Source organism: Triticum urartu, chromosome 7 (assembly GCF_003073215.2).
Source record: "Triticum urartu cultivar G1812 chromosome 7, Tu2.1, whole genome shotgun sequence".
Taxonomy (NCBI): Eukaryota; Viridiplantae; Streptophyta; class Magnoliopsida; order Poales; family Poaceae; genus Triticum; species Triticum urartu.
The window spans coordinates 554,976,178-555,048,266 of NC_053028.1; the positions used below are offsets into that span (position 1 = coordinate 554,976,178).

The window sequence follows — 72,089 nt, forward strand, 5'->3', positions numbered from 1 at the left end:
TGAGGTTCTGTATGGACGAAGATGTCGAACACCTCTGAACTGGTCAGAAACCGGTGAAAGACAATTCTTTGGACCGGACAAGATTTAGGAGGCAGAAGAGCAACTTCTCATCATTCGTGAGAATTTGAAAATAGCCCAATCTCGTCAAAAGAGACAGTATGACCGTAGTCATAAGGAAGTGGCTTATGAAGTTGGCGACAAGGCTTACCTTCGGGTTACCCCTTTGAAGGGTACCCATCGTTTTGGTATCAAGGGCAAGTTGGCTCCTCGTTACATTGGTCCCTTTCTCATTCTCGCTAAACGAGGAGAGGTTACCTACCAGTTGGAACTACCCCCACATCTTTCTCGAGTTCATGGTGTCTTCCACGTCTCTCAACTCAGGCGTTGCTTCTCGGATTCCATCCGCCGAGTGGACCACGAAACGCTTGATCTCCAAGATAACCTCACTTATCGAGAGTACCCCGTCCGCATTCTGGATCAAGCAGAGCGTGTCACTCGACATCATAACATCAAGTTTCTCAAGGTTCAGTGGTCTCATCATTCCGAGAGAGAAGCTACTTGGGAGCAAGAAGATCGTCTTCGACTTGAGTACCCCACTTTCTTTCCGCTAACTCCTGAATCTCGGGACGAGATTCTTCCGAGTGCGGGCGAGTTGTCACATCCCTAGTTCTGGTATGACCTAGGCTAGCCTTCATGTTTGCATCATGTTTAAATTTCATTGAAATTTGAAATGGGGATTTGTGAAACCCTCAGAATCATTCTGGAAATGACCCAAATAAAAAAACTGCTCCAAAAGGGTCCAAGAAAATGCTCATGTTGCTATCTGAAAATCTTGGACAGAGCTAAAAATCAAACCAACATTTTCAGGAGCTCATAAGTATTTATTTTGGGCATTTGGAATTAATGCAGAAATTATTTGCTTTGGATATATATTATTATATATATATATATATAATATTGTCCAAAAATTATGCCAGTAGTTGAGGAGCTCTGGAATAATACCACTAGGCCCTGCAAAAATTGGCATAAGAAAATAAAATGGTTTAGTATTTTTATTAAACCAAACAAATGTCAAAAAAATAGAAAAGAAAATAAAAAGGAAAAGCTTACCTGGGTTACCGCGGCCTGGCACTGTGCAGCCGGCCTGGCCCAGTGGCCCAACAGGCAGGCCCAGCCGACTGGCCACTGCCGGTTGTCCTCCACCTCCCGCCAGGAGGACAGGGGCGTGTGCCCACGACGCGCACGCACGCGTCCGGCCACCTCCTGCCTGCCTGCCTCGCCCCCTCGACGGCCCGGACACCTCTCGCGTCGCCATGCACTCCCCTCGACCCTCTCCCACTCTCCCCCATGCTCATCCCCTCCCCTGGACCTCTGTCTCTCACCCCCCCCCCCCCCCCCCCCCCCGAACGGCTCCGTCGCCACCGCTCGCCGTTGCCGCGCCCACCGTCACGGCCTCGCCCTCGTTTCGTGCCCAGACACTCCGTGCCGTCGTCCTCGTCCTCTCCATCAAGCCACGCGTCGCCGAACGCCCCTGGAGCGCCTCCATCGCCGTCATCTTCATCGCCGGCCACCAGAGATCGCCGTCGCCGTTCCGCTCGTGTTCGACCCTCCCCGAGCTCGCTGACGACGTCTACGGTCTCCCCGTGAGCTCCCCTCCATTTCCCCTCTGTCCCCGCGCTCGATTTCGTGCCGTAGCCACGCTAGCCGCCGGACCCGAGTGGTCGCGCCGCCGTGGTAACTCCCCGTCATGGCCAGAGCCACCGCAGCCCGCGCCCGCACCTGCCACCATGCTCAGCAGCCTCCCAGAAGGCCAACACCACCACCCGCAGCTCCTGTCGTGCCGTGCAGCCACTTCCCGCTCGGAGCCGTGCTCCGGTCGCCGCTGCGAGCTCCGCTCCGGCGAGCTCCGGCCACCCCGCGTCCTTCCGTCGCCTCCCATGGATGCGCGAGAGCCCGGGCTACGCCCCGGTGCCCTTAGCCGCCGCCGCCCCCGTGGCCTGTAACACGGACGCCGCCGCGTCCTTAGGTCGCCGGCGACGACCTTGCCGGACTGACGTGCGGGCCCAACCTGCCAGGTGATTAGTTTAAGGCTAATCACCACCTAACCAAACCCCTGAGACACTGACAATGGGCCCAGCGCCACTAATTTTAATTAGATTAGTAAAAAACCTCCGTTTAACACTGTGACACTGACATGTGGACCCCACACGTCAGGTTTGACCTGGTCAGCCACCTTTGACTTGCTGACACAATGCTGCTGTCATGCTGACGCAGTATTGGTTTTCTGGATTTAAAATAAATCAGGAAATTCCAGAAAATGATATAAACTTCAAAAATTCATAGAAATTCAATCGTAGCTTAGATTGAAATAATTTATATATGAAAAATGATCAGAAAAATTCAATCTATCCATCTGTACAATTTTCATGCATGACAAACCAACCTATACATGCTGTATATATGAAAACATATAAATGGCATATTTAAGAGCTTAATTTGGAGTTGCATTTGAACCCTTGGTTCAAATGGACTTCATGCAAATGAATTGCTAGATGCATTAACTCAAACAACATCACATACTCATGCCATGTTCATGCATCATATTGTTGCATATGCTTGTGTTTGATTTCGACATCGTTCCTTCTCGATAGGTCCTGCTCCGGAGACCGATCCAGAGTACCTGTCAGTGGAGCAGTGCCCCCCTGTTAATCTACCAGGAAAGCAACCCCCTTGTTCATTCTGATACAATCCTACTATCTCACTCCTGCTCTCATTTATTGCATTAGGACAATAACGATTCAACTGCTACTTTATGTTGCGGTAGTTGAACCCATTCCTCTGCATGACCTGTCATTGCCACAGTAAATAGTTAAACACCACTAGCATGTGTAGGAGTTGTTTGAGCCATGTGTGTTCCTACCAAGCTATGCCTGCTATTGCTTAGAGTTGTGTCAGATTTGATTCATCGGGAATGAATTGGAGTGTTATGATATGTTCCGGTGCTGAGAGTTAAGCGTGTGAACACGATTTGGTAAAGGTAGCGGTGAGAGGCCATGTAGGAGTACATGGTGGGTTGTCTCATTGGGACCGTCCTTAAGAACTGAGTTCTGTGTAAGTTGTCCAATGACTAGCTACTACCACACATTGGGCTCCGGGCGCTCCAAGCTCTCTCGACTTATTAACCGCCTTGATCTCTGTCCAGGAGTTGCAAATAGTTTCTGGTGTTTGTAGGTAGTGCTATTTTTCTACCGAGTGGCACTCGGCAGGGTGGACTTGGGACAGACTAGGCACACGTGGCCCGGTGTACCGAGTGGCACCCGGATGGTGGGCTCGGGAACCCTGTACACATCGTTTGGGGCCGTGAGCGAAACCCCGGCCGGATCTCCTTGCGGATGGAACCCGAATAGGCGATAAACCTGGACTAGAGTCTTGTGTGGTTAGTCAGGTCGTGGCCGACACCCTCGCCAGGCTTCCGCTTGAAGGTTGCCGAGAGTACATGACGTGTATATGGTGATAACTGGTGAGAGCGTGTGTGAAGAAGTACACCCCTGCAGGGTTATCATGATCTATTCGAATAGTCGTGTCCTCGGTTATGGACTTCTTGGATGCTTACGTGGTACATAGACAACTTAAAGTGGATACTCTAAAATGCTCAAGACAAGTGTGAGTGCTATGGATGGCCTTCTCGTAGAGAGACGGGGATGAATCCATAGTAGTGTATTGATGTGGTGATTAGTGGACTCGTGTGCGCTGCCTCACCTCAAAGAAGTTTCTCGTATGTCGTAGAAGGATAGCCACTGAGTCAAAGCTGGCTTGCTGCAACTAAACCCCACATTACCTTCTTGATACAAATGCATGTATGATAGGATCTGATGTAAGTCTTGCTGAGTACCTTTGTACTCACATGTTTGCTTTATTTATGTTTTGCAGGTGAGACATCTGTCTCACTAGTAGTACCACTTGGACTTCGACGAGTAGCTTGTTACCTCAGATATGATCTTGTACCATTCGGAGGGACTTGTAGATAGTCAGGCTTCTCAGCCTTTTTCTTTTGTAGTTGTCTGTACTCAGACATGTAATGCTTCCGTTGCTTGTATGCTCTGAATGATGGGTCATGTGACCCCTGTTTGTATTTAATACTATGTGGCTCTTCTGGGCCTTATTCTATATGAGTTTGCGTTATGTTGTGATGCCATGTTGTACAACACATACTTGCATGTTATGCGTACGTGTGACGTGTATTGCTATGTGTGGGATCCGACAACCTAGTTGTTTATCCTTGGTAGCCTCTCTTATGGGGAAATGTAGTCTAGTGCTTCCACTGAGCCATGGTAGTCTGTTACAGCCCGGTTCACCGGAGTCCTGCTAGCCCCGCACTACTGCTCCGGAACACTTAGACTGGCCGGCATGTGATTCACTTCGTTCCTGTGTCTGTCCCTTCGGGGAAATGTCACGCGGTGACTTCCAGAGTCCTGCTAGCCTGCTACAGCCCGGTTCACCGGAGTCCTGCTAGCCCAGCACTACTGCACCGGAACACTTAGACTGGCCGGCATGTGATTCACTTCGTTCATGTGTCTGTCCCTTCGGGGAAATGTCACGCGGTGACTTCCGGAGTCCTGCTAGCCTGCTACAGCCCAGTTCACCGGAGTCCTGTTAGCCCAGTTGCTACAGCCCGGATTCACACGTTGATGACCGACATGCTCGATGTTGTTTCATGTATGCCTGTCCCTGTAAGTCAGTGCCACTTTGGGTTCACGACTAGTCATGTCGGCCCGGGTTCTCTGTCATATGGATGCTAGCTATACTATCATATACGTGAGCCAAAAGGCGCAAACGGTCCCGGGCCATGGTAAGGCGACACCCGTGGGAATACCGTGCGTGAGGCAGCAAAGTGATATGAGGTGTTACATGCTAGATCGGTGTGACTTAGAATCGGGGTCCCGACATTTAATCTGGGCCTCACCCAAACACACTTCTGTACTTTGTCTTGCAAAATATGTATTCAAATAGCTTGCATAGAAAATGGTGTCAAGAAAGAGCCAACTTAATCAAATGGCCTTGCTGCATATAATCGATAACCTTTAAGCTATTTGGAAGTCCATATTTCTTTTATCAAGAACCATAATAAAGTTCTTTATTTCTGAAGGCCAAATACACCCCTTGAACTCAGAATCTGCATGGAGTTCCAGTAGAAGGCAAAAGCATGAAAGCTGCCTCTAAAAGACTCCCACTTGAAGGGTCAATAAGAAAGGAATTCCTCTTGCATCATAACAAAGAACCTTCTAGGCAGGATGCAGAACCTGAATGGCTTTTTACATCTGCATAACACACTGAACATGGATGTAGTAAAAGCACGAAACCACATATTTTTAAAAGGATGTAGTAAAGGGAAAAGCACAAACATGGATGTAGTAAAGGCAAAAGCACGAAAGCTGCACCAAAGATGTAGTAAAAGCACGAAACCACATATTTTTAACCTGACTCATAAGAAGGTGCAGGAGCGCGTGGAGCTTATTGGTGGAAGTTCTCAGAAGAGTAGGAAGATGCCTTTGCGGCATCAAGCTTGTGAGTAGCTACTCTTCTACTGGAAATCCCACACACTACCCTGAATCCATGACATGGTTGCCGGATATGATTGGAATAAAGACTCACAAGAGCGACCAAAATTAGACGATGGGATTCCATGGTGTTACCTGGGAGAACAGGAGGGTGTCTACATGCAAGGACTACTGCTCCTCCTGTAGAAATCGTTTGTCCTTCTCTATTTCTCCCGTCTGATCCCTGTAACATAGATGCAGATCTCCCCTCTCAGAAATTCCATTACATGTTAGTCGAAAGCAATTCCTAGTTTCCACAAGCCAAAGTATATAACGATATACGAATATATGTAAATAAAAGTATTGCTAATGTCATAGTTTTTCATACTTCAAAAACATCCTATCATGTCAAATGGCCACAAATAATTATGTAAACATCTTATCATGTCAAATCATTGGTGACCATCCTCCTTGTGATGCATTTAAAAAAATGGAACTTCCTATCTGCACTTACATCACGGATAACATACAGCAAAATATAATTGAAATTCAATAGACTTCTACCAGATGACATGATTGTGAAGATCAGTGCAGATTTCAAAGCTCACTTTCTAACATATATTGGTATGTGATACTTGTAATCATATAGGTATGTGACGTGAGGGGAGGAGGATATATATTTGGACATATATGATTCTGTCAGAAAAAAATGTACACACAAAAACAGTACTTGCTCAATTTTTCCTCCGTACAAGCATGGTTGGTTCTCAACTGAACATGGTCAAACTGACTTGGAAGTAGTGGAAAAATAAAATGCACTTATTAGGCATGTAGAAATCTGACTTGGAAATCTTCAGTTGGTTACCTCTCGAATCATATTTCCTTCTACAAAAGCCAATTCTCTATTGAAGTTGGTAAATCTGACTTGGAAATCTTCAATTGCTGTGTTTAAGTTGCTTATTTCTTGAATCTTATTTCCTTATACAAAAGCCAACTCTACATCTGCGTAGTAAAATATAAATTTTCACCTGCAAAGAGATCAGGTCAAAGGATTTTGGTTCTGCGGACTACCAAAGTTATGTGTTAGTACTAACTTTGATCAGCATAAAATAGCATCCTATTAAGGATAATAGGAAACAATTTATTAATTACGCATGATCCTGAAAGAAAAGCACCTGGAGCTTGAAGCTGGATTGGTTCCCTGATTTGTTGGCTGTTGTAATGTCGACAGAAGCATAAAATAAATTTAGCAATCAGGGAAAGTGGGCAGTGGCACAAAGCCTGGTACCAATCTCTTTTGACCTTCTCCTGAATTCCTATGTTGTATTAAGCCAATGTAGATTGGAGAATCAGGAGTACAGGAGCATCCCGCTGGGGAGGCAGCGACCCGCGGCGGGGGCGGGTTCCCGCGGCTGGGGAGGCGGCGACCCGCGGCGGGGGCGGGCTCCCGCGGCTGGGGAGGCGGTGACCCACGGCGGGGGCGGGCTCCCGCTGCTGGGGAGGCTCCCAACGACCCGCGGCGGGGGCGGGCTCCCGGCGACCCGCGGAGGCTTCCTGTGGCTCCGGCGACGCGACGCAGCGGTGAAGGGCTGCGGTGAAGGACGCGGCTGCAGGAGGCGAACAGCACTGGAGGAGGAGGAGGTCGTACAAGAGGAGAATGAGGAGGTCGTGCGGGCGGTTTTCTTTTTACTGCGGGGCAGATTAGCGTGGTTGGTAGCGCTAAACACAGAATGATTAAGGACCATTAGATTTTGATGATGGATGGATCTGATTGTTTGGATCTGCCCTTCTCTTCCTTTTATAGTGGTAGTAGATAAATCTGAACTCATGAGCTAAAAAGATGGTAGCCGCTCGCTTAACAGAAGAATGCTTAATATTAGAAAATTCTAGAAAGATCCTCTGTATGCAAGGATGCATATGGATAAATTGTCTTTCAAGTTCAACAACGAGCAACGATATAGCATCCGCAAGACTACTAGTTTTCTGAAGAATAGACCCGCTCATGGTGGGCAAAGCACCGACACAAGTAAAGAAATCTTGAATAACTCCTTTTCCAATAATATTACCACTACCAATCCGAAACTTTTTAGTTTGTAAAATAGTGGGTTCTTCATCAGGATCAACAAAAGTATCAAAGTTTTCCATGTTATTACCACTATCCTTATCAATGATAACCTCCCCAATTTCAGGCATGATGGCAGCAAGAGGCAAGCAAAAAGAGGCGAATGGAAAAAAGGGCGAATAAAACGGCAAGGGTGAAGTGGGGGAGAGGAAAATGAGAGGCAAATGGCAAATAATGTAATGCGATGGATAAGAGTTTGTGATGGGTACTTGGTATGTCTTGACTTGATGCAACCTCCCCGGCAACGGCGCCAGAAATCCTTCTTGCTACCTCTTGAGCATGCATTGGTTTTCCTTGAAGAGGCGAACGGAAAAGAGGGCGAATAAAACGGCAAGGGTGAAGTGGGGGAGAAGAAAATGAGAGGCAAATGGCAAATAATGTAATGCGATGGATAAGAGTTTGTGATGGGTGCTTGGTATGTCTTGACTTCATGCAACCTCCCCGGCAACGGCGCCAGAAATCCTTCTTGCTACCTCTTGAGCATGCATTGGTTTTCCCTTGAAGAGGAAAGGGTGATGCGGCATAGTAGCGTAAGTATTTCCCCTTAGTTTTTGAGAACCAAGATATCAATCCAGTAGGAGATAACACACAAGTCACCTAGTACCTGCACAAACAAACAAGAACCTCGCAACCAACGCGATAAAGGGGTTGTCAATCCCTTCATGGTCACTTACGAAAGTGAGATCTGATAGAGATAATATGATAAATATTTTTGGTATTTTTATGATATAGATTGGAAAATAAAGATTGAAAAATAAATGGTAATAGAAATAGCAAGTTGATATGAAAATAATATGATGGAAGATAGACCCGGGGGCCATAGGTTTCACTAGTGGCTTCTCTCAAGATAGCATAAGTATTACGGTGGGTGAACAAATTACTGTCGAGCAATTGATAGAAAAGTGCATAATTATGAGAATATCTAGGCATGATCATGTATATAGGCATCACGTCTGCGACAAGTAGACCGAAACGATTCTGCATCTACTACTATTACTCCACACATCGACCGCTATCCAGCATGCATCTAGAGTATTAAGTTCATAAGAACAGAGTAATGCATTAGGCAAGATGACATGATGTAGAGGGATAAACTCAAGCAATATGGTATAAACCCCATATTTTTATCCTCGATGGCAATAATACAATACATGCCTTGCTGCCCCTGCTGTCACTGGGAAAAGACACCACAAGATTGAACCCAAAGCCAAGCACTTCTCCCATTGCAATCTAGTAGGCCAAAACAAACTGATAATTCGAAGAGACTTGCAAAGATATTTAAATCATGCACAAAAGAATTCAGAGAAGAATCAAATATTGTTCATAGATAATCCTGATCATAAATCCACAATTCATCGAATCTCGACAAACACACCACAAAAAGAATTACATCAAATAGATCTCCAAGAGAATCGAGGAGAACTTTGTATTGAGATCCAAAGAGAGAGAGAGAGAGAAATCCATATAGCTAATAACTATGGAACCGAAGGTCTGTGGTAAACTACTCACACATTATCGAAGAGGCTATGGTGTAACGCCCGGATAATTTGGCTACAGTAAAACTCCCCTAATGATACCATGTCATCTGCGATTACTGTTACAAATCTCGGGATAATTCGAAAACGCGTCAAATTCAAACTTAAAATTAAGGTCGACAATAAAAGTTTTCAAAATTGAAACAAAAATGTTCGGTGGACGCCAAATATTACAAAGGTAATTATGGTGCAGAAAACACATTTTTAGTAAAAGACTAAATACTTTAAAATGAAATAAAACAGAAAAGAAAAAAAGAAAGAGAAAGGAAAACCCCCCAAACCCCCCTGGGCCATCTGGCCCAGCTAACCCACCTGGCCCATCCGGCCGAACCGGCCCGCCTCCCCCTGCCGCCTCCCTTCCCTGTTCCCCCGACCCGGGTCGGAACAGGGGCGCGTCCCCGCCTCACCCTCTCGCCGGTGACGACGAGGGGATAAGGTCGCCACGCCGCGCCCCCTCGGTCTCTCCTCCCACTCGCCCCACTCTCCCCTCGGTCCCCGCGCCTTCCCCCTTAGATCCACCGCGCTCCCCCTCCTTCCCCTCCGTAACCGAGCGCCACCGCCACCATGGCTCCGGCCTAGCCATGGCCACCGTGCCCACCTCGCCGCCCCACGGTGTCTCCAAGGGCCGCCGTCGTCCGCTGCTTCGACTGGTGCTCCCCGTTGGAGACCGGAGCCACCACAATGCCCCGACGCCGCCTTCGTCTTCCTCTGCTCCGACAAACTCCGCCGCCGTTCTTCACCGACTCCGGCCGCGCCCCTGCAGCTACTAAACCCCCAAGGGCCACCGTGTGCGCCGCTCGGTGAGCCCCTGCTCCCTCCTCTCTCTCTCTCGTGCGCCCTAGCCAGCTGCCGCCGAAGTACCCGAGAGCCCGTCGCCGCGGATCGCCTTGCCGCCGTGGCCATACTCTCCGTCGTGCTTGCCTGAGCACGGCATCTTGTTCCTGGTGCCCCCAGGAACCCAACGCACCCGCTCGCGCACTGCTCCGTGGCCGCTAGCCCCTAGCTCGATGAACGCCCGAACGCATCGCCGCACGCGCCCGTCGCCGGCAGCCGTCCGGTGACCATTTGGTCCCGGGCTCATGCCTGTCGTGCTCGCACGCGCCCGTAGAGGCCTCCTGGCTGTTTAGGGTACTTGCTACCGTGCCGCAGCGCCGTTTCCCTCTCGCGGCCGAATGCCGGCGTCCGCCCCGCTCGTCACCGGTGACGCTGCGGCCCTCCTCCGGCCACGCCACCGCCCCCACTAGATGCGCCTCTGCGCGCTTGTTTGAACGAGCCCAGGCGCGCGCGGATCCGTGCCCTGTGCGCAATTTCCAGCGAACTCCGGTGGGTCTGCGCCGTGCTTTTGGTCGCCGGCGGCGAGGGCCGACCCTGCTGACCTGGCACCGCGGGTCCCACCACCTGGGCCACTGACTGGTGGGCCCAGGGCCCCCTGTTGACCTGTTGACTGGGTCAACTGCTGACTGGGCCGCCCCTATCTCACTGACCTATAGGCCCCACTTCAATAAACGAAATAAATAAAAAGAATAATTGGTTAACTAAATAGTTAGCTAATTAAAACCCTATTCTCTCACTAACTGCTGGGTCCCACCCTCTAATTAACCTGTTTAGTTAGTCTAAACCCCCTGTTAATGCCCCTGACAATGACATGTGGGTCCCACTGGACCCACCTGTCTGGTTTGACTGGTCAACCGACCAGTTGACCTGCTGACATCACTCTGATGTCATGCCTACGTCACCACACACTGTTTTGGATAATGTTCGAATTAAATATATAATTAAAATCAGAAAATGATTTAAATCTTTAGAAAATCATATCTTTTAATCCGTAACTCGGATGAAAATACTTTGTACATGAAAGTTGCTCAGAACGACGAGACGATTCCGGATACGCAACCCGTTCGTCCGCCACACCTCCCTAACCTATCGAACTCGTAACTTTCCCCCTCCGACTACTCTGCCCGAAAACGCGAAACACCGGGGATACTTTCCCGGATGTTTTCCCCCTTCACTGGTACCACCTCATACCGCTTTAGGGCACACCTAGCACCATGCTTTGTCATGTCATGCATCGTCATGCATTTGTTTGCATTATATTTATTGTTTCTTCCCCCTCTTCTCTCGCTAGACACCGAGACCGACGCCGCTGCTACCCAGTACGACTACGGTGTTGACGACCCCTCTCTCTTGCCAGAGCAACCAGGCAAGCCCCCCCCCCTTTGATCACCAGATATCGCCTACTCTTCTCTATACTGCTTGCATTAGAGTAGTGTAGCATGTTACTGCTTTTCGTTCATCCTATCCTGATGCATAGCCTGTCCTTGCTACTACTGTTGTTACCTTTACCTGCAATCCTAATGCTTAGTATAGGATGCTAGTTTATCATCATTGGCCCTACATTCTTGTCCATCTGCCATGCTATACTATCGGGCCGTGATCACTCGGGAGGTGATCACGGATATATACTATATACTTTATACATGATACATGTGATGACCAAAGTCGGGTTGGCTCGAGGAGTACCCGTAGTTGATTCACGAATTGGGGGCTGGAAGGACATACTTTCCCGACGGCCCTCTGTGTGGATCTTTGTGGCGAAGCGACAGGGCAGGTTGAGACCACCTAGTAGAGAGGTGGGCCTGGCCCTGGTCGGCGTTCGCGGTTATTTCAAAATAACACGCTTAACGAGATCTTGGTATTTGATCTGAGTCTGGCCACTGGCCTATACGCACTAACCATCTACGCGGGGACAGTTATGGGCACTCGACGTCGTGGTATCAGCCGAAGCCTTCGTGACGTCAGCGACTGAGTGGCGCGCGCCGGATTGGACTGGAACGCCTACTAGGCTAGGTCTGCTTCCGGCCGCGTTCGCAATGTGCAGGTGTGCAAAGGGCGATGGGCCCAGACCCCTGCGCCATAGGATTTAGACCGGCGTGCTGACCTCTTGTTGTGCCTAAGTAGGGCTACGACATGTTGATCTTCCGAGGCCGGGCATGACCCAGAAAAGTGTGTCCGGCCAAATGGGATCGAGCATGTTGGGTTATGTGGTGCACCCCTGCAGGGAAGTTAATCTATTCGAATAGCCGTGATCTTCGGTAACAGGATGACTTGGAGTTGTACCTTGACCTTATGACAACTAGAACCGGTTACTTAATAAAACACACCCTTCCAAGTGCCAGATACAACGGGTGATTGCTCTCTCACAGGGCAACGAGGGGAGGATCATCGGTTAGGGTTATGCTATGCGATGCTACTTGGAGGACTTCAGTCTACTCTCTTCTACATGCTGCAAGATGGAGGTGGCCAGAAGCGCAGTCTTCGACAGGATTAGCTATCCCCCTCTTATTCTGGCTTTCTGCAGTTCAGTCCATCGATATGGCCCTTTACACATTTACCCATGCATATGTAGTGTAGCTCCTTGCTTGCGAGTACTTTGGATGAGTACTCACGGTTGCTTTCTCCTTCCTTTCCCTCTATCCCTTCTACCTGGTTGTTGCAACCAGATGTTGGAGCCCAGGAGCCAGACGCCACCGTCGACGACGACTCCTACTACACCGGAGGTGCCTACTACTACGTGCTGCCCGCTGACGATAACCATGAGTAGTTAGGAGGATCCCAGGGAGGAGGCTTGCGCCTCTTTCAATCTGTATCCCAGTTTGTGCTAGCCATCTTATGGCAACTTGTTTAACTTATGTCTATACTCAGATATTGTTGCTTCTGCTGACTCATCTATGATCGAGCTCTTGTATTCGAGCCCTCGAGGCCCCTGGCTTGTAATATGATGCTTGTATGACTTATTTTATTTGTAGAGTTGTGTTGTGATATCTACCCATGAGTCCTTGATCTTGATCATACACATTTGCGTGCATGATTAGTGTACGGTCAAATCGGGGGCGCCACAAGTTGGTATCAAAGCCGACTGCCTGTAGGAATCCCCCTTCCACACTCCTTGGCCGAAGTTGAGTCTAGACATTATAAAAACTTTTACTAACATGGTTGTTTGCCGTACGGGCCCACGTCGCCATCTGGGTGGTATTAGGATCTTTTACTCCTCGATCCTTACTCTGGGTCTCTGAACTCTCTCCTACTCGGGTTAAACGATTTTACTAACTCTAACACTAGGATCCTGGACCATGTTCACCCCAAATTTGGATAAGCCCTAGTTATTCTTTAGAGTAGTATTTGAACATTATCCACATTGCCGTTTGACTCCTGTGAAAACATCTTTGTTTTCAGATGGAACCCACGAGGCTGGTCGTGCGCCACACGACGGCCATTGGTGCCTCAGGATCACCTGCTGTGTTGGTTGAGATGATGACCTATCTGGGTTATCGCTGGCACCCTGAGTACACCGTCTATGAGGAGTATCAGGACTTCAACCAGGAGCAGTACCGTGCCATCGGCCACCTCTACTCTCGGGAGTATGACTCCTCTACTGTGCTGCACACTGCTCATGGTGTTGGAGTGACTATCGATATGGCGGTCCACGATGCTGCTTATGCTGCTCTGACACGTCTTCGTGGAGAGTATCAGGAGTTGGACACCTCCCTCTTCAGGCACATTGCTATCGCATCCGATGTTGGTGCGGAGGGATACTACACTGCGGCCTACTCCACTGTCACCCGAGAGCCCTTCTACCATCAGAACCTGGTTCTGCATGCTGATGGGCTGGATAGAGCTAACCGAGCTCTTCGCCACGAGTTGTACACCACCCGTCAGCACCTGTATCGTGCTCTAACGCTGTTGCACCCCTCTGTCCGATCTGGTGATCTGTCGCGTTCTGCGATCTACCCTGCCAGGACCGTGATGCCCCAGGGCGTCGGCTGGCCAGATGTGGGAGGCTACTCTCCTGCACTTGGTCCTCTCCTGCCACCTGCGCATCGGGTTCCGCACCAGAGTATCCGCAGACCCCAGGCTACTCGCGTGGAGGTCTTCCCTTCGTGTCACTACCAGCTGTCGGGCTACACCTACCTCCGCAGTACCGCGTGGGACTGATGTAGACTTGCTTGTTAGTGTTAGATGCATTCGCCGCGAGCCTGTGTGCCGCCTATGATGTCTTAACCTATGTACCGAACTCTGTGTAACGAACTCTATGCATGATCTCTTTTGTAAGATATGCCGACTACTATGTAGTATTTATCGTGCTGCTTTCGTTGTGCATGTTTCATCATGAATGATTCTTGTTTTTTGCAAATTTCTCAATGCTGAACTACCCCTGTTAAATATTAGCAGGATGGTTAGACCAGGTGGTCGTGGTCGTGGTGGCAACGCCCCACCACCGCCTGAGTACATGGCTGGGATGATGCAACAGTTTGAGCTGAATCGTCAGTTCATGGAGAATATTATGGCTCAGTTTCCTCGCCCCAATATGAACCAGCAGCCAACCCAAGTGACTGCAGGATTTCATGCGCCTCAACCCAACCGTGTACCGCAGCTCAACTCAGCCTCTAGATGCTGATGACTGGCTCCGTGACATCACCTATGAGATGGAGTCTGCTGATGTAGCCCCTACCAACTATGTCACCTTTGCTTCCTTCTTCCTGAAAGGACCCGCAGCTCAATGGTGGGACAGCCACAGGCCTACTCTGCCAGCTGGAACAATCATCACCTGGCCAGACTTCCAAGCTGCCTTCCGTGCTCGCTTCATTCCTCAGGGAGTCATGGACCATAAGAAACGCGAGTTTCGCAACCTCACCCAAGGCAACAAGACTGTTGAAGCTTATCAGCGGGAGTTTCTTGACTTGTCCCGCTATGCTGAAGAAGACATTGCAACTGATGCACGCAGACAGGAGAAGTTCCGTGATGGCCTTCAAGCTGACATCAAGCTCGCACTTCTAGTGCATGACTTTGCTGATTTCGCCACCCTGGTGAACAAGGCCATCAATGTCGAAACTGGTCTGCAGGAATACCAGGGCTCTCACAGGCGCAACGGTGACACGGGCTCTTCTTCGGGCTCGTCCTCGCAGAAGCGCAAGATATGGATTCCCAACAGCATGTACCAGCCGAATGCACCCACCCCAAGGCAGACATATGCTGCACCTCGTCTGCCTGCTCCTCCAACTAGGCAGCCAAGACTTCCAGCTCCACCACCACAAGCTCCTGTTCCCACTCCCAATAATGGATTGTGCTTCAGGTGTGGGCAACCAGGGCACCGTGCTAGGGAATGCAACCAGAACCAGAATCAACTGGCCCTTCCAGCAACTGGCCGTGGAAGCAACCAGCCCCGCAACAACAGTACCAAGTCTTATGGTCGTGTTCATGCCAACCACGTTGATCTCAATGAAGTTCTAGACCATCCTGCTACCGTGATGGGTACACTCCTCGTAAATTCCATACCAGCATCTGTTTTATTTGATACAGGAGCATCACATTCATTCTTATCAGCTGAGTTTGCATTCATGCATGGCATTAAATACGAAGAGATGAACACTGCGATTGTGGTACACACTCCTGCGGGCCAGTGTCAAACCTCTATGGTTAGTCACAACGTTCCCGTTGAAATTGAAGGACTGGAATTCCTTGCCTCCCCCATCGTACTAAAGTCCTGTAGCATTGACCTCATTCTGGGAATGGATTGGTTGAAAGCGCATACTGCTTCTATAGTTTGCGCCACTAAGGTTGTCCATCTGCTACACCCTTCTGATGAAATAATTGCTTACCAAGCTCATCTAGTTCAGAATGCCGAGGCACGTCTTTATGCCTTGAATGCGTTGAACACTGCACCACTCGAGGGAATTGAAAACATTCCCGTCGTTCGTGAATTCCAAGATGTCTTCCCAGAAGAACTTCCGGGGATTCCCCCTGCTAGAGCTGTCGAATTCATCATCGACTTGAAACCCGGCACTACCCCTATAGCTAAACGACCCTACAAGATGCCGCCGCATGAACTCATTGAGCTTAAGGAGGAAATCGACAAATCTCTTGTCAAAGGTTTCATTCTCCCAAGTTGCTCTCCTTGGGGAGCACCTTCTCTCTTTGTTAAGAAGAAGGATGGGACAAATCGATTAGTCCAAGACTACCGTCCTATAAACCAAGCTACCATTCAGAATAAATACCCTCTTCCTCGGATCAATGATCTTTATGATCAACTGGCTGGCTCATCAGTGTTCTCCAAACTTGACTTGAGGTTGGGTTACCACCAGATCCGTGTTCGTGAGGAGGACATCCCGAAAACCGCCTTCGTGACTCGGTATGGGTCATACGAGTACACCGTCATGTCATTCGGCTTAACGAATGCTCCCGCCACCTTCTCTCGTCTGATGAATTATATACTCATGGATTACCTCGACAAGTTCGTCGTGGTTTATCTGGACGATATCCTTGTATTTTCCAAGAACGAGGAAGAACATACTGGACATTTGCGTCTTGTGCTGGAGAAGCTTCGAGAACATCAACTGTATGCTAAGTATTCCAAGTGTGAATTCTGGCTCCCCGAAGTAACCTATCTTGGGCATGTCATCTCCAAGGATGGTATTGCCGTCAACCCTGAACGAGTTCAGGCTATTCTCGGTTGGACTCCTCCGAAGAACGTCAAGCAAGTCCGAAGTTTTCTCGGTCTTGCCAGCTATTGCCGTCGATTCGTCGAGAACTTCTCCAAGATTGCCAGGCCTCTGACTAATCTGTTGCATAAGGGTGTCAAGTTCTAATGGACAGACAAGTGTCAGGAAAGTTTTCAGACGCTCAAAGACAAGTTAACCTCTGCCCCCGTGCTTGCTCCACCTGATACTAAGAAGGACTTCGTCATTTACTGCGACGCTTCCCGTCAAGGATTAGGCTGTGTCCTAATGCAAGAGCGCAGAGTGGTTGCTTATGCCTCTCGTCAACTGCGCCCTCACGAAGAAAACTACCCAGTTCACGACCTCGAGCTTGCTGCTGTCATTCATGCACTGAAGCAGTGGCGACATTACCTTCTCGGTAATCGTTGCGAGATCTTCACCGACCACCAAAGTCTGAAGTATCTGTTTACTCAGCCAGATCTGAACCTCCGCCAGCAGAGATGGATGGAGACTGTTGCAGACTTTGACGTGGGTATATCCTATACCCCCGGCAAGGCTAATGTAATGGCTGATGCCTTGAGCCGCAATTCTTACTGCAACCACCTCCAGGTTCACAAAGTTCAGCCCTCGCTTGTCGAAGAATTTAGAAAGCTGAACCTCCATATTGTTCCTCCTGGAGCACTCGCTCCCCCTCCCCCGGAGTTCCGCAAGATGAATCTTCTTGTTGTTACTAAGGGTTCTCTAAATACCCTGGCTGTCGTACCAGATCTCGTAGCTGGTATAAAGACTATTCAAGGTTATGACTCTGAAGTCCATAAGATTAAACGCCATCTAGCAGAAGGAAAGCCCTCATTCTTCACTGTCGCCGACGATGGCGCCTTGTATTTCAAAGGCCGCCTAGTGGTACCATGTTCGAAGAAAAACCTGGATAAGACTAAAAGGGTTATGCAAGAAGCTCATGATACGCCTCTGTCCATCCATCCTGGTAGTACAAAGATGTACCAGGATATTCGTCAAAGATTCTGGTGGTCTAATATGAAGCAGGACATTGCTCGTTATGTTGTTGAGTGTGACGTTTGTCGCCGTATCAAAGCAGAGCATCAAAAGCCTGCTGGAACACTGCAACCTATCTCTATTCCTGAATGGAAGTGGGACCATGTTGAAATGGACTTCGTCACTGGATTTCCCAAATCGCAGAAAGGTAATGATGCTATTCTTGTCGTCATTGACCGACTTTCCAAAGTTGCCCATTTTCTGGCGGTCAAAGAGACAATCACTGCTAGTCAGCTTGCTACTCTCTACATGGCCAGAATTGTTTCACTTCACGGTATCCCACTGGTTATCAGTTCAGACCATGGCAGCTTATTCACTTCAAGGTTTTGGGCGAGTTTCCAAGAAGCTATGGGAACTCATCTGTCGGTCAGTACTGCGTTTCATCCTCAGTCGCAAGGACAGGTTGAACGTGTCAACCAAGTTCTCGAAGACATGCTTCGAGCTTGTGTAATCTCATTCGGCAAGAAATGGGAGGAATCTCTTCCATATGCCGAGTTCTCTTATAATAATAGCTATCAAGCTAGTCTGAAGATGTCCCCCTTCGAAGTGTTATATGGACGAAAGTGTCGAACCCCTCTGAACTGGTCAGAAACTGGGGAACGTCCACTCTTCGGTCCGGATATTATCCAACAGGCCGAAGAACAAGTTCGCATTATTCGCGAGAATCTCAAGACTGCTCAGTCACGTCAGAAAAGTCAGTATGACCGTCATCACCAGGACATGGTCTATCAACCTGGCGAAAAGGCTTATCTTCGAGTTACACCAATGAAGGGTGCTCACCGCTTCGGGATCAAGGGCAAGCTAGCTCCTCGCTATATCGGTCCCTTTACTATTCTCGAAAGGCGTGGAAAAGTGGCATATCAACTGGAGCTTCCGCCGAACCTTTCACAGGTTCATGATGTGTTCCATGTGTCACAACTCCGCCGTTGCTTCAAGGATCCAATCCGAGCGGTGGATCATGAAGTGCTCGAATTGCAACAGGACCTCTCTTATAAAGAGCATCCGGTCCGCATTCTTGACCAAGCTGAACGCCGCACACGTCAGAAGGCGATCAAATTCCTCAAAGTCCAGTGGTCGAATCACTCTGAAGACGAAGCCACTTGGGAACGCGAGGACCGCCTGCGTGATGAATACCCCGCACTGTTTCCTTCTACCTCCTAAATCTCGGGACGAGATTTCTTGTAGTGGAGGAGATTTGTAACGCCCGGATAATTTGGCTAAAGTAAAACTCTCCTAATGATGCCATGTCATCTGCGATTACTGTTACTAATCTCGGGATAATTCGAAAACGCGTCAAATTCAAACTTAAAATTAAGGTCGACAATAAAAGTTTTCAAAATTGAAACAAAAATGTTCAGTGGACGCCAAATATTACAAAGGTAATTATGGTGCAGAAAACACATTTTTAGTAAAAGACTAAATACTTTTAAAATGAAATAAAACAGAAAAGAAAAAAAGAAAGAGAAAGGAAAACCCCCCAAACCCCCTGGGCCATCTGGCCCAGCTAACCCACCTGGCCCATCCGGCCGAACCGGCCCGCCTCCCCCTGCCGCCTCCCTTCCCTGTTCCCCCGACCCGGGTCGGAACAGGGGCGCGTCCCCACCGCACCCTCTCGCCGGCGATGACGAGGGGATAAGGTCGCCACGCCGCGCCCCCTCGGTCTCTCCTCCCACTCGCCCCACTCTCCCCTCGGTCCCCGCGCCTTCCCCCTCAGATCCACCGCGCTCCCCCCTCGTTCCCCTCCGTAACCGAGCGCCACCGCCGCCATGGCTCCGGCCTAGCCACGGCCACCGTGCCCACCTCGCCGCCCCACGGTGTCTCCAAGGGCCGCCGTCGTCCGCTGCTTCGACTGGTGCTCCCCCGTTGGAGACCGGAGCCACCGCAACGCCCCGACGCCGCCTTCGTCTTCCTCTGCTCCGACAAACTCCGCCGCCGTTCTTCACCGACTCCGGCCGCGCCCCTGCAGCTACTAAACCCCAGGGCCACCGTGTGCGCCGCTCGGTGAGCCCCTGCTCCCTCCTCTCTCTCTCTCTCGTGCACCCTAGCCAGCTGCCGCCGAAGTACCCGAGAGCCCGTCGCCGCGGATCGCCTCGCCGCCGTGGCATACTCTCCGTCGTGCTCGCCTGAGCACGGCATCTTGTTCCTGGTGCCCCCAGGAACCCAACGCAGCCCGCTCGCGCTTCTCCGTGGCCGCTAGCCCCTAGCTCGATGAGCGCCCGAACGCGTCGCCACACGCGCTCGTCGCCGGCAGCCGTCCGGTGACCATTTGGTCCCGGGCTCATGCCTGTCGTGCTCGCACGCGCCCGTAGAGGCCTCCTGGCCGTTTAGGGTACCCTGCCATGCCGCAGCGCCGTTTCCCTCTCACGGCCGAACGCCGGCGTCCGCCCCGCTCGTCACCGGTGACGCTGTGGCCCTCCTCCGGCCACGCCACCGCCCCCACTAGATGCGCCTCTGCGCGCTTGTTTGAACGAGCCCAGGCGCGCGCGGATCCGTGCCCTGTGCGCAATTTCCAGCGAACTCCGGTGGGTCTGCGCCGTGCTTTTGGTCGCCGGCGGCGAGGGCCGACCCTGCTGACCTGGCACCGCGGGTCCCACCACCTGGGCCACTGACTGGTGGGCCCAGGACCCCCTGTTGACCCGTTGACTGGGTCAACTGCTGACTGGGCCGCCCCTATCTCACTGACCTATAGGCCCCACTTCAATAAACGAAAGAAATAAAAAGAATAATTGGTTAACTAAATAGTTAGCTAATTAAAACCTTATTCTCTCACTAACTGCTGGGTCCCACCCTCTAATTAACCTGTTTAGTTAGTCTAAACCCCCTGTTAATGCCCCTAACAATGACATGTGGGTCCCGCTGGACCCACCTGTCTGGTTTGACTGGTCAACCGACCAGTTGACCTGCTGACATCACTCTGATGTCATGCCTACGTCACCACACACTGTTTTGGATAACGTTGGAATTAAATATATAATTAAAATCAGAAAATGATTTAATCTTTAGAAAATCATATCTTTTAATCTGTAACTCGGATGAAAATACTTTGTACATGAAAGTTGCTCAGAACGACGAGACGATTCCGGATACGCAACCCGTTCGTCTGCCACACCTCCCTAAACTATCGAACTCGTAACTTTCCCCCTCCGACTACTCTGCCCGAAAACGCGAAACACCGGGGATACTTTCTCGGATGTTTTCCCCCTTCACCGGTACCACCTCATACCGCGTTAGGGCACACCTAGCACCACGCTTTGTCATGTCATGCATCGTCATGCATTTGTTTGCATTATATTTATTGTTTCTTCCCCCTCTTCTCTCGCTAGACACCGAGACCGACGCCGCTGCTACCCAGTACGACTACGGTGTTGACGACCACTCTCTCTTGCCAGAGCAACCAGGCAAGCCCCCCCTTTGATCACCAGATATCGCCTACTCTTCTCTATACTGCTTGCATTAGAGTAGTGTAGCATGTTACTGCTTTCCGTTAATCCTATCCTGATGCATAGCCTGTCCTTGCTACTACTGTTGTTACCTTTACCTGCAATCCTAATGCTTAGTATAGGATGCTAGTTTATCATCAGTGGCCCTACATTCTTGTCCGTCTGCCATGCTATACTATCGGGCCGTGATCACTCGGGAGGTGATCACGGGTATATACTATATACTTTATACATGATACATGTGATGACTAAAGTCGGGTTGGCTCGAGGAGTACCCGCAGTTGATTCACGAATTGGGGCCTGGAAGGACATACTTTCCTGACGGCCCTCTGTGTGGATCTTTGTGGCGAAGCGACAGGGCAGGTTGAGACCACCCAGTAGAGAGGTGGGCCTGGCCCTGGTCGGTGTTCGCGCTTATTTCAAAATAACACGCTTAACGAGATCTTGGTATTTGATCTGAGTCTGGCCACTGGCCTATACGCACTAACCATCTACGTGGGGACAGTTATGGGCACTCGACGTCATGGTATCAGCCGAAGCCTTCGTGACGTCAGCGACTGAGTGGCGCGCGCCGGATTGGACTGGAACGCCTACTAGGCTAGGTCTGCTGCCGGCCGCGTTCGCAACGTGCAGGTGTGCAAAGGGCGATGGGCCCAGACCCCTGCGCCATAGGATTTAGACCGGCGTGCTGACCTCTCTGTTGTGCCTATGTAGGGTTGCAACGTGTTGATCTTCCGAGGCCGGGCATGACCCAGAAAAGTGTGTCCGGCCAAATGGGATCGAGCGTGTTGGGTTATGTGGTGCACCCCTGCAGGGAAGTTAATCTATTCGAATAGCCGTGATCTTCGGTAACAGGACGACTTGGAGTTGTACCTTGACCTTATGACAACTAGAACTAGATACTTAATAAAACACACCCTTCCAAGTGCCAGATACAACCGGTGATCGCTCTCTCACAGGGTGACGAGGGGAGGATCATCGGTTAGGGTTATGCTATGCGATGCTACTTGGAGGACTTCAGTCTACTCTCTTCTACATGCTGCAAGATGGAGGTGGCCAGAAGCGTAGTCTTCGACAGGATTAGCTATCCCCCTCTTATTTTGGCTTTCTGCAGTTCAGTCCACCGATATGGCCCTTTACACATTTACCCATGCATATGTAGTGTAGCTCCTTGCTTGCGAGTACTTTGGATGAGTACTCACGGTTGCTTTCTCCTTCCTTTCCCTCTATCCCTTCTACCTGGTTGTCGCAACTAGATGTTGGAGCCCAGGAGCCAGACGCCACCGTCGACGACGACTCCTACTACACCGGAGGTGCCTACTACTACGTGCTGCCCGCTGACGACGACCAAGAGTAGTTAGGAGGATCCCAGGCAGGAGGCTTGCGCCTCTTTCGATCTGTATCCCAGTTTGTGCTAGCCATCTTATGGCAACTTGTTTAACTTATGTCTATACTCAGATATTGTTGCTTCTGCTGACTCGTCTATGATCGAGCTCTTGTATTCGAGCCCTCGAGGCCCCTGGCTTGTAATATGATGCTTGTATGACTTATTTTATTTGTAGAGTTGTGTTGTGATATCTACCCGTGAGTCCTTGATCTTGATCGTACACATTTGCGTGCATGATTAGTGTACGGTCAAATCGGGGGCGCCACATATGGTGTTGATGTAGAAGCCCTCCGTGATCGATTCCCCCTCCGGCGGAGCTCCGGAAAAGGCCCCAAGATGGGATCTCTTGGGTACAGAAGGTTGCAACGGTGGAAATAGGGTTTCGTGGTGCTCTTGGATGTTTTCTGGGTATATGGGTATATATAGGAGGAAGAAGTATGTCAGTGGAGCTGCGAGGGGCCCATGAGGGGGGGGCGCCCCCTGCCTCGTGGCCTCCTCGCTTCTTTCTTGACGGCCACTCCAATTCTCCTGGATCACGTTTGTTCTAAAAATAACTCTCCCGAAGGTTTCATTCCGTTTGATATTCCTTTTCTGCGAAACACTGAAATAGGCAAAAAACAACAATTTGCACTGGGCCTTTGGTTAGTAGGTTAGTCCCAAAAATAATATAAAAGTGTAAATTAAAGCCCATTAAACATCCAAAACAGATAACATAATAGCATGGAACAATCAAAAATTATAGATACGTTGGAGACGTATCATGATCATGGACATGACGAGGAGTCTCTAAATGGTCAAGACATAAAGGTTGATATATTGGATGACTATATTCGAACACTAGATGAGTTCCGGGGGTCATCGGATAATTATCGGAGTGCCGGGGGTTATCGGAACCCCCGGGGGAACTAATGGGCCAACATGGGCCTTGTGTGTTAGAGAGAGGAGGGGCCATAGGGCTGGCCGCGCACCCCCCCCCTTGGGAGTGCGAATTGGACAAGGAGGGGGGCGGCATCCCCTCTTACCCTCCCTCTCTCCCTCTGCTTCCTCCCCCCTCCCTCTTCCTAGTTGGACTAGGAAATGGGCAGTCCTACTCCTACTAGGAGGAGGACTCCCCCCCCTCCTTGGCCCGCCCCAAGGTCGGCCGGCCTCCCCCTTGCTCCTTTATATACGGGAGCACCCTAGAACACACAACAAACATTGATCTCTTAGCCGTGTGCGGTGCCCCCCTCCACCTTAATCCATGATGTCTACTACACAACCTTCTTCTTGTAGACGTTGTTGGGCCTCCAAGTGCAGAGGTTTCTAGGACAGTAGCAATTTTCCGTCAAGTGGATGACCTAAGGTTTATCAATCCGTAGGAGGCGTAGGATGAAGATGGTCTATCTCAAGCAACCCTGCAACCAAATAACAAAGAGTCTCTTGTTTCCGCAACACACCCAATACAATGGTAAATTGTATAGGTGCACTAGTTCAGCGAAGAGATGGTGATACAAGTGGTATATGAATGGTAGATAAAGGTTTTTATAACCTGAAAATATAAAAACACCAAGGTAACTAATGATAAAAGTGAGCACAAACGGTATTGCAATGCGTTTAAACAAGGCCTAGGGTTCATACTTTCACTGGTGCAAGTTCTCTCAACAATAAAAACATAATTGGATCATATAACTATCCCTCAACATGCAACAAAGAGTCACTCCAAAGTCACTAATAGTGGAGAACAAATGAAGAGATTATGGTAGGGTACGAAACCACCTCAAAGTTATCCTTTCTGATCGATCTATTCAAGAGTTCGTAGTAAAATAACATGAAGCTATTCTTTCCGTTCAATCTATCCTAGAGTTCGTACTAGAATAACACCTTAAGACACAAATCAACCAAAACCCTAATGTCACCTAGATACTCCAATGTCACCTCAAGTATCCATGGGTATGATTATATGATATGCATCACACAATCTCAGATTCATCTATTCAACCAACACAAAGAACTTCAAAGAGTGCCCCAAAGTTTCTACCGGAGAGTCAAGACGAAAACGTGTGCCAACCCCTATGCATAAGTTCACGTGGTCACGGAACTCGCAAGTTGATCACCAAAACATACATCAAGTGGGTCACATGATATCCCATTGTCACCTCAGATAAGCACGTGCAAGACATACATCAAGTGTTCTCAAATCCTTAAAGACTCAATCCGATAAGATAACTTCAAAGGGAAAACTCAATTCATTACAAGAGAGTAGAGGGGGAGAAACATCATAAGATCCAAATATAATAGCAAAGCTCGCGATACATCAAGATCGTATCACCTCAAGAACACGAGAGAGAGAGAAAGAGATCAAACACATAGCTACTGGTACATACCCTCATCCCTGAGGGAGAACTACTCCCTCCTCGTCATGGAGAGCGTCGTGATGATGAAGATGGCCACCGGAGAGGGATTCCCCCTCCGTCAGGGTGCCGGAACGGGTCTAGATTGGTTTTCGGTGGCTACGGAGGCTTCTGGCGGTGGAACTCCCGATCTATTGTGCTCCCCGAAGGTTTTAGGGTATATGGATATATATAGGAGGAAGAAGTACGTCGGTGGATCTCCGGGCTGTCCACGAGGCAGGGGGCACGCCCAGGCAGGGAGGGCGCGCCCCACCCCCGTGGGCAGCCCGGGACTCTCTTGGTCCATCTCCGATACTCTGTGGGCTTCTTCTGGTCCAAAAATAAGTTCCGTGAAGTTTCAGGTCAATTGGACTCCATTTGATTTTTCTTTTCTGCGATACTCTAAAACAAGAAAAAAAACAGAAACTCACACTGGGCTTTGGGTTAATAGGTTAGTCCCAAAAATAATATAAAAGTGCATAATAAAGCCCATAAACATCCAAAACAGATAATATAATAGCATGAAACAATCAAAAATTATAGATACGTTGGAGACGTATCAATCCACCTCGGTCATAGAGAAAGGCCACTCCTTATTCCATAGTCCATCGAATCTTTACCCAAAACTTGAAAACTTCACAACACAAAACTTAACATAAAACTCGTAAGCTCCGTTAGCGAAAGAAAACAAAACACCACTTCAAGGTACTGTAATGAACTCATTCTTTATTTATATTGGTGTTAAAACTACTTTATTCCAACTTCTCTATGGTTTATAAACTCTTTTACTAGCCATAGATTCATCAAAATAAGTAAACAACACGTGAAAAACAGAATCTGTCAAAAACAGAACAATCTATAGTAATTTGTAACTAACGCAAACTTCTGTAACCTCAAAAATTCTAAAATAAATTGCTGGACGTGAGGGATTTATCTATTAATCATCTTCATAAAGAATTAACTAAATATCACTCTCCAATAAAAAATGGCAGCAAATCTCGTGAGCGCTAAAGTTTCTATTTTTTACAGCATGATCAACAAGACTTTCCCCAAGTCTTCCCAACGGTTCTACTTGGCACAAACACTAATTAAAACATAAAAACTCAATAATAATAGAGGCTAGATAAATTATTTATTACTAAACAGGAGCAAAAAGCAAGGAACAAAAATAAAATTGGGTTGCCTCCCAATAAGCGCTAACGTTTAACGCCCCTAGCTAGGCATTATGATTTCAATGATGCTCACATAAAGGGTAAGAATTGAAACATAAAGAGAGCATCATGAAGAATATGACTAGCACATTTAAGTCTAACATACTTCCTATGCATAGGGATTTTGTGAGCAAACAACTTATGGGAACAAGAATCAACTTGCATAGGAAGGTAAAGCAAACATAACTTTAAATTTTTAAGCACATAGAGAGGAAACTTGATATTATTGCAATTCCTACAAGCATATGTTCCTCCCTCATAATAATTTTCAGTAGCATCATGAATGAATTCAACAATATAACCAGCACCTAAAGCATTCTTTTCATGATACACAAGCATAGAAATTTTATTACTCTCCACATAAGCAAAATTCTTCTCATTCGGAATAGTGGGAGTATCATAAGAGACTCGAATACCATAAATTGTTTCCACATTAAAAGAGTAATGTTCAGAAAAAGGGTATCATAATAATGACAAGTTTTATAAATATAATCATCACTATTTTTATAGCATAAGTATCATCACAATAATCATCATAGGTAGCAATTTTGTTCTCATCATAATCGATTGAAACCTCTTCTAAGATAGTGGAATCATTACTAAATAAAGTCATGACTCTCCAAATACACTTTCATAATTATTATAATAAGATTCAACATCCTCCAAAATAGTGGGATCATTACTTCCTAAAGTTGACACTCTTCCAAACCCACTTTCATCAATATAATCATCATAAGTAGGAGGCATGCTATCATCATAACAAATTTGCATATCAAAACTTGGGAGGCTAGAAATATCATCTTCATTAAACATAGAATCCCCAAGCTTGGGATAAACATTAATTGCAGCAAATATATTCTCAAAAATGTCATTCTTATCAAACATAGCATCCCCAAGCTTGGGCCTTTTCATATCATAAGCATAATCACTCTCATCATTAATAGTATGGATAGCACCGATAGTATAGCAATTATCATCATCATGATACGTCTCCAACGTATCTATAATTTTTGATTGCTCCATGCTATATTATCTATTGTTTTGGACATTATTGGGCTTTATTATCCACTTTTACATTATTTTTGGGACTAGCCTATTAACCGGAGGCCCAGCGCAGAATTGCTGTTTTTTGCCTGTTTTAGGGTTTCGAAGAAAAGGAATATCAAATGGAGTCCAAACGGAATGAAACCTTTGGGAACGTGATTTTCTCAACGAATAAGACTAGAGAGACTTGGACCCTACGTCAAGAAATAAAATAGGTGGCCACGAGGTAGGGGGGCGCGCCCACCCCCACCAGGCGCGCCCTCCACCCTCGGGGCCCCTGTTGCTCCACTGACGTACTCCTTCCTCCTATATATATCCACATACCCTCAAACGATCAAAGAAGGAGCCAAAACCCTAATTCCACCGCCGTAACTTTCTGTATCCACGAGATCCCATCTGGGGGCCTATTCCGGAGCTCCGCCGGAGTGGGCATCGATCACGGAGGGCTTCTACATCAACACCATAGCCCCTCTGATGAACTGTGAGTAGTTCACCTCAGACCTACGGGTCCATAGTTAGTAGCTAGATGGCTTCTTCTCTCTTTTTGGATCTCAATACAATGTTCTCCCCCTCTCTTGTGGAGATCTATTCGATGTAATCTTCTTTTTGCGGTGTGTTTGTTGAGACCAATGAATTGTGGGTTTATGATCAACTCTATCTATGAATAATATTTGAATCTTCTTTGAATTCTTTTATGTATGATTGGTTATCTTTGCAAGTCTCTTTGAATTATCAGTTTGGTTTGGCCTACTAGATTGATCTTTCTTGCAATGGGAGAAGTGCTTAGCTTTGGGTTCAATCTTGCGGTGTCCTTTCCCAGTGACAGTAGGGGCAGCAAGGCACGTATTGTATTGTTGCCATCGAGGATAACAAGATGGGGTTTTCTTCATATTGCATGAGTCTATCCCTCTACATCATGTCATCTTGCTTAAGGCGTTAATCTATTTTTAAATTAATACTCTAGATGCATGCTGGATAGCGGTCGATGAGTGGAGTAATAGTAGTAGATGTAGGCAGGAGTCGGTCTACTTGTCTCGGACGTGATGCCTATATACATGATCATACCTAGATATTCTCATAACTATGCTCAATTCTGTCAATTGCTCAACAGTAATTTGTTCACCCACCGTAGAATACTTATGCTCTTAAGAGAAGCCACTAGTGAAACCTATGGCCCCGGGTCTATCTTTATCATATTGATCTCCTACTACTTAGTTATTTCCTTTGCTATTTACTTTTCCTATATTTTACTTTGCATCTTTTATCATAAAAATACCAAAAATATTATCTTATCATATCCATCAGATCTCACACTCGTAAGTGGCCCTATAGGGATTGACAACCCCTATTTGCGTTGGTTGCGAGGATTTATTTGTTTTGTGCAGGTGCGAGGGACTCGCACGTAGCCTCCTACTGGATTGATACCTTGGTTCTCAAAAACTGAGGGAAATACTTACGCTACTTTGTTGCATCATCCCTTCCTCTTCGGGGAAAACCAACATAGTGCTCAAGAGGTAGCACATCACAATGAGTAATAGGAGCATCATCATTTGGGAGGGATACCTTTTTACCTTTGCTTCTCCGTCTTTTCTTTTTCTTCTTCACATCATGTGTGGGTTCAACCCTCTTTTTGGAGCTCCTTATTAATGATATTGGTTGAATAGAAGGCTCCTCCCCGTTACCTGATTCATCATAAGAAATAATAGGAGGATATTGGGAAGTATCTTCCCTTTCATTAGTATTCTCTTCATCTTCTATTTCTTTTCTTTTCTTTATGTAATTGGCAATATAAGGATTTTCAATACAATTCACCGCACAATACATATAAATTTCCTCTAGATCAAAATCAAGAAGTTTATCACAGGCAAATACTGGAAGATAGTTAGTTATACGTTTCATTTCTTCATAACCCATAAGCAAACTAAGTTCATTATGATGTGCAAGGGAAATCAAGTCATCACAATTTTTGGAAACGATTAGATCATGAAACAATTTGCATCGGATGGTTAAATGACCACGTTCATTGCAAAGTTCACAAGTACGGCTAAGAAAATATAAATTTTCAGCACAAACATCTAGCCTTTCTTGCAACAATTTAGTTTCTAAGTACTTATGCCTCTTGCAAAATCTATCTTCCCTAATTGGTGTGTACTTGCAAACTCTATGCACTCCACAAAAATCGACATGCTTATAAGAGACAGTCTCATCATGACTAGTGCAATCATCATTAGTACTATGGATATTCAAAGAGTTCATACTAATAACATTGCAATCATGCTCATCATTCAAAGACTTAGTGCCAAACATTTTAATGCATTCTTCTTCTAACACTTTGGCACAATTTTCCTTTCCATCATACTCACGAAACATATTAAAAAGATGAAGCGTATGAGGCAAACTCAATTCCATTTTTTGTAGTTTTCTTTTATAAACTAAAGTAGTGATAAAACAAGAAACAAAAAGATTCGATTGCAAGATCTAAAGATATACCTTCGAGCGTTAACCTCCCCGGCAACGGCGCCAGAAAAGAGCTTAATGTCTACTACACAACCTTCTTCTTGTAGACGTTGTTGGGCCTCCAAGTGCAGAGGTTTGTAGGACAATAGCAAATTTCCCTCAAGTGGATGACCTAAGGTTTATCAATCCGTAGGAGGCGTAGGATGAAGATGGTCTCTCTCAAGCAACCCTGCAACCAAATAACAAAGAGTCTCTTGTGTCCCCAACACACCCAATACAATGGTAAATTGTATAGGTGCACTAGTTCGGCGAAGAGATGGTGATACAAGTGGTATATGGATGGTAGATAAAGGTTTTTATAATCTGAAAATATAAAAACAGCAAGGTAACTAATGATAAAAGTGAGCACAAACGGTATTGCAATGCGTTTAAACAAGGCCTAGGGTTCATACTTTCACTAGTGCAAGTTCTTTCAACAATAATAACATAATTGGATCATATAACTATCCCTCAACATGCAACAAAGAGTCACTCCAAAGTCACTAATAGCGGAGAACAAACGAAGAGATTATGGTAGGGTACGAAACCACCTCAAAGTTATCCTTTCTGATCGATCTATTCAAGAGTCTGTAGTAAAATAACATGAAGCTATTCTTTCTGTTCAATCTATCCTAGAGTTCGTACTAGAATAACACCTTAAGACACAAATCAACCAAAACCCTAATGTCACCTAGATACTCCAATGTCACCTCAAGTATCCGTGGGTATGATTATATGATATGCATCACACAATCTCAGATTCATCTATTCAACCAACACAAAGAACTTCAAAGAGTGCCCCAAAGTTTCTACCGGAGAGTCAAGATGAAAATGTGTGCCAACCCCTATGCATAAGTTCACGTGGTCACGGAACTCGCAAGTTGATCACCAAAACATACATCAAGTGGCTCACATGATATCCCATTGTCACCACAGATAAGCACGTGCAAGACATACATCAAGTGTTCTCAAATCCTTAAAGACTCAATCCGATAAAATAACTTCAAAAGGAAAACTCTATTCATTACAAGAGAGTAGAGTGGGAGAAACATCATAAGATCCAAATATAATAGCATAGCTCGCGATACATCAAGATCATATCACCTCAAGAACACGAGAGAGAGAGAGAGAGATCAAACACATAGCTACTGGTACATACCCTCAGCCCCGAGGGAGAACTACTCCCTCCTCATCATGGAGAGCGCCGGGATGATGAAGATGGCCATCGGAGAGGGATTCCCCCTCCGGCAGGGTGCCAGAACGGGTCTAGATTGGTTTTCGGTGGCTACGGAGGCTTCTGGCGGCGGAACTCCCGATCTATTGTGCTCCCCGAAGTTTTTAGGGTATATGGATATATATATATATATAGGAGGAAGAAGTACGTTGGTGGATCTCTAGGCTGTCCATGAGGCAGGGGGCGCGCCCAGGGGGGTGGGCGTGCCCCCACCCTCGTGGGCAGCTTGGGACTCTCCTGGTCCATCTCTGATACTCCGTGGGCTTCTTCTGGTCCAAAAATAAGTTCCGTGAAGTTTCAGGTCAATTGGACTCCGTTTGATTTTCCTTTTCTGCGATACTGTAAAACAAGAAAAAAAACAGAAACTGACACTAGGCTCTGGGTTAATAGGTTAGTCCCAAAAATAATATAAAAGTGCATAATAAAGCCCATAAACATCCAAAACAGATAATATAATAGCATGGAACAATAAAAAATTACAGATATGTTGGAGACGTATCAATCTACCTCGGTCATATCGTTGTAGTGCTTAGGCGAAGCCCTGCGCCGGTAGCTTCATAATCACCGTCATCACACCGTCGTGTTGACGAAGCTCTTCCTCGACACTCTGCTGGATCGTGAGTTCATGGGACGTCACCGAGCTGAAAGTGTGCAGATCGCGGAGGTGTCGTATTTCGGTACTAAGATCAATCGATCGTGAAGACGTATGACTACATCAACCGCGTTGTCATAACGCTTCCGCTTACGGTGTACAAGGGTACGTGGACAACACTCTCCACTCTCGTGCTATGCATCACCATGATCTTGCGTGTGCGTATGATTTTTTTTGAAATTACTGCGTTCCCCAACAGTAATTTCAAAGTCTTTCAGCTCCATCTTATTTGCAAGCCTGTGAAGAAAGCCATCAACCTCATGGTCGATGAAACTATTAGTCAAAAAAGGGCAGTTGCATAAACCACACCAGAATCTCTAGCAACAACACACACATCCATGCGCGATAGGAACCACAATAGAAACCGAGACAAGATAGAACATGTTTGAAGAATAAGTTGTTGAAGAGATGCCACATAACCTCCAACGATGAGAAAGAAGAACACCCATCTGAGGCTTTACGAAGAGAGGAGGCACTCTCATACCACCTTAACGCTCGCCCAGATCTAGCATTGGGCTTGATTATTCTCACTCACATCCTTGACACCATCACACCGCCCGATAAATATGGTTGCCCGGATCGATGGGGCCGCTGATACGTCTTCAATGTATCTATTTTTTTATTGTTTCATGCTATTATATTATCAATCTTGGATGCTTTATATGCATTTTATGCTATTTTATATCAATTTTTGGGACTAACCTATTAACCCAGTGTTCAGTGCCAGTTCCTATTTTTTACTTGTTCTTGACTTTTCAGAAAATCAGTACCAAACAAAGTCCAAACATGATGAAACTTTACGGTGATTTTTTCTGGACCAGAAGGGACCTTAGAAGCTTTGGGAGGAGGGCAGAAGATCTACGGGCGCGTGCCCCTTGAGCTCACGGGCCCCACGCAACTGTCTTTGACCTAATTCCAAGCCTATAAATTCACAAATATTCCCAAACCAACAAAGAGCCACCTGAAACATTTTTTCCGCCGTCGCAACCTTTTGTTCTTCCGCGATCCCATTTGGAGGCCTTTTTGGTACTCCGCCGGAGGAGGAATCGATCATGGAGGGTTTCTACATCATCCTTGCTGCCTCGATGATGCATGATTAGTTCACGATAGACCTACAGGTCCATAGCTAGTAGCTAGATGACTTTTTCTCTCTCTTCGATCTTCAATACCATGTTCTTCTCGATCATCTTCGAGTTCTATCCGATGTAATTTTCTTTTGCGGTGTGTTTATTGGGATCCGATGAATTGTGGGTTTATGATCAGATTATTCATTGAAAGTAATTGAGTCTTTTCTGAATTTTATTATGCATGATTGTTGTAGCTTTGTATTTCTCTCTGATCTATCCGTTTGGTTTGACCAACTAGATTGATTTATCTTCAGTGAGAGAGGTGCTTTGTGATGTGCTCAATCTTGCGATGTCCTCACCTCGTGACAAAAAGGGGTAGCGATGCACGTATTATATTGTTGCCATCAAGGATAAAACGATGAGGTTTATTCATATCGATTGAGTTTACTTTGTCTACATCGTATCATCTTGCTTAAAGCGTTACTCTGTTTGTCATGAACTTAATACCATAGATGCATTCTGGAAAGCGATCTATTGGTGGAGTAATAGTAGTAGATGCAGGCAGGAGTCGGTCTACTTGTCACGAACATGATGCCTATATACATGATCATTGCCATGAATAACGTCATAAGTATGCGCTTTTCTATCAATTGCTCAGCAGTAATTTGTTCACCCATCGTATGCTATGTGTTCGAGAGAGAAGCCTCTAGTGAAAACTATGTCCCCCGAGTCTACCTTTATCATATTATTAAAACTAAAAATACTTTGCTACAATTTATTTATTTTTATTTTATTTTGCAATTTATCTATCTATCACTTTCATAATTAATCCTTGTAAGTAACGAGTTTAAGTTGATTAATAATCCTTTTGTCCGCGTTGGGTGCAAGCATTTGCTTGTGTGTATAGGTGTTGTTGAAGTGAATTTGCTTGGTTCTTCTATTGTTTTGATAACCTTGGTTCTCGCTGAGGAAAATACTTATCTCTACTGTACCGCATCTCCCCTCCTCTTCGGGAAAAATCCCAACGTAGTTTACAAGTACCGGCCGCACTTTCAAAGCCTGCCATATGTGTTGGAACGAACACCAACATGGCGGGAAGGAGGCCCGTTGGACTCATTCCATTACCACGATGTCGCTATCGCCTCAACATCACCGATGGGACACACGAACTAAATGTACACGAAAACAAGTACACATCAAACGAAGAACCGAGTTCCCCTCCGTCACCTTGCGCCAAGATGGCGGCTTAAGAAGGAGAAGAAACCCTAGCCGCATTATTATTTTTTGAACATCAGTACATACGCAAGCGCTCATATATACACGCATACACTCATCCATATGAACACACATACGCACCCCCTACCCTTATGAGCACCTCCGAGAAACTGAGCCAGCATATCATCTTGAGATTTTACGAAGTCACCGTAGGCGCCTCGTAGTCGATGGAAACGTCTCCTCCCACTGAACGCGTATCGCCGAAAATTTTAAAATAAATTTAGGATAAATGCGAGCACCATGAGTTGAACCCTGGTGGGCTGGAGATACCACTGTCCACCTAACCATCCAACCACAGGTTGGTTCGCCCTAGCCGCATTGTGTGTGTTTGTGGGTTGGGGGCGAGGAAACGGGAGGGACTGATTTAGGTGATAGAGTAGGATTAGTTTTCGTTTTTTTGGTTGAGAAAAAGGATTAGTTTTAGTTGAAATGTTACTTTTTTTAAGTAGGGGAAATTTATTTTTTGAAGTAGGAAAAAGATAGGAGAGAAGAGAAGAGATGGTTTCGTAGTCGAAATAAGAGAAGAGATCATAATGGACTCTTTCTTTTATCCTGTTAATTATTTTCTTATATGTTGGCCGGGCCCAACAAGGCACCACCCCAACCCAGATCCTTCGATTTCTACGTGTCCAGCAGGTTCCAGCCGCCGCCACGACCTCGTTTCTCCCGTCGTCTCTCACCAGCACGCACCAAACCTGCAGCCCCTCCCCCTAATCTCATTGCCTGTTGCCACCCACCCACCGGCTCCACCTTCCGAATCTCGGACGCCTCCGCGCCGGCCGCAGGGCACGCGACTTCCGTTCCGGCGGCGGGGGAAGAGATGGCGGCGAACCTCGAGGACGTGCCGTCGGTGGATCTCATCACCGAGGTGCTCCGCCGCGCCAAGTGCAGCTCCAAGCCCGACAAGCGCATCATCCTCGTCGGTAAAACCCGCTCTTTTCCTTACCCGCTTCGTCTCTTTCTTCCGCTTGTAAGGTTTCTTGCGCAGTCGAGGGGGAAATCTGATCTGTGCTCCGCGTATCTGGAATTGTTCATACTTCCAATGTGGGGAGTTGAATTGGGGGCACTTAAATTCACAATGGTGGAATTAGTTGTAGTATTCTTCACAGGGAGATTGGTTCTAACCGCTCTTTTTTGTGTTGCCACCTAATTAGTACTAATCGCTATGTTTGTGTGGAATTTTAGTAATTGATAGATGTGTGGAATTTTAGTAATTGATATCAATCACTAAGATTCCGCCTAATTAGTAGTAATTGATAGATGTGTGGAATTTTACATCCATGAAAGTTTCTAGAGGATGATGAAACAGAAAGGACTTGTGAATAGTTCCTTGGTGTCATAATCACTTTGGTATCATGTGCAAGCCTTTTTGTGGTTGGTGAGGAGAAAAAAGTGGAATTCTTTGAGTATGAGTAAAGATATAGATTAAAAGCCATAACTTGGGGAGAAAGATATTTATATTCTCTCCTTTTCTTTGTTTGTGTCACCTTTCGCTGGATCCAATGTGTCTTCATATTGTTTTTTCAGTGGTATACCACAAATACAGGTGACGCTATTTATTTTGTTTAGTTTTTGCTGCTACCAATGTGTTAACCTTTTCCATCCTTGTTATAGAATAGAACCTCTAAGCTTTTGAGAAAATGACTTGTGAATAGTTCTCATGTGTCTTTTACTATGTCCAGCAGAGCTGACTACCTGATTCACAACTGCACTTGCGTCATTTTTTTGCATTAACAAAATTTTAAAATTTTGACAACAAAGATGAATAAATCAAATGCAGTCAATATGTGCTACTACATATCAAAATTTCTTGCAAGGCCTTGTTTCATTCTGTGCAGCAGCTTGTTTAGGAATATTGATCTTTATAGCTAGTAGGTAGTATTATCTAACTAGCTGCATCTGACTAGTTGCCTGGCTAAAGGAATACATCATTGCATGAGAGTATCTGAATATGATTGTGTACGGAAGAGGTGAGGTTGTGATACATTTGCAGATGCTGAAGAACACACACATAACAATATCAGTGTACTTCTTTAACTATCTATTTCATCTAATTCCTTAACACTAAGTGCTTCTGTGTATATTCTAGATTGCTCTATGCTCGGGCAATATGACAATGTGACATGTATGAATTCTGTAGGTCCACCTGGCTCTGGAAAGGGTACGCAGTCGCCCCTTATTAAGGATGAATACTGCTTGTGCCATTTAGCCACTGGTGATATGCTGAGAGCTGCTGTTGCTGCTAAGACTCCTCTGGGGATCAAGGCTAAAGAAGCTATGAACAAGGTAGGATTTCAAGAAGCTAACTACCAGCAATTAAGAACCAGCAGAAATCTCGTTTGTTAATTCCTTTGTTTCTTGACATTTTGTAGGGAGAGCTTGTTTCAGATGACTTGGTTGTTGGGATTATCGATGAAGCCATGAAGAAACCCTCATGCCAGAAGGGTTTTATCCTTGATGGCTTCCCTAGAACTGTTGTTCAAGCACAAAAGGTCCTTGATCAATATGCATCACCTTGAAAAGCATTCTTTCTGTTATAAGGACATATTTGATAGATGATACTCCCTCCGTCCCATAATATAAGAGCGTTTTCGACACTACACTAGTGTAAAAAATGCTCTTATATTATGGGACGGAGGGAGTAGTAGTTATGTTCTGGGAGCTTCTTTTTTGGGCTTCCTAACGGTTTGTTTGAACAATGGCTGCAGCTTGATGACATGCTGGCAAAGCAAGGCGCTAAAGTTGACAAGGTTTTGAACTTCGCAATTGATGATGCAATATTGGAAGAACGAATTACTGGCCGCTGGATACACCCATCGAGTGGCAGATCTTACCATACAAAGTTTGCTCCTCCGAAGACTCCTGGAGTTGATGATGTAAGTCAAATGCAGAATTCTGGACTGCCTGTATATATCATATTTGCATGAACTTTTTTAGATCATCATCATTGCTTCTCTCTTGCATGCCACCCCCTCAGTTTGCCTCACATTTAACTGTGCTAAGCTGCTATACCCAAATATGTTCAATCTTTGGCAAATATTTATGTTGTGGATGATGAGTTTTCTAGTTTGCTAGATGAAGTCTAGGTTTAATCTTCTTATGGTCTGCTTCTGGTTGTAGGCGCAATAATTTTGACTACTAGAGTGATGTTATGATTTGTTTAAATAGTTGAATATGTCCTCGTGTTCTATTTTTATGGATGCCTTCTATAGCACAATATATCCTTTCCTTCCCTGAAAATATGCTCTTTACGAAATACTACCAGAAATAAATATATTTGACATGTTTTTGCAATAAGTAGAGATTATACATCATTGCTATTATTCTGAACTTTGGTTGTCGAGGCTTATGCTACTGTTTCTGCAAGAGTTCGTATGTTTCATCCAGAAAATATATGTGCACCTGTGATTATCACATCCCTTGATACTATATATTTTTTCCTCAACTGGCATTTTGGTGCAAACTATTGACTTCTGATTCTTCTCCCGTTTACCAAGGTTACCGGAGAGCCCTTGATTCAAAGGAAAGATGACACAGCTGCGGTTTTAAAGTCAAGGCTTGAGGCTTTCCATATGCAAACCGAACCTGTATGTTTTCTCAACCATGTATTCTTCAGATCTTTCTTCCGGATGAAACAGTTCATCTGTTATTGTCCATCCTTTTGTCGCATACTTTCATTAGTGTCTTTCCTGCCAAACTCCGGTTTCATCTTGCATGAAGCAAAGCAGTTGCTGTTCAGTCAATGTTTTTAATCTGAAAACTGTTTGCTTCTCCCAGGTGATTGACTACTACTCCAAGAATGGCTTGGTGGCAAATCTTCATGCGGAGAAACCACCAAAGGAAGTGACCGTTGAGGTGCAGAAAGCCCTTTCATGAAGCAGCCCATTTTCACATTGAAAACGGCATGTACCAAAGCCCTTGCCTGGGTTCCTAGAACTAGGAAGTAATAAACTGATACCGGCACCGTATGATTCACATTTTCCGCCTGCAATGTGCGTGATTGCACCATTTTGTTACAGCTTTTGCAAGCTCATGATTGGTCCGAGCAATTTAACCGTGCAAATGAACATTCTATTATACATATGGACATCTTTGTTACAGCTTTTGCAAGCTCATTGGCTCCGAGCACGCACTATCGTGCAGGGCGAACCAGCAGCCAACACATGTCTTGGTGGACCCCATCGCTCAATAATACGTTTTCCTTTTTCTAATTTATTTACTGAAAATATTTATTTTCTCTTTGCCTTATCGGCTTGTCCCTCGCACTATTGCTGCTGCAACTCTACTACGAGAGAGGTGAAATCTGCCGTACGGGCCATGGCCCGCAGCAAGACAGGAGCAGCGCCGCCCATCTCTGACACGCTTTGTCAACTAGATCTGTCGTGGCTAGTGCCACCTATCAAAAACTTTGATGGGTCTTTTCTATATGGGTTGCCCGGGACTCGAATACGCTCTGAATCATGTCTCCATTTTGAAATAAAAGTCTTTTTAGACGTTTCAAATGGACTACAACATACGGATGTATGTAGACATATTTCAAAGTATAGTTCACTCAATTTGCTTTGTATGTAGTCATTTATTGGAATTTTTATATATTTAGGAATGAGGGAGTAGTATATATCAATTCTCTTGATAACGGGTTGGTTGATAAAGCTCCATCATGTTGAAAGGCGGTAAGACGGGAGTCGTCGCTGCTGGCTAGCGCTGCTCACCTCCGTCACACTGCGCTGCCTGAGGCCGTGGTCTTAGCTGGAGGCAAGATGGGATCCATCGCGGCTAGATCTGCTCGCCTCAGGCGCGCTGCCCCGCGCTCGGCCGTGTCCTTCGGCCGGCGGCAAAACGGGAGCCGTCGCGGCTAGTGCTGCCTGCCACCTGCGAGCTCAAGGCTAGGGCAAGGTTCTGGCCGACCTGCCCCCTGGGAGATGGCGCCATGGTGGAACTGATGCGCTGTCAGCCGGTGGCCGAGATGAAGATGCGAGCTCGATACAGACTCAACAGGCAAAGGTGAGTGATGATTCATTTCTTCATCTACTTGTGTACTAGTAGTATCTAGCTTTGTATTACTAGTAGCTAACTAGCTCTCACTCAGTGCATTGACATATGCACCTACTGAACTTTGAAGTATGTGATCTAAATTTTTTCTCTGCTTTTGAATCACACCATTCAAATTAGTTCATGATCCAGCTGACATTCTTCATTAGTTGGCATTAGCAAAATAACATAGGTATTCACAGGAGCATTAGCAAAATATTGATATTTTTCTATGATACAGTAATCTCTATCACCAGATTTAGCAAAAAAGAGAATATGTCAAAAGAGAAATCTCATGCAGTACAATTTAAAATAGACTTAGGTGGTACTCTGTTAGTAGTGAACTTTGGTTCTAAGTAAGATCGAGTTGATGTCTCATTAGTAAATCAACTCATGATGATGCCATATACTGATGGACGACGAAGTGTCGAAGTGGCAGCAGCTTCCATGCTGAAGAACAGGGTAGATGTTGATCCAACAATTTTTTCCTACCAATCCCGATTTAGTCTCCTGTGATCCAGCGGCAATGGAGTAGATTCCTAGGAGAAAGATGTCAGCCACGAAGAGATTTGGGCTCTCCTGCTGGGTTCCCAGCACGCACTATTGTGCAGGGCGAACCAGCTGCCAACACGTGTCCCGGTGGACCCCCATCACTCAATACAACACAGCGTATCTCCCTAATTGCAGTTACGTTCCAGAAAATTAGCAAAACGAAAATTTTTCCTCCCGGGTAACAACGGGTAACAACATGCTGGGAGGGGTTGGGCTCTCCTGCTGGGTTCCCAGCACGCACTATCGTGCAGGGCGAACCAGCAGCCAACACGTGTCCCGTGGACCCCATCGCTCAATAATACGTTTTCCTTTTTCTAATTTATTTATTGAAAATATTTTTTTTCTCTTTGCCTTATCGGCTTGTCCCCGCGCACTACTGTTGCTGCAACTCCACTGCGAGAGAGGTGAAATCCGCCGTACGGGCCGTGGCCCGCAGCAAGACAGGAGCAGCGTCGCCCGTCTTTGATGCGCTTCGTCAACTGGATCTATCGCGGCTAGCGCCGTTAGTCTCCAGCGTGGTTCGCCGCCCTGAGCCATGGGGTTGGAAGGCGGTAAGACGGGAGTCGTTGCGGCTGGCTAGCGCCGCTCGCCTCCGTCACGCTGCGCTGATACGTCTCCAACGTATCTATAATTTTTGATTGCTCCATGCTATATTATCTACTGTTTTGGGAAATATTGGGCTTTATTATCCACTTTTATATTACTTTTGGGACTAACCTATTAACCGGAGGCCCAACCCAGATTTTGCTGTTTTATGCCTATTTCAGTGTTTCGAAGAAAAGGAATATCAAACGGAGTCAAAACGGAACGAAATCAACTGGAGAAGTTATTTTTGGAACGAAAGCCACCAGATAGACTTGGACTCCACGTTAGGAGATACGGGAGGTGCTCACAAGGGTGGGGGGCGCGCCCCCCTGCCTCGTGGGGCCCCCGTAGCTCCTCCGACGTACTTCCTGCACCCATATATATCGTCGTACCCTAAAACTTCCAGAATGCAGAATAGATTGGGAGTTCCGCCGCCAGAAACCTCCATAGCCACCGAAAACCAATCTAGACCCGTTCCGGCACCCTGCCGGAGGGGGCAATCCCTCTCCGGTGGCCATCTTCATCATCCCGGTGCTCTCCGTGACGAGGAGGGAGTAGTTCTCCCTCGGGGCTGAGGGTATGTACTAGTAGCTATGTGTTTGATCTCTCTCTCTCTCTCTCTCGTGTTCTTGATTTGGCATGATCTTGATGTATCGCGAACTTTGCTATTATAGTTGGATCTTATGTTTCTCCTCCCCCTATTCTCTCTTGTAATGAATTGAGTTTCCCCTTTGAAGTAATCTTATCGGATTGAGTCTTTAAAGATTTGAGAACACTTGATGTATGTCTTGCCGTGCGTATCTGTGGTGACAATGGGATACCACGTGATTCACTTGATGTATGTTTTGGTGATCAACTTACGGGTTCCGCCCATGAACCTATGCATAGGGGTTGGCACACGTTTTCGTCGTGATTCTCCGGTAGAAACTTTGGGGCACTCTTTGAGGTTCTATGTGTTGGTTGAATAGATGAATCTGAGTTGTGTGATGCATATCGTATAATCATACCCACGGATACTTGAGGTGGCATTGGAGTATCTAGGTGACATTAGGGTTTTGGTTGATTTGTATCTTAAGGTGTTATTCTAGTACGAACTCTAGGGCTGTTTGTGACACTTATAGGAATAGCCCAACGGATTGATTGGAAAGAATAACTTTGGGGTGGTTTCGTACCCTACCATAATCTCTTCGTTCGTTCTCGGCTATTAGTGACTTTGGAGTGACACTTTGTTGCATGTTGAGGGATAGTTATGTAATCCAATTATGTTATTATTGTTGAGAGGACTTACACTAGCGAAAGTATGAACCCTAGGCCTTGTTTCACTTTTATCATTCGTTACCTTGCTGTTTTTATATTTTCAAATTACAAAAACTATTATCTACTACCCATATACCACTTGTATTACCATCTCTTTGCCGAACTAGTGCACCTATACAATTTACCATTGTATTGGGTGTGTTGGGGACACAAGAGACTCTTTGTTATTTGGTTGCAGGGTTGCTTGAGAGAGACCATCTTCATCTTACGCCTCCTACGGATTGATAACCTTAGGTCATCCAATTGAGGGAAATTTGCTACTGTCCGACAAACCTCTACACTTGGAGGCCCAACAACGTCTACAAGAAGAAGGTTGTGTAGTAGACATCAAGCTCTTTTCTGGCGCCATTGCCGGGGAGGTGAGTGCTTGAAGGTATATCTTTAGATCTTGCAATCGAGTCTTTTAGTTTCTTGTTTTATCACTAGTTTAATTTATAAAAGAAAACTATAAAAAATGGAATTGAGTTTGTCTCATACTCTTCACCTTTTTAATATCTTTCGTGAGTATGATGGAAAGGATAATTGTGCGCAAGTGCTAGAAGAAGAAATCTATAAAATGTTTGGCACTAAATATTTGAATGATGAGCATGATTGCAAGGTTTTTAGTATGAATTCCTTGAATATCCATGATGCTAATGATGATTGCACTAGTTATGATGAAAATGCCTCCTATAAACATGTCAATTTTTGTGGAGTAGACTGGGTTTGCAAGTACACACCAAATAGGGAAGATAGATATTGCAAGAGGCATAAGTACTTAGAAACCAAATTGTTGCAAGAAGAGCTAGATGAATGTGGTGAAAACTTAAGATATCTTACCCATACTTGCGAACTTTGCAATGAACATGGTCATTTAAATATCAAATGCAAATTGTTCCATGACCCTATCGTGTCCAAAAATTGTGATGACTTGATTTCCCTTGCACATCATAATGAACTTAGTTTGCTCTTGCGTTATGAAGGAATGAAACGTATAACTGAGGGTATTCCAAAATTTAATCTCGATAAACTTCTTGGTTTTGATCTAGAGAAGATTTATATGTATTGTGCGGTGAATTGCATTGAAAATCCTTATATTGCCAATTACATAAAGAAAAGAAAACAAATAGAAGATGAAGAGAATACTAATGAAAGGGAAGAGACTTCCCAATATCCTCCTATTATTTCTTATGATGAATCAGGTAACGAGGAGGATCCTCCTATTCAACTAATCTCGTTAATAAGGAGCTCCAAAAATAGGATTGAACCCACACATGATGTGGTGAAGAAGAAGAAAAGAAAAAGGAAGAGAGGTAAAAAGATATCTCTCCCAAATAATGCTGCTCCTATTACTATTGTGCCTCATGAAAATATAATTGAGGAAGATAATGATACTTGTTATGATCTTGAAAATCTTTTTGGTACTTGCTTGAAAGAATATAATAATTGCTATACTATCGGTGCTATCTATACTATTAATGATGGAAGTGATTATGCTTATGATATGAAAAGGCCCAAGCTTGGGGAAGCTATGTTTGATGAGGATGACATATTTGAGAATATATTTGCTGCAATTAATGTTTGTCCCAAGCTTGGAGAAGCTATGATTAATGAAGATGATATTTTTAGTCTCCCAAGTTTTGATACGCAAGTTTATAATGATGATAGCATGCCTCCTACTTATGATGATTATTGTGATGATACATATGCTATAATAAGTAATGAGGATTATATTTATAAAACTTGTCATGATTATGGTTACCCCTTTTCTGAACATTACTCTTTTAATGTGGGAACAATTTATAGTATCCAAGTCTCTTATGATACTCCCACTGTCCCGAATGAGAAGAATCTTGCTTATGTGGAGAGTAATAAAATTTCTATGCTTGTAGATAATGAAAAGAATGCTTTAGGTGCTGGTTATATTGTTGAATTCATTCATGATGCTACTGAAAATTATTATGAGGGAGGAACATATGCTTGTAGGAATTGCAATAATATCAAGTTTCCTCTCTATGTGCTTAAAAATTTAAAGTTATGCTTGCTTTACCTTCCTATGCAAGTTGATTCTTGTTCCCATAAGTTGTTTGCTCACAAAATCCCTATGCATAGGAAGTATGTTAGACTTAAATGTGCTAGTCATATTCTTCATGATGCTCTCTTTATGTTTCAATTCTTATCTTTTATGTGAGCATCGTTGAAATCATCATGCCTAGCTAGGGGCATTAAACGATAGCGCTTGTTGGGAGGCAACCCAATTTTATTTTTGTCCCTTACTTTTTGTTACTGTTTAGTAATAAATAATTCATCTAGCCTATGTTTATATGTGGTTTTATGTGTTTAATTAGTGTTTGTGCCAAGTAGAAACTTTGGGAAGACTTGGGGGAAGTCTTGTTGATCATGCTGTCAAAAATAGAAACTTTAGCGCTCATGAGAAATGCTGCCATTTTTATTTGGAGAGTGCTATTTAGTTAATTATTTTTGCAGATGATTAATAGATAAATTAATCAGGTCTGGCAATTTATTTGAGAATTTTATGAGTTCCAGAATTATACGTTTGATCCAGATTACTACAGACTGTTCTGTTTTTGACAGATTCTGTTTTTCATGTGTTGTTTACTTATTTTGATGAATCTATGGCAAGTAAAAGAGTTTATAAACCATAGAGAAGTTGTAATACAGTAGGTTTAACACCAATATAAATAAATAATGACTTCACTACAGTACCTTGAAGTGGTGATTTATTTTCTTATACTAACGGAGCTTACGAGTTTTCTGTGAAGTTTTGTGTTGTGAAGTTTTCAAGTTTTGGGTAAGGATTCGATGGACTATGGAGTAAGGAGTGGCAAGAGCCTAATCTTGGGGATGCCCAAGGCACCCCAAGGTAATATTCAAGGACAAACAAGAGCCTAAGCTTGGGGATGCACCGGAAGGCATCCCCTCTTTCGTCTTCGTTCATCGGTAACTTTACTTGGAGCTATATTTTTATTCGCCACATGATATGTGTTTTGCTTGGAGCGTCAATTTATTTTGTTATGATTTGCTTTCTTTTATTTAGAACAATGTTTTGCATGTTTTATTTCAATAAAAGTGTCATTAATAGTCTTTACTATGCCTATGTTACAAGTATACATGTTGCTGTTTGAAAACAGAAAGTTTACCGCTCTTGCAATAATTCCTTAGAAAGTCAGAATGTGATAAAATGTTGAAACCTTTTGCATATTAAGCTCTGATAAATTTACTACTGTGGGAATTTTATTTCATAATTTTTGGAGCTAGGGAAGTATGGATGTTGCAGCATTCTTTACAGACTATCCTGTTTAGGCAGATTGCTGTTATGTTTGCATTGTTTGCATATGTTTGCTTCTTTAATGATTCTATTTGAGGATAGGACTATTAAATATGCAGAGGCATTTAGTATGCAATGTTGAATAATAATTTTAGTGATTTGCTACAGTATAGTATGATAAGGTTTTTGCAATGATTTATACTAACTTATCTCACGAGTCCTTGTTGAGTTTTGTGTGGATGAAGCTTTTGAGATTTAGGGAGACCGTGATATGAGAGGAATTAAGGAGACACAAAAGCTCAATGTCGGTGTCAAAACCGGCGGATCTCGGGTAGGGGGTCCGGAACTATGCGTCTAGGCCGTATTGTAACAGGAGGCAAGGGACACGAAGTTTTACCCAGGTTCGGGCCCTCTCGATGGAGGTAAAACCCTACGCCCTGCTTGATTAATATTGATGATATGGGTAGTACAAGAGTAGATCTACCACGAGATCGGAGAGGCTAAACCCTAGAAGCTAGCCTATGGTATGATTGTTGTTGTGTATGTTGTCCTACGGACTAAAACCCTCCGGTTTATATAGACACCGGAGAGGGTTAGGGTTACACAAAGTCGGTTACAATGGTAGGAGATCTGCATATCCGTATCACCAAGCTTGCCTTCCACGCCAAGGAAAGTCCCTTCCGGACATGGGACGAAGTCTTCAATCTTGTATCTTCATAGTCCAGGAGTCCGACTGAAGGTATAGTCCGGTCATCCGGACACCCCCTAATCCAGGACTCCCTCAGTAGCCCCTGAACCAGGCTTTAATGACGACGAGTCCGGCGCGCAGATTGTCTTCGGCATTGCAAGGCGGGTTCCTCCTCCAAGTACTTCATAGAAGATTTTGAACACAAAGATAGTGTCCGGCTCTGCAAAATAAGTTTCCACATATCACCATAGAGAGAATAATATTTACACAAATCTAATCTGCTGACGTATTCCGTAGTGTGACACACCACGGCCAAGCCTTTATCCGAGTCGTTTCATTATCCCACCTCAGCGCGTCATGCGAGGCGGTTTCCTTGGCACGTCTTGTTAAAGCAGAGATCGTGTCCACTTATTCCGGGATTCTCATCAATACGGGCGTGGGTAACCCAACCACGCCATTGATTACGGCGCTTGGAGATAAGCGAGTTTTACCAGGCTGGTGGGGACACGTAGTTGCGTCCACCCATATAAGGGGATAAGGATCCACCTTTTCACCTACGCCTTCTTCCTTCCTTGCTTATCCATTCTCGCGCACTCGAGCTCCAGCGCCCAAGTCCACACTCCCCACCTCAACCTTCTCCAGCCATGTCCGGAGCGGGAGGCAAGTGGATGGTCTCCTCCGTCACGGAGGGACACATCAAAAAACTGAGGAAGGCCGGATACTTGTCTAACAACATTGCGTACCGGCTTCCCGAAAAGGGGCAGCTCATCCCCACCCCTAGGCCCTATGAGAGGGTGGTGTTCCTCCCCCATTTCTTCCGTAGACTGGGCTTCCCTCTTCACCCATTTGTCTGAGGGCTCATGTTCTACTATGGCCTGGATTTCCACGATCTGGCCCCGAACTTTGTCCTCAACATCTCGGCGTTTATCGTCATGTGCGAGGCTTTCCTCCGCATCCGCCCCCATTTCGGCCTATGGCTCAAGACTTTCAATGTCAAGCCGAAGGTGGTGCGCGGCAACCAGGCGGAGTGCGGAGGCGCCATGGTGGGCAAGATGGCCAACGTCCTATGGCTCGAGGGCTCCTTTGTGGAGACCCTGAAGGGGTGGCAATCAGGGTGGTTTTACATCACCGAGCCGCGCGACCCCGAATGGGTCGCAGCCCCCGAGTTTCGATCCGGACCCCCTACGCGGCTCACCTCCTGGAAGGAGACGGGCCTGTCGTGGGGTAAAAAAGGAGAGTTGACCGGACTCCAAACATGCGTCCAAACCCTGGTGGACAAGAAGCTCAAACTTGTCAACGTAGTCCAGGTTATGCTCATGCGCCTGATCCTCCCGTGTCAACAACGGGCTTTCAACCTGTGGGAGTTCGACCCAGCGCGGCACCAAACTCTGAGCAGGCTCTTCGACACGACGTACGAAGATGCCTGGAAGGTGCTTTTCGAGGGCACCGAGGCCCCCGCATCCGCTACCAAGGATCGCAGATTCAGTACGCAGCGTCACGCTCATGCGGTAATCTATTTTTTCCTTTTACAAAGTATTAGTTTTTCATAGTTTGACTCCATGCGGGATCTAAGCTCCCTTACCTTTGACAGGATTGGCAGGTGACATCCGGACAGATCAACTGTCCGGCTCCTTTGCCTGAAGGCCCGGCGGACGCTCGCTTGGCGAAGCTGCTGGTTCTGGCACCCTATGTGGTGCCGGAGAAGAAGGCCACGAAAAAGGCCACGGGGACTCGAAAGAGTGCCCGGCGCCAGGAGGTGTCGGATCCATCATCCGACGGTTCTGAGGCGCATTCCTCCCGTGAAGACGAGGAGGAAGAAGAAGAGACCTCTCCCCCTCCAGCGGGAGGAAGAAGAAAAGGAAGGCCGCCCTCTCTGGGGAGGCCGGAGGGTCCAAGAAGGGGAAAACCCTTCCTCTGGACTACTCCACCGACGTCGACGACGGCGGAGAGGAGTGGCCGCCCAGGGCCAAGCCCCTGGCAAAATCGTAAGTATCCGGATACCAGAGTAATTCATAGTATTCGTTTATTGCACAACTTTCCCTTATGTCGAATATGTTTATGCAGCCCACCCAAAGACCGGCTCGACACGTCGTCGAGCGGCTCACTGGACTCGTTGGATGTGAACTCGCTTCCGACGGCTTCCTCTCCCCGCCCTATGGACGACACCAAAGTGTTGTCCCAATAGGTTCCAAGCCGGGAGGAGGTGGTCCTGGAGGCGCCGCAAGGCGACCTCCCGGACTCCAGGAGTAAAGGGGATGAAACCCCCAGGGCTCCAAGTCCGGCTCTAGGCCGGACACCGCTCCAGAACCTTCAAAGGTTCCAGAGTCCGGCGGGGGACCTCCCTCCAAGAGGAGCAAGCCCACCGTGCCGGTGACCCCCGGCCAACCGGAGGCGCCGGACAATCTGTTGGAGGCGCTCCAAGGCGCCTCCATCGACGAGGAGCACCGCACCATTATGAGTGCGGTGGTCCAGAAGGTTCAGTCCGCCAAGAGCGGACTGACTGAAGCTTGTACTAGCCTTTTAACAGGCTTTGAGGTAAGTAAAGAATGTGTAAATAATATTACCGCATAGACAGTAGCCCCTGATGCTCTGTTTGGCGTTCGGGAAGAAAAGCCGAATAGAGGATCAAATAAAATTCACAGGAGTCTAACAAAAAGGAGTCAATATGCGTATGCAGGCTTCTCTGCTTGCGTCCGCCGCACTGACTGCAGAAGTGGACACGCTAAAGCAGAACCTCGTGCGGTCCGAGCAAGAGCTCGGGCGTGCCAAGAAGCAGCTCGAGGACAATGAAGGTAAGAAATACCTTGTTTAAATATATATAAAAAGGTGCAATTGCAAAAAATGACAAGATTATCGTGGCTATTGTAGGGGCCACGTCTGAGGTGGCGACCCTTAAGCAAGCGCTGGTCGAGGCCGAGAAGAGGGCGGCCACGGAGCACACCGAGCGGGAGAAGTATGAGGCCGAGGTTGGCAAGGTACGACAAGAGCTCCAGGCTCTCATGGAAAAACATGAGAGTTTGGAGCTTGACTCAAAGACGCGAGCGTCCGAGCTCGCGGTGGCTATTGAAAATGCCAAGTCTGCCAAGGTCGAATCCCAGAAGACCCTCCAGGAGTTGGATGAGGTGAAGAAGATAGCGGCGGGTAAGGCATTCTTTATGCAAAGCAAACAGATAAACATGAGTTACTTGTTACTTACCCGAATCCGGAGCTCTCCAGGAGCGTTCGCAGATCTTCCCCGGAGTGTGTCCGATGCCGCCGCATTCTATCGAGCCGAGGAGGGTAGCTCGACAGAGAAGGTGTTCTGGTCTCAGTATGCTGAGGCCGGACACCCCGTGCCCCTGAGCGACCAGCTGAAGCAACTGGTCGAGCTCCACAAGGCGGCCGAACAGGCCATGAAGGGCCTCATAGTTCGGCTGTGGCCTGGAGGGGCTCTGCCTGGGAGCTATTTCGGGCTGGTGCGGTGGCTAGTGGAGGCATGTCCAAGGCTCGAAGTCATCAAGCGCTCCGTCTGCATTGAAGGTGCCCGTAGGGCCCTTGCCCGTGCTAAGGTGCACTGGGGCAAGCTGGATGCTGAGAAGCTTGTGAAGGACGGGCCACCGCCGGGGAAAGAGCATCGCAAGCCCGAGAATTATTATAAGGATGTTCTGAAGGGTGGCTGCCTTGTGGCGGATGAATGTTCTAGGGATGTAATTTTTGAGTGAAACTTGCTCGTTTTGTCCTGTGCGCTGAAAACTTGTTCATATGCGCTAAGCAATGCTATTGGAATTTAAAATATTACCTTCTGTGCGGCTGTTTATCAATTCTAAGAGATGGCAAGTCGTCGGCTTCTGCCCTCGTGCTGCTAGTGCTGGGGTGTTCGGGGATAAACTTGAGCGCTCTTTTCCCCATGTTTGGGTCCTTCGAGGGAGGCGCTCAGCCCAACGAACAAGGCAATCGAACTATAATGCGTGAACACTCTCACTTAGCCATAGAATTCTATAATTTTACATTTCAGCGAAGCCCCTGGTATTCGGAAGACCGAGTTCGGGGCGCTATCCACGCCTTGGCCGGACAGAGCCGGCTCCTCGCTCTAAGCGGCATAAGTCGCCAGGGACTCGAAAAACCTCTCGAACAGCGACCAACTCTCACTTCATCATGATAGTCAGTTTTAGCTTTCTCCACTGAGGTGCTCGACCCAGCTCAACTGGGGCACAATCGCAGTGGTTCTCCTAGTGCTACCTTAGCCGATATAGCGGAACGTAAGGCACCAAAACATAGGAGCCGGGCAAACCCAACTATTGACCCAAGACTGATTCGGAGCCGATGCATATAATTCTATAAGTTCGGGGTGTCGCACTTGTTAAAGTGTTCGGACTTCTCACACCATATTGAGGGGTACTAAAGCCCCTGGCGTATTTAGGCCGTACCAAAGTGTATGGGTGCAATATGTCGTTAAGGAACATATATATATATATAAAGAGTAATGCAAAAATAGACAAAACTATGCACTATTTATTAAGGAGGGCTGCGATCAAAGCAGAACGATACAAATAATGCGATAAGCAAAAGGTTGGACTATTTAACGTGTCCGTTCCAGGGGCAAGCTGCGGAATAGTATGCGAAACAGGTATATTGCTCGTGATAGAGACCACCTGGGAGTTCCGTAATGCGGCGTGGCTTGTCTACTTCCCTGGTTCTTGCATCGTTTGTTCGGCAATTGAACTGCCGAACGGGCCTTCTGAAGAGTGGAGTCCTGAAAGTAAGAGAAAATTAAAAAATCGGCAGCCCCTGGTGCGGTTTAAGCCGTGTTTCGGGCGTGCCGTGATGGTGCCCCTCCCCCTGTACCCATGGTATTTCTAGAGCGTAGTTATGTACGCGAAGTACTGGTATTGCATTTTTGCGAGGGCTGGGGTTGGGGCCGCATTGCTACGCCTGCTCGGATCGTGCCAGGCGGTCTTGTTGTAGGTTACTCCGGGAGCGCTTGACGGTGTCCGGTCGTTTAATGGCCGGACTAGAGAACTGCCTGGAGAGGCTGCTTTGTACTTCTGCTGCAAGGGCCGCCGTGTGCTCCTCCATTCGGAGGGAGCGTTCGGTGTTCCCATTGACCGTAATTACTCCTCGAGGGCCTGGCATTTTGAGCTTAAGGTGTGCGTAGTGCGGTACCGCATTGAACTTGGCGAATGCGGTTCGCCCGAGCAGTGCGTGATAGCCACTGCGGAATGGGACTATGTCGAAGATTAACTCCTTGCTTCGGAAATTATGCGGAGATCCAAAGACCACTTCAAGTGTGACTGAGCCTGTACAGTTGGCCTCTACACCTGGTATTACGCCTTTAAAGGTCGTTTTGGTGGGCTTAATCCTCGAGGGATCTATGCCCATTTTCCGCACTGTATCCTGGTAAAGCAGGTTCAGGCTGCTGCCGCCGTCCATAAGGACTCTAGTGAGATGAAATCCGTCAATAATTGGGTCTAGAACCAATGCGGCGAATCCGCCATGACAGATGCTAGTGGGATGGTCCCTTCGATCAAAGGTGATCGGGTAGGAGGACCATGGGTTGAACTTTGGGGCGACTGGCTCTACCGCGTATACGTCCCTTAACGCGCGCTTCCGCTCCCTTTTGGGGACGTGGGTTGCGTATATCATGTTCACCGTCCGCACTTGTGGGGGAAAACCCTTCTGTCCACTGTTGTTCGGCGGCCGGGGCTCCTCGTCGTCATCGCTATGCAGCCCCTTGTCTTCATTTTCGGCATTTAACTTGCCTGCCTGCTTGAACACCCAACAATCCCTGTTGGTGTGATTGGCCGGCTTTTCGGGGGTGCCATGTATCTGGCATAAGCGGTCGAGTATTCGGTCCAAACTGGACGGGCCCCTAGGAATCCTTTTGAATGGCTTTTTCCACTGACCGGATTTAGAGCCTCTGAATCTGGCATTAACTATCGTATCCTCAGCATTGTCGTCGTTAATGTGGCGCTTCTGCTTGTTGCGACGCGACCTGCCACTACTGTCCCTGGTATCCGAATTACCAGGGTTCTTGGTCATATTGTTGCTACGAGCAAGCCAGCTGTCTTCTCCCGCGCAAAAGCGAGTCATGAGTGTCGTGAGTGCTGCCACAGACTTCGACTTTTCCTATCCCAGGTGCCGGGCAAGCCACTCGTCACGGATATTGTGCTTGATGGCTGCAAGGGCCTCAGCGTCCGGACAGTCGACTATTTGATTTTTCTTTGTTAGGAACCTGTCCAGAATTACCCGGCTGATTCCTCTGGCTGCTTAATTACGTGACTTAGGTCATCGGCGTCTGGGGGTCGCACATAAGTGCCCTGGAAATTGTCGAGGAATGCGGCTTCCAGGTCCTCCCAACAACTGATTGATCCTTTTGTCAAGCTGTTAAGCCAATGCCGAGCTGGTCCTTTAAGCTTTAGTGGGAGGTATTTGATGGCGTGGAAATCATTGCCGCGGGCCATGTGGATATGAAGGAGATAATCCTCGATCCATACCGCAGGATCTGTTGTGCCATCATATGATTCGATATTTACGGGTTTGAAACCCTCGGGGATTTGATGATCCATTATTTCGTCTGTGAAGCATAGTGGGTGTGCGGCACCTCTGTACTGGGCTATATCATGACGTAGCTCCAATGAGCTTTGTGTACTATGTTCGGCCCTGCCGAATTTGTGGCCGACGTGACGGTTACCGTCTCGAGCCGTGGGGCGCCCACGCGATCCGTAGATCGATCTTGTTTGCCTTGCCTTGTCCTCCAACATATCTCGTAAGTCCGGCGCATATTCCCGTGCCTTGGTACGGGGTGCGGCTTGAGTGGAGGGCCGAGAGGCCTCTTTGTCGCGTCCACGAGGTGGCCGGTCAGCCGCATCAAGTGCTTCCTCCTCTAATCGGGGTAGCAACCTGCGCTTTGGGTAGCTCTTGGAGGGGCGTTCGAGTTTATGCTCTTCGGCCGCAAGGACTTCAGTCCATCTGTCGACTAGCAAATCTTGATCAGCTCTAAGCTGTTGCTGTTTTTTCTTGAGGCTTCTTGCCGTGGCCATAAGCCTGCGTTGAAAACGCTCTTGCTCGACGGGATCCTCTGGCACGACGAATTCGTCGTCGTCGAGGCTTGCCTCGTCTTCGGAGGGAGGCATATAATTATCGTCCTCGACCTCTCTGTCTGCCGCTCTCTCATGAGGGCTGGTTTCTCCATCCTCCTGTGCTAAATCTTGCTGGAGGGGGTTTTCTTCGGCACTTTCCGGAGTATTATTATCTCCCGTGCTGGAATCACCGTATTTGTTTTGGCGGGATTTTGAGCGGTGCCGCTGACGCCGACGCTTAGGCTGTTTCTTGGAGGGGTCATCCTCCACTGTTCCATCGCCATCTCCTTCTTTTGGGGTGTCCACCATGTATATGTCATATGACGAGGTGGCTTTCCAGGGCCTGATAGGCGCTGGTTCTTCATCGTCTCCTTCATCGGCGTCCATACCGTCGATGTCTTCGGAGTCGAAGTCGAGCATGTCGGTTAAGTCGTCGACAGTGGCTACAAAGTGGGTGGTGGGTGGGCTTTGAATTTCTTCATCGTCCGAATCCCAACCTTGCTGACCGTAGTCCGGCCAGGGCTCTCCTGATAAAGAGAGAGACTTCAGTGTCTTCAGAATATCGCCGAAAGGCGAGTGCTGAAAGATGTCCGCGGCAGTAAACTCCATAATCGGCGCCCAATCGGATTCGATCGGCAGGGGCGCGGAGGGTTCGGAGTCTGGAGAGGAGTACGGCTCCTTGGAGTCACGAGTCTCGCAGAGTGCGGGGCTGGTGTTCGGCTCGATCGCCGTTGGGATCGCAGCCCCCGAGGCGGCGTCCAACCACCCATCCTCGATCGGCGCAGTTGGCTCCGAATTAAGGGTCGAAGCCGATGCGGGTGCGGCCTCCAGGGCACTGTTCGACAACGGAGCTAGATCATGCTCGTCGTGACAGTGCGGCGCGCTCGGCAGTGGCTCGAATCCATCGAAGATCAAGTCCCCGCGGATGTCAGCCGCGTAGTTTAAACTTCCAAATCTGACCTGACGGCCAGGGGCATAGCTTTCGATCTGCTCTAGATGGCCAAGTGAATTGGCCCGCAGTGCGAAGCCGCCGAAGACGAAGATCTGTCCGGGGAGGAAGTACTCACCCTGGACTGCATCGCAATTGATGATCGTAGGAGCCATCAAGCCTGACAGCGACGACACAGAGGAACTCTCAATGAAAGCACCTATGTCGGTGTCAAAACTGGCAGATCTCGGGTAGGGGGTCCCGAACTGTGCGTCTAGGCCCGATGGTAACAGGAGGCAAGGGACACGAAGTTTTACCCAGGTTCGGTGTAACACCCCGGATATGATTTACCCAATATGTATTCCAACTCTTGCTGTTTCCGGCCTTAAGTTATTTTATTTTCTCGGGTTCGGGTCTTTGTCTTCGTGTGTTGTTATCGTTGTCATGCATCCCATATCATGTCATCATGTGCATTGCATTTGCATACGTGTTCATCTCATGCATTCGAGCTTTTTCCCCATTGTCCATTTTGCATTCCGGCGCTTCGTTCTCCTCCGGTGGTCATTTCTACCTTTCTTTCGTGTGTGGGGATTAAACATTTCCGGATTGGACCGAGACTTGCCAAGCGGCCTTGGTTTACTACCGGTAGACCGCCTGTCAAGTTTCGTATCATTTGGACTTCGTTTGATACTCCAACGGTTAACCGAGGGACCGAAAAGGCCTCGTGTGTGTTGCAGCCCAACACCCCTCCATTTGGCCCAAAACCCACCAAAACCCTCTCCATCATCTAGAGCATTCGATCACGATCACGTGGCCGAAAACCGCACCTCATTTGGACTCTCCTAGCTCCCTCTATGCCTATATATAGACCCCTTCCCCGAAATCCGGATGAAACCCTAAACTCCCCATTCCCTCGCGCCGCCGGACGAATTCTCGCCGGCCGGATGTGTCCGACCCAGCCGCCGCCGCCACATGGCGCCTTCCGATTCGCCACCGCCTCCGCGCCCACTTCGCCGCGCCTGCCCGCGCGCCCGCCCGCCGGGGCCCAGGCGGGGCCCTCCCGGCCCGCGCGCCCGAGCCGCCGCACCATCGCCCGCCGGCCTGCCTCTTCCCTGAGCCTGGCCACCTCGCTGGCCGTTCCTCCGCCGCACCGCCGCGGGCCATTGCCGGCCGCCGCCGGAGCTCCCTAGCCGCGCCGGTCGGAGCCCCTCGCTGGAGCCCCTCACCACCGCCCGACGCCGCCCCTCCGCTCGGATCCGGCCACCGCGCCTCCCCTCGTCAAGTCCGGCGAGCCCAAGCTCCTTCGGTGAACAGGGTTTTCCCCGGCGAACCTCGAACTGCGTGCGCGCCCAGATCCGGATCGGTGCTACAGTGAAACCCTAGGGGTTGACCTCGTTATTTTCCTAAGTCTGCATTTTTTTTGCATTGTTCATCGCATCGTAACTCAGCATCCGTAGCTCCGTTTTGGGCATATGGCATATCAAAATGTTCGTCTCAGAGAGTACATCATATCTTTCCATTGCATCATTTTCATTTGAGTCCATCTTGATGCCCGAAATGCTGTTAGAAGAGTGCTACTTGAGATTATTGTCAAATCTGTTGCTCCATTTAGTTATTTGTCATTTTTGCCATGATTAATGTGTGCATGATATGCCCATGAGTCCTACATATGTTTTGTTAAGGGTTTTGCCATCTTTCCATAGGTGCAACCCATGTATTTTTGTGATGTGTGTGGTGACTAGCACGAGCTTGCAAAGTGAGGCACTTGGTAATGCTGATTTCAGGGACTTAGCATTTCCACTAAGTCCCTGATCTGTTTTTCTCATGATGCCATATGTTCATGTTGTTTCCTAGTGACCCGTGCCTCTTTTGAGGATGATAAGTAAGGATGTTTTGTTAATCTTGTAGTTACCTATACATCCATGTCTTTGTTTGCAATTATGGAGCACCCTAGCTTGAGTCAATCGAGCTCTACTTTTGCTACTTCGTGAATCTGGGAAGATTGTCTACTTGTTAGCGATTTTGCTGAGGATGTTGTAGTTGATCCGTGCATGCTATGCTATTGTTCTTGCCATGTCTAGCTTTTATTTTGTGTATTCTTGATGGGTGTATGCTTAGTTTGTCATGACATGCTTTGTAGTGAGTGCATCGAGCTCGTAAACATGCCTACTTGATATCTGTTTCAGCATGCTCCAGTTTTCACTAAGTCTGAGAACTGATTATGTTTTTGCCATGTTCACATGCTTGCAATTGTATTTTCTGATCCCTTTTGGCTCAAGGTCACTAAGGGACTTTTGTTAAGCTCTTTGAGTATCTCTATGCCATGCTTTACTTTTCCATGTTCAGGTCCTGTAGCATATAGTTTTGTTGCTCCGAAGTGTGCTATCTGATTTGAAATTCCAGACAAGTGTTAATTTCACTAAGTCTGAGATCTGTTTACCATATGCATTTTTGCCATGCTTGTTTGAACCCGTTAATGGATGAATTGGCCGTAGCTCAGTGCTAGACTTTTGTCAAGCATCATGAATGCATCCCTCCCATGTATTTTGTTGTCATGTTTGAGTGCTGTAGCATGTTCATCTTATTGCATTTAGATGGCTACTTGCTGTAAATCGCAGACCGGTGTCATATTTGAATCGCTTGCCATTTCTAAACCGTAACTCCGATTCCGGCGTTCTTTATATCGTTTTCAAGCAATTTCATCTCATCTTTCCAGTGGCACACTTGGATTTCCAAGTTGAGGCCAGGTTCATGCATCCCTTGTCAAATCTTGCATAGGCATCCCGCATCGCATCCCGCATAGCATACCATCCTTGCATCATATTGTTTGATCCTTGCACGTGGTTGATTGTGTCCTTATTGCTTGTTTGTCCTATTTGGGTAGAGCCGGGAGACGAGTTTGCTAACGAGGATCCCGTTGAGTTTGCTTTCGAAGATCCAGTCAACTCTGACAACTTTGCAGGCAAGATGATCATACCTTCGAAATCACTACTATCTTTGCTTTGCTAGATGCTCGCTCTTTTGCTATGCCAATGCTACGATGCCTACCATTTGCTTTCAAGCCTCCCAAATTGCCATGTCAAACCTCTAACCCACCATGTCCTAGCAAACCATTGATTGGCTATGTTACCGCTTTGCTCAGCCCCTCTTATAGCGTTGCTAGTTGCAGGTGAAGATTGGAGACCGTTCCTTGTTGGAACATTTATTTACTTGTTGGGATATCATTATATTGCCATGTTATCTTAATGCATCTATATACTTGGTAAAGGGTGGAAGGCTCGGCCTCTCGCCTAGTGTTTTGTTCCACTCTTGCCGCCCTAGTTTCCGTCATATCGATGTTATGTTCCCGGATTTTGCGTTCCTTACGCGGTTCGGTTATAATGGGAACCCCTTGATAGTTCGCCTTGATTAAAGCTTTTCCAGCAATGCCCAACCTTGGTTTTACCATTTTCCACCTAGCCCTTTTTCCCTTGGGTTTCCGGAGCCCGAGGATCATCTTATTTTAAACCCCCCTGGGCCAGTGCTCCTCTGAGTGTTGGTCCACCTCGTCAGCCGCCGGTGGCCACCAGGGGCAACTCTGGGCTGGCCTACCGAAAGTTTGGACAATCTGAGTGTGCCCTGAGAACGAGATATGTGCAGCTCCTATCGGGATTTGTCGGCACATTCGGGCGGTGTTGCTGGATTAGTTTTAACCTGTCGAAGTGTCTTGAAGAACCGAGATACCGAGTCTGATCGGAACGTCTCGGGAGGAGGTCTATTCCTTCGTTGACCGTGAGAGCTTGTCTTGGGCTAAGTTGGGACTCCCCTGTAGGGATTTGAAATTTCGAAAGCCGTGCCCGCGGTTATGGGCAGATGGGGATTTGGTAATGTCCGGTTGTAGATAACTTGAACCTTAACTTAATTAAAATGAATCAACTGAGTGTGTTACCGTGATGGCCTCTTCTCAGCGGAGTCCGGGAAGTGGACACGGTGTTGGAGTATTGCTTGCGTAGGTTGCTCTCTAGTTTCTCGCTCGCGCTTTGCCTCCTCTTCTCACTCTCTTTTGCGAGCAGGATAGCCACCACATATTCTAGTCGCTTGCTGCAGCTCCACATATATTTACCTTGCCATACCTATTAAGATTAAATAGTCTTGATCACGAGGGTGCGAGATTGCTGAGTCCCTGTGGCTCACAGATTACTATTACACCAGATGCAGGGCCTGACGATTCCGCTCCAGGTGACGCGCTCGAGCTCAAGTGGGAGTTCGACGAGGACTCTCAACGATACTATGTTTCCTTTCCTGATGATCAGTAGTGGTGCCCAGTTGGGGTTGATCGGGACCGTGTCGCATGTTGGGTTATCTTTTATTTTGGCGCCATAGTCGGGCCATGAGTGTTTGAATGATGTAATGTTATTTATGTACTTGATTGACGTGGCGAGTGTAAGCCAACTATGTTATCTCCCTTTTTATTATCTATATTACATGGGATGTTGTGAAGATTACCTGATTTGCGACATATGCCTTCAATGCGATTATGCCTCTAAGTTGTGCCTCGACACGTGGGAGATATAGTCGCATCGAGGGTGTTACATTCGGGCCCTCTCGATGGAGGTAAAACCCTACGTCCTGCTTGATTAATATTGATGATATGGGTAGTACAAGAGTAGATCTACCACGAGATCGGAGAGGCTAAACCCTAGAAGCTAGCCTATGGTATGATTGTTGTTGTGTATGTTGTCCTACGGACTAAAACCCTCCGGTTTATATAGACACCGGAGAGGGTTAGGGTTACACAAAGTCGGTTACAATGGTAGGAGATCTGCATATCCGTATCGCCAAGCTTGCCTTCCACGCCAAGGAAAGTCCCTTCCGGACACGGGACGAAGTCTTCAATCTTGTATCTTCATAGTCCAGGAGTCCGGCTGAAGGTATAGTCCGGTCATCCGGACACCCCCTAATCCAGGACTCCCTCACTCAAGCTTGGGGATGCCCAAGGCATCCCAAGATAATATTTCAAGAAGTCTCAAGCATCCCACCATATACCTTCCTCAAAACAGCCACCATACCTACCTATTATGGCATTTCCATAGCCATTCCGAGATATATTGCCATGCAACTTTCCACCGTTCCGTTTATGACGCACTCCATCATTGTCATATTCCTTAGCATGATCATGTAGTTGACATCGTATTTGTGGCAAAGCCACCATTCATAATTCTTTCATACATGTCACTCATGAGTCATTGCATATCCCGGTACAGCGCCGGAGGCATTCATATAGAGTCATATCTTGTTCTAAGTATCGAGTTGTAAGTAAATAAAAGTGTGATGATCATCATTATTAGAGCATTTTCCCAGTGAGGAAAGGATGATGGAGACTATGATTCCCCCATAAGTCGGGATGAGACTCCGAACGAAAAAAAGGAGAAAGGCCATCAAAAAAAAGAGAAGGCCCCAAAAAAGAGGAGAAAGGCCATAAAAAAAGAGAAGGCCCCAAAAAAGAGAAAGGCCATAAAAAAAGAGAAAGTCCAAATAAAAAAATGTGACAAAAAGAGAGAAGGGACAATGCTACTATCCTTTTACCACACCTGTGCTTCAAAGTAGCACCATGATCTTCATGATAGAGAGTCTCCTATGTTGTCACTTTCATATACTAGTGGGAATCTTTCATTATAGAACTTGGCTTGTATATTCCAATGATGGGATTCCTCAAAATGCCCTAGGTCTTCGTGAGCAAGCGAGTTGGATGCACACCCACTAGTTTCTTTTGTTCAGCTTTCATATACTTATACTCTAGTGCATCCGTTGCATGGCAATCCCTACTCACTCACATTGATATCTATTGATGGGCATCTCCACAGCCCGTTGATACGCCTAGTCGATGTGAGACTATCTTCTCCCTTTTTGTCTTCTCCACAACCACCATTCTATTCCACCTATAGTGCTATATCCATGGCTCATGCTCATGTATTGCGTGAAGATTGAAAAAGTTTGAGAACACCAAAAGTATGAAACAATTGCTTGGCTTGTCATCGGGGTTGTGCATGATTTAAATATTTTGTGTGGTGAAGATAGAGCATAGCCAGACTATATGATTTTGTAGGGATAACTTTCTTTGGCCATGTTATTTTGAGAAGACATAATTGCTTAGTTAGTATGCTTGAAGTATTTTTATTTTTATGTCAATATGAACTTTTGTCTTGAATCTTTTGGATCTGAATATTCATATCACAAGTAAGAAGAATTACATTGAAATTATGCCAACTAGCATTCCACTTCAAAAATTATCTTTTTTATCATTTACCTACTCGAGGACGAGCAGGAATTAAGCTTGGGGATGCTTGATACGTCTCCAACGTATCTATAATTTTTGATTGCTCCATGCTATATTATCTACTGTTTTGGGCAATATTGGGCTTTATTAGCCACTTTTATATTACTTTTGGGACTAACCTATTAACCGGAGGCCCAGCCCAGATTTGTTGTTTTATGCCTATTTCAGTGTTTCGAAGAAAAGGAATATCAAACGGAGTCGAAACGGAACGAAATCAACTGGAGAAGTTATTTTTGGAACGAAAGCCACCAGATAGACTTGGACTCCACGTCAGGAGATACGGGTGGTGCTCACGAGGGCGCGCCCCTAGGGCGCCCCCCTGCCTCGTGGGGCCCCCGTAGCTCCTTCGACGTACTTCCTGCACCCATATATATCATCGTACCCTAAAACTTCCAGAACACAGAATAGATCAGGAGTTCCGCCGCCAGAAGCCTCCGTAGCCATCGAAAACCAATCTAGACCCGTTCCAGCACCCTGCCGGAGGGGGCAATCCCTCTCCGGTGGCCATCTTCATCATCCCGGTGCTCTCCATGACGAGGAGGGAGTAGTTCTCCCTCGGGGCTGAGGGTATGTACCAGTAGCTATGTGTTTGATCTCTCTCTCTCTCTCGTGTTCTTAATTTGGCATGATCTTGATGTATCGCGAGCTTTGCTATTATAGTTGGATCTTATGTTTCTCCTCCCCCTATTCTCTCTTGTAATGAATTGAGTTTCCCCTTTGAAGTAATCTTATCGGATTGAGTCTTTAAATATTTGAGAACACTTGATGTATGTCTTGCCGTGCGTATCTGTGGTGACAATGGGATACCACGTGATTCACTTGATGTATGTTTTGGTGATCAACATGCGGGTTCCGCCCATGAACCTATGCATAGGGGTTGGCACACGTTTTCGTCGTGATTCTCCGGTAGAAACTTTGGGGCACTCTTTGAGGTTTCATGTGTTGGTTGAATAGATGAATCTGAGATTGTGTGATGCATATCGTATAATCATACCCACAGATACTTGAGGTGGCATTAGGGTTTTGGTTGATTTGTATCTTAAGGTGTTATTCTAGTACGAACTCTAGGGCTGTTTGTGACACTTATAGGAATAGCCCAACGGATTGATTGGAAAGAATAACTTTGAGGTGGTTTCGTACCCTACCATAATCTCTTCGTTCGTTCTCCGCTATTAGTGACTTTGGAGTGACTCTTTGTTGCATGTTGAGGGATAATTATGTGATCCAATTATGTTATTATTGTTGAGAGGACTTACACTAGCGAAAGTATGAACCCTAGGCCTTGTTTCCTAGCATTGCACTAGCATTTACGCTCACTTTTATCATTCATTACCTTGCTGTTTTTATATTTTCAGATTACGAAAACTATTATCTACTATCCATATACCACTTGTATTACCATCTCTTCGCCGAACTAGTGCACCTATACAATTTACCATTGTATTGGGTGTGTTGGGGACACAAGAGACTCTTTGTTATTTGGTTGTAGGGTTGCCTGAGAGAGACCATCTTCATCCTACGCCTCCTACGGATTGATAAACCTTAAGTCATCCACTTGAGGGAAATTTGCTACTGTCCTACAAACCTCTGCACTTGGAGGCCCAACAACGTCTACAAGAAGAAGGTTGTGTAGTAGACATCATGCGCTGCCTGAGGCTGTGGTCTTGGCTGGAGGCAAGATGGGATCCGTCGTGGCTAGATCTGCTCGCCTCAGGCGTGCTGCCCCGCGCTCGACCGTGTCCTTCAGCCGGCGGCAAAACGGGAGCCGTCGCGGCTAGTGCTGCCTGCCTCCTACGAGCTCAAGGCTAAGCCAAGGTTCTGGCCGACCCACCCCCTGGGAGATGGCGCCATGGTGGAACTGTTGCGCTGTCAGCCGGTGGCCGAGATGCCGCGCAGTCGCACTAGAAGATGCGAGCTCGATATAGACTCAACATGCAAAGGTGAGTGATGATTCATTTCTTCATATACCTCTGTACTAGTAGTATCTAGCTTTGTATTACTAGTAGCTAACTAGCTCTCAATCAGTGTATTGACATATGCACCTACTGAACTTTGAAGTATGCGATCTTCCATTTTTCTCTGCTTTTGAATCGCACCATTCAAATTAGTTCATGATCTAGCTGTCATTCTTGATTAGTAGGCATTAGCAAAATAACACAGGTATTCACAGGAGCATTAGCAAAATATTGATCTTTTTCTATGATACAATAATCTCTTGAAGGAAATACGCCCTAGAGGTAATAATAAAGTTGTTATTTATATTTCCTTATATCATGATAAATGTTTATTATCCATGCTAGAATTGTATTAACCGAAAACTTAGTAGATGTGTAAATACATAGACAAACAGAGTGTCCCTAGTATGCCTCTACTTGACTAGCTCGTTAATCAAAGATGGTTAAGTTTCCTGACCATAGACATGTGTTGTCATTTGATGAACATGATCACATCATTAGAGAATGATGCGATGGACAAGACCCATCCGTTAGCTTAACATAATGATCATTTAGTTTTTTTGCTATTGCTTTCTTCATGACTTATACATGTTGCTCAAACTATGAGATTATGCAACTCCCGAATACCGGAGGAACACTTTGTGTGCTATCAAACGTCACAACGTAACTGGGTGATTATAAAGATGCTCTACATGTGTCTCCGATGGTGTTTGTTGAGTTGGCATAGATCGAGATTAGGATTTGTCACTCCGTGTATCTGAGAGGTATCTCTGGGCCCTCTCGGTAATGCACATCACTATGAGCCTTGCAAGCAATGTGACTAATGAATTAGTCACGGGATGATGCATTACGGAACGAGTAAAGAGACTTGCCGGTGACGAGATTGAACTAGGTATGATGATACCGACGATCGAATCTCGGGCAAGTAACATACCGATGACAGAGGGAACAATGTATATTGTTATGCGGTTTGACCGATAAAGATCTTCGTAGAATATATAGGAGCCAATATGAGCATGTAGCGACCTGAACCGAATGGATCACGTCTACTGTGCTACGGTGTCATCCCTGGATCAGTAATGCTGACACGACACAGTACATCGAGAATTTATAGCAGAGTTGCAATCACACACTTATTACATCGATGGCTCAAAAAGAACTTATTACAGTAAATATGGCTGAAGGCCATCTAATATCGATAACAGCGGAAGACTCGGAAGATAAATGGGTCCATCAACTCCAACGGCATCACTGAGTATAGAACCACGACCTAAAAGCTCTTTACTCGTCGTCTGAAAAGTCTGCAACATGAAAGTTGCAGCCCAAAAACGGGTCAGCACATGGAATATGCTGGCAATGTAACACATAGAGAGTAATGGAATGAAACAGCTATACTATATGCATATATGGCTGGTGGAAAGCTCTATGGTTACAGTTTTGCGTAAAGCCAGTTTTTCCCTACTGCAAAGGAATAAATTTATTTAACTATCATGGTGGTTGTGAAACATTGAGAATGGTTGACAACATTCTCAATCCTAATTAAAAGTACAATTAAAACCCAACAGTATTAATTAGAAGTAACATGTCGAGATTCACATGATATTCAAGTACTAGATACTCAAGTTGTCCATAACCGGGGACACGGCTAATCATGATTAGTTTGTACACTCTGCAGAGGTTTGCGCACTTTTCCCCACATGACTCGATCGCCTCCGTTTGTGTTTCTCGCACTACATGGTGTTTGAAGAACGGATGACCGAGACATAGTCTTTCAGAAGCACTAGCACCTTACATGTGGGGTAGACCGGTACACCTACATCCCCTACATCTGCTAGTCCACCCCGTAAGAGTTCGCACAACTTAGTCAACTATGCTAGAGCCCATAGTAGCATGTGGCTGCACACGGAAGTTCTAGCATGAATTATCTTATGATCCCTTTGAGCCTGGGTGGCGGTCCAAAAAAACAGGCAAGTCCTGATAGACATCAGGTGCCTCAATCCACCCAGATGTGTGTTTAAGTTGCCACCTTAGATAAACCATTAAAATTATCAACTCACATCTGTCATGGATATCACTCACCCAATCCACGTCTACTAGCATAGCATGGCATAATAAGCAAACGTAGAAGTAACTCCCAAAGGTTTCATAATAATACAGGTAATAGGTACTACCTCATCTACTTCCCATCCCACAATTTAATTAGATCCTAATCATGCAATGTGTGAGGATTGATCTAATGCAATAAAACATGGGTTGTAGAAAAGGTATGATCAAAGTGTTACTTGCCTTGCTGATGATCCGCGACCTAGGGTTTCGAAGTAACAGGCGGCGCAATCCGGGTGATCTATCGCAGACAAACAACAAGCATACAATAAGTACTCATCTAATGCACAGGTAAAACTCGAACAAGAGATCGAACCAGAAGTTCAACTTAAGAACTCCGGTTGCAAAGAAAGAACGAACCGAACAAAGAACGGAAAACAAACGGCGGAAGAAAACAACTCGGTTCTAGCAAGTTGAAACTAGGTCAAATTTTACCGGGGCAAAAACTTGTTTAAGTTGATTAGACGGAACGGCGGTTTCGAAACGAAACTCCAGGCGCTTGAATCACCTGATTCCGATAAACGAGCGAAAAGAAAGACTAGGAAAGAAGATCGGATCTGAGATCGCGATCGCGGAATAAATCCGACGAAAAGAAAGAAGAAAGGTTAAACGAATGGACGGGCGTCGTTAACCTAGAAGGGAATCCGGTGATCACGTTCGTAGGACGAACGGTCCAAGAGGCAACTAAAGGGAAGAACGAATCCGATCTAGGGTTTTGGAAAAGAAAACAGAACGACAAACCGATCTAGAAAAACCGGAACGGTTCAGAGAGAAGAAAAGAACTGAACGATTCAGAAGAAAACGATCCGAGAAAAAGAGACATGCGGGGCAACCTCGGCGAGGGGCTCCGGCGGCATAGGGCGGCGGCGGCGTGGGTAAGGTGCGGCGGCGGCGGGTGACGCAGGGCGCGGCGCGTGTGGGGCGCGGGGTGGGGCTGCGCGCTGCTGCTTGCTGCGGCTTTGATTTGATGTGTTTAGAGGGGGGGGTGCTTGGGGTATTTATATTGGGGAGGGGGGGGTTTACTTGGGGTAGGGAATAAGAAATAGACTAGGATTAGGAAAAGGAAAACGAAACAAGGAAAGAGGCCGGCCTAGAGTCCTTATTGGACTCGGCTAAGACGAGGCGAGGCAGCGGCCTGGCGGCTAGCGCCTGGCGCTGCGCTGGCGCACGCGCGGCAGGGGGCTGGGGCGCAGCGGCGGCTGGCCTGGGCCTTGGCCCGGCTGGCCTGCGGTAAGTTTCCTGTTTTTTTTTATAAACGGTTCAGCGCGCAGAAAAAAAACAAAAAGAGATCTAAACGAACTCCGAAAAACCTAAAGTAAATTTTCCCCGACTCCTAGAAATGAGCCGAACAAAATGAACTTTTCTCCGGGCCTAAAATGCAATTTTTGAAAACGCGCATTTTTCCCTATCCAAATAAAATGCAAATAAACTCCGGAAAACGAAATTTGATCTATTTATTAAATCTTCATTTTTCCTATATTTTGGGAAAGTCATATTATTCCCTCTCTCATATATTTTGATATTGGAAAAATAATTGAAGATGAAATAAATAGATCAAATGATCCTCTTTTCAAAATTTGAGAAAACTCAAATATGAAAATAACGAAATCTCCAACTCTCCCCGAAGGTCCTTGAGTTGCGCGAAATTTCTAGGATCAACCAAAAATGCAAGAAATATGATATGCATGATGATCTAGTGTATAACATTCCAAATTGCGAAATTTGGGATGTTACAAACCTACCCCCCTTAAGATGAATCTCGCCCTTGAGATTCAGGTTGGCTAGAAAATAGGTGTGGGTGGTCCTTGAGCAAATCTTCTTCTCTCTCCTAGGTGGCTTCATCCTCTGAGTGGTGGTTCCACTGAACTTTGCAAAACTTGATAACCTTGCTGCGAGTAACTCTGCTGGCAAACTCGAGAATCTTGACTGGCTTCTCCTCATATGTTAAGTCGTCCTTCAACTGAATCGCTTCGAGTGGCACTGTATCTCTTAGCGGTATCTCTGCCATCTCGGCATGACATTTCTTCAGCTGAGAAACATGGAATACATCATGAACTCCTGACAGTCCCTCTGGTAATTCCAACTTATAAGCGACTTCTCCCATACGTTGCAAGATCTTATACGGTCCAACGAAACGCGGTGCTAATTTTCCCTTAACTCCAAAGCGCTTAACTCCTCAAAGTGGGGATACTCGAAGGTAAACTCTGTCTCCGGTTTCGTAAACTGTCTCCTTGCGTTTTGAATCTGCGTAGCTCTTCTGCCTGGACTGGGCTACCTTGAGCCTATCGCGAATCAACTTAACTTTCCGTTCAGACTCCTTAATCAAATCTGGTCCAAAGAATTGTCGGTCTCCAACTTCGTAACTGTTGTCATGGGACGAAACTGTTATCTGATACGATACTCCTCGGAACTCCATGCAAACAAATGATCAGGATATACATGACTAGGATGAAATGTGCTACCTTCGTCAAACGATCAACTACTACCCATATCGAGTCATATCCGGCCTTTGTCCTGGGTAGCCCTGTGATAAAATCCATGCCTATCTTATCCCACTTCCATTCGGGTATCGGCAATGGTTGTAACAATCCGGCTGGCTTCTGATGTTCTGCCTTCACTCTATGACATACATCACAAACTGCTACATATGCTGCAATATCCTTCTTCATTCCGGTCCACCAGAATGTTTCCTTTAAATCCAAATACATCTTGGTATTCCCTGGGTGAATCGAATACGGTGAATCATGTGCCTCTTGCAAAATCAACTTCCCGATCTCCGGGTCATTGGGCACATAAACCCGGTCCTCAAACCATAGGGTATCGTGCTCATCCTCACGAAATCCCTTTGCTTTTCCTTCGCTCAATTTCTCTTTTATAGCAGCAATTTCCTTGTCAGATTTCTGAGCTTCTCTGATCTTATCCATCAATGTTAACTGAATCTCCAATGCTGCTACATAGCCTCTCGGAACTATTTCCAAACATAGCTCACGAAGGTTTTCTGCTAACTCCTTTGGTACTTCTCCCGTCACTAGGGTGTTGACATGGCTCTTACGGCTCAATGCGTCAGCTACTACATTAGCTTTTCCGGGATGGTAATGCAATCTCATATCATAATCTTTGATGAGCTCCAACCATCTCCTTTGTCTGAGGTTCAACTCCTTCTGCGTGAAAATGTACTTCAAACTCTTGTGATCCGTGTACACCTCACAATGATTTCCAATGAGGAAATGTCTCCACGTTTTCAATGCATGCACTACGGCTGCTAATTCCAAATCATGCGTGGCATAATTCAACTCATGAGGCTTCAGTTGTCGTGAAGCGTACGAAACAACTCTTCCTTCCTGCATAAGCACTGCTCCAAGTCCTCGACGTGAAGCGTCGCAATACACCTCATAATCCTTGGTCTGATCTGGCAAAATCAACACTGGTGAGGTAACCAAACGTTTCTTCAACTCCTGGAAACTAGCCTCACACTCCTCAGTCCATTTGAACTTAGTATCTTTCTTCAACAACTCCGTCATAGGCTTCGCAATCTTTGAGAAATTCTCAATAAATCTCCGGTAGTATCCTGCGAGTCCAAAAAAACTCCGGATCTCTCCAACTGTCGTTGGTGATTTCCATTCGGTTACGGTCTCAACCTTAGTGGGGTCAACTGCTATACCTTCTCCGGATATAACGTGTCCGAGGAATCCAACTTCCTTCAACCAAAACTCACATTTGCTGAATTTGGCGTATAACTGATGTTCCCTTAGTTTCTCCAAAACCAAACGCAAATGTTCCTTATGCTCCTCTTCATTCTTTGAATAAACCAGGATGTCATCAATGAACACTACGACGAACTTATCCAAAAACTCCATAAACACTTTGTTCATCAGGTTCATAAAATAGGCGGGTGCGTTAGTCAATCCAAATGACATAACGGTATACTCATACAGTCCATATCTCGTGGTGAATGCTGTCTTAGGTATGTCCTGCTCTCGAATCTTCAATTGATGGTACCCTGATCGCAAATCGATCTTGGAAAACACTTTAGCTCCTTGCAAACGATCAAACAGATCATTAATCATTGGCAGTGGGTACTTGTTCTTGATGGTTACTTCATTCAATCCCCGATAATCTACAACCATCCTTAATGATCCATCTTTCTTCTCCACTAGAAGTACAGGTGATCCCCAAGGCGAAGAACTTGGGCGAATGTAACCTTTATCCAATAACTCCTTAATCTGATTCTTAATTTCCACCAAATCCTTTGCTGGCATCCTATATGGTCGCTTCGATATTGGGCCTGTACCTGGCAATAACTCAATCAAAAACTCAATGTCTCTATCCGGTGGCATGCCTGGTAATTCCTCAGGAAATACATCAGGAAAATCCTTTACCACTGGTACTTCCTCCTGCACAACTCCTGTTAGGCAATTCACTTGTGTCCTGTTTGGCACATGCCGGGATACATACTTGATCCTTCTTCCTTCTGGTGTGGTAAGCAAAATTGTCTTACTGGCGCAATCGATGTTTCCTCCATACATCGACAGCCAATCCATACCAAGAATCACATCCAACCCTTGGGATTCCAGAATAATTAAATCCGTTGGGAATACATGCCTTCCTATACTCAATGGTACTTGGAAACATCCTTGTCTGGCCATGTATTCTGCTCCTGGCGAGCTTACTAGCATAGGTGTTTTAAGAATCCTAGTGGGCAGGCTATACTTTTCCACAAATCCCCTTGATATGTATGAATGCGATGCACCAGTATAAAAAAGAACGAGTGCAGTAAATGTCTTAACCAAAAACTTACCTATTACTGCATCGGGCTGATCTTCAATCTCCTCCACATTAACGTGGTTCACCTGTCCCCTGTTGAAAGGGTTCGGCTTCTTCCCAGAGTTTCCATTGCCATTCCCATTCTGGCCTTCGGGACATTCATTGGCATAATGTCCGGTCTTCGAACACTTGAAACAGGTGACTTGACTCAGGTCCCTCTTGGTTGGGGTCGATGGGGTGGTCCGGTTCTGGCCGTTGCTTCCTCCATTCCCATTACCATTCTTGTGGCCATTATGGTTGTGCGAGCTACCTCCTCCATGGGTATGCTGAAACTGAAATCCCGGTTTAGGGGCAAAATGGGGCTTCTGCTGGACTCCAGAGTTATACTTCCCCTGTCCATGCTTCCTCTTACGGTTCTCAAACTGCTGTTGCTTCCCTTCTATCATGATGGCACGATCTACCAACTCCTGGTAGTTGTTGAAACTCGCTACCATCAACTTCATGCTTAGTTCATCATTCAGTCCTTCCAGAAACTTCTCCTGCTTAGCTGCATCCGTAGCAACGTCATCTGGGGCATAACGGGCTAGCTTACTAAACTCCTCCACATACTGGCCAACAGTCCTTCCTCCTTGGCGTAAGTTGCGAAACTCACGCTTCTTTATGGCCATAGCTCCTGCTGAAACATGGGCAGTGCAGAAAGCTTGCTGAAACTGATCCCATGTGACAGTGTCAACTGGGTAAGTGGCTGTGAAATTCTCCCACCATGCTGCCGCGGGTCCGTCAAGCTGGTGAGCGGCAAACTTAACTTTCTCACCATCCGTGCATCCTGCAATGGTCAACTCCCTTCCTATCTTGCGGAGCCAATCCTCTGCTACCATCGGCTCGGTGCTACTAGAAAACACCGGCGGATTCAGCCTAAGGAAACGGGCTAAGTGGTCAACAGGTGGTGGTGGTGGTGGGTTGTTGTTGTTGTTCTGTTGGTTCTGGACTAACATCTGCATCAATTGATTCTGCTGCTGGATCAACTGAGTGAGCTCTGGTGGAAATCCATTGTCACGTCTCGGAGGCATCTGAGGGTTTAGAAAAGACGAGAATTGAGAATAGAGTGAGGTCTAAAGGGAAAACACTACCCCAATGCACATGAGCAAATGCACTCAAAATCACTTCAATCAATCAAACAAGGGCTTACAAACGGTCTAAAACTATCGCAAAAGTGCTCGACTATAAAGATTACATGGGGGAATACTACTACTAATTGGTGGTCATCTAGAAATTTGAACTGGTGGAAGACTCCATGATATCTGCTCTAGCTTCGTCTTCAAAGTCGGGTTCACTTGGATCCGAATCGGTGTCGTCGATGATGATGTAGTTGTCCGGACATGCGACGTACTTGTCTTCCTCCTTGGATCCTAACTTCCTCTTGAGTTCTTCAATCTCCTGCTTAAGATCGCCATTGTGTCTTGCTAATGCTACGATCTCGTCCATGTAGTCCTTGCGTGTAGTCTTCAGTTCTCCTTCTAACTCGATGATCCTTGCCTTCGCATTCTTCAACTCTATCATGTCATTGCACATCTGGTTCTCGTGGCGTTGAATGTGCTGGTTTAACTCCTGGATGAATGATGCAATGGATCTATCCTTCTTGGTGCTGACTAACTCCCATTGTTCATCTCGGCATCCGCAAATCTGGTAGATAGTGTCCTCGAGGTCCTCTTGATAAACTTCTCCAATGCGTCCTATGGTGATATGAGCTGCCATGCTCCTTCCCAGACTCCAGGTTGGTGCATTGAAAACACTATCTATAGGCTTCGTGATTGGCACGAATGTCCTTCCCGGAACGTGAGCTTGAATCTTCCAGCGCTCCTCTTCAGGCAGAGTGGCGTTGAAGGTTCCCGTGAAGCTTGGTAATCCAATGTTCAGGTACTTGGTGACTTCCTTCAGGTGAAATCCAAATGGTGTGCCTTCATCCGGTTGAGCGTACTTAATCTTCGCGTGCGTCATCCTAAAAGAGTAGAAAAGATGAGGAGTTAGAAAATGAGAAGAGAAGGGTGATCTATGGCTTTAACTTAGTGGTCGTGTCCTACAGTCAGCGTGTGCTCTGATACCATCTCTGTAGCGACCTGACCCGAATGGATCACGTCTACTGTGCTACGGTGTCATCCCTGGATCAGTAATGCTGACACCACACAGTACATCAAGGATTTATAGCAGAGTTGCAATCACACACTTATTACATCGATGGCTCAAAAAGAACTTATTACAGTAAATATGGCTGAAGGCCATCTAATATCGATAACAGCGGAAGACTCGGAAGATAAATGGGTCCATCAACTCCAAGGGCATCACTGAGTATAGAACCACGACCTAAAAGCTCTTTACTCGTCGTCTGAAAAGTCTGCAACATGAAAGTTGCAGCCCGAAAACGGGTCAACACATGGAATATGCTGGCAATGTAACACATAGAGAGTAATGGAATGAAACAGCTATACTATATGCATATATGGCTGGTGGAAAGCTCTATGGTTACAGTTTTGCGTAAAGCCAGTTTTTCCCTACTGCAAAGGAATAAATTTATTTAACTATCATGGTGGTTGTGAAACATTGAGAATGGTTGACAACATTCTCAATCCTAATTAAAAGTACAATTAAAACCCAACAGTATTAATTAGAAGTAACATGTCGAGATTCACATGATATTCAAGTACTAGATACTCAAGTTGTCCATAACCGGGGACATGGCTAATCATGATTAGTTTGTACACTCTGCAGAGGTTTGCGCACTTTTCCCCACATGACTCGATCGCCTCCGTTTGTTTTCTCGCACTACATGGTGTTTGAGAAACGGATGACCGAGACATAGTCTTTCAGAAGCACTAGCACCTTACATGTGGGGTAGACCGGTACACCTACATCCCCTACATCTGCTAGTCCACCCCGTAAGAGTTCGCACGACTTAGTCAACTATGCCAGAGCCCATAGTAGCATGTGGCTGCACACGGAAGTTTCTAGCATGAATTATCTTATGATCCCTTTGAGCCTGGGTGGCGGTCCGAAAAAAAACAGGCAAGTCCTGATAGACATCAGGTGCCTCAATCCACCCAGATGTGTGTTTAAGTTGCCACCTTAGATAAACCATTAAAATTATCAACTCACATCTGTCATGGATATCACTCACCCAATCCACGTCTACTAGCATAGCATGGCATAATAAGCAAACGTAGAAGTAACTCCCAAGGTTTCATAATAATACAGGTAATAGGTACTACCTCATCTACTTCCCATCCCACAATTTAATTAGATCCTAATCATGCAATGTGTGAGGATTGATCTAATGCAATAAAACTGGGTTGTAGAAAAGGTATGATCAAAGTGTTACTTGCCTTGCTGATGATCTGCGAGTCCTAGGGTTTCGAAGTAACAGGCGGCGCAATCCGGGTAATCTATCGCAGACAAACAACAAGCATACAATAAGTACTCATCTAATGCACAGGTAAAACTCGAACAAGAGATCGAACCAGATAGTTCAACTTAAGAACTCCGGTTGCAAAGAAAGAACGAACCGAACAAAGAAACGGAAAAACAAACGGCGGACGAAAAACAACTCGGTTCTAG

At 46.4% G+C, this 72,089-nt stretch overlaps 1 protein-coding gene and 1 long non-coding RNA gene across 4 annotated transcripts; one reads left to right on the forward strand and one right to left on the reverse strand.

Moving 5' to 3' along the window:
* Nucleotides 1-5,062: 5,062 nt before the first annotated feature.
* LOC125522221 lies at nt 5,063-7,176 on the reverse strand. Of its 3 annotated transcripts, none has more exons than XR_007289694.1 (3): nt 6,403-7,176; nt 5,694-5,781; nt 5,063-5,605 (listed from the first exon to the last, which is right to left on the reverse strand). It is a non-coding gene; the product is annotated as an uncharacterized LOC125522221 (long non-coding RNA). The 3 variants fall into 3 exon arrangements; XR_007289695.1 differs by having other exon boundaries at nt 5,063-5,318; nt 5,478-5,781; XR_007289693.1 differs by having other exon boundaries at nt 5,063-5,781.
* Nucleotides 7,177-34,536: 27,360 nt separating this feature from the next.
* On the forward strand, nt 34,537-38,015 carry LOC125522680 (adenylate kinase 3). Its single transcript, XM_048687721.1, has 6 exons — nt 34,537-34,838; nt 36,056-36,201; nt 36,288-36,407; nt 36,624-36,791; nt 37,413-37,502; nt 37,693-38,015. Exons 1-6 carry the CDS (start codon nt 34,736-34,738, stop codon nt 37,789-37,791), a joined length of 726 nt encoding a protein of 241 aa, XP_048543678.1. The 5' UTR covers nt 34,537-34,735; the 3' UTR covers nt 37,792-38,015.
* Nucleotides 38,016-72,089: the final 34,074 nt, after the last annotated feature.

Bases quoted from the DNA above. Each gene is read 5' to 3' on its own strand.
- LOC125522680 (XM_048687721.1), top strand. From the start codon at position 34,736: ATGGCGGCGAACCTCGAGGACGTGCCGTCGGTGGATCTCATCACCGAG. The intron at 34,839-36,055 runs GTAAAACCCGCT...TGAATTCTGTAG, and splicing joins CAAGCGCATCATCCTCGTCG to GTCCACCTGGCTCTGGAAAG. The intron at 36,202-36,287 runs GTAGGATTTCAA...GACATTTTGTAG, and splicing joins CTAAAGAAGCTATGAACAAG to GGAGAGCTTGTTTCAGATGA.